This window comes from Spermophilus citellus (assembly GCF_964194105.1).
Source record: "Spermophilus citellus genome assembly, chromosome: 2".
Taxonomy (NCBI): domain Eukaryota; kingdom Metazoa; phylum Chordata; class Mammalia; order Rodentia; family Sciuridae; genus Spermophilus; species Spermophilus citellus.
In genome coordinates this window covers 71984205-72041953 of record NC_138183.1, presented here as the reverse complement: position 1 = coordinate 72041953, position 57749 = coordinate 71984205, and the positions used below count along the sequence as shown (strand labels likewise).

The 57749-nt window shown below is 34.5% G+C and overlaps 1 protein-coding gene across 1 annotated transcript; it reads left to right on the top strand.

Moving 5' to 3' along the window:
* The first annotated feature begins 5772 nt into the window (after positions 1 to 5772).
* PTAR1 (protein prenyltransferase alpha subunit repeat containing 1) lies at positions 5773 to 56030 on the top strand. Its single transcript, XM_081278501.1, has 7 exons — positions 5773 to 5974; positions 14631 to 14800; positions 26839 to 26905; positions 36602 to 36706; positions 38449 to 38662; positions 52251 to 52555; positions 54490 to 56030. Exons 1-7 carry the CDS (start codon positions 5889 to 5891, stop codon positions 54830 to 54832), a joined length of 1290 nt encoding a protein of 429 aa, XP_081134627.1. The 5' UTR covers positions 5773 to 5888; the 3' UTR covers positions 54833 to 56030.
* The last annotated feature ends 1719 nt before the right edge of the window (positions 56031 to 57749 follow it).

Below are 57749 nucleotides of genomic sequence, written 5' to 3'. Positions count from 1 at the left end.
ATTCTTAGTCTCTATAAATATTATACTGCAAATTAAGATAATAATTCAACATTTAACAAAGAAAATTCATCATTTCCTGTGGGTAATTTTGGCCTAATATTAATTTTAGCAGGTCTCAAAGGTGGCTTACAATATGGAAATAGACATAAGCTGAGAAATAAGGTGTATTTTCATCACAATTTATCTGAATTAAACAATTGACTTTAGAAAAGAGATAGGAGGTATAGCCTTTATTTTTAGTCAGATACCAGTTCTCATACTAAACCTCTTCAACAGTCAAAATGAAGCTCCCACACGTTTTTAAATTTTTAGTTATGAATTTTGAATCTAAGTCTATGGTTTTTATCTGTCATAATTAAGATAAAATTTTATTTAGTTATCCATTAAAAGGCATGTTACTAAGGAAATTCCTATGACAGTTTGACATTTTCAGTACATGAGAGACATTCATTGCATCATGGGGAGGTACACTCTTCCTATCTAATTTCATCTGCAGGTCCTGGATTGGCTCTTTTTCTCTCTATTCTTTTTTTTTTTTTCAGTACTTTTCTAAAGAATACATCATGGGTCTCTTGAGCCTTTGTGGTAGAAAGGAAGAACTGAGCAAAGGAAAAGGATGACATTTTGGAACTACTAAATGTCTAGGAAAATAAAACATCACTAAATAATAAAAAACATTTATGTAACTAATATCTTTACTCTTAGGATCTAACATAGGCAAAAACTGGTCATTTAAAGTCATCTTCAAACATCCAATAAAAATAAATAAATAAATAAATAAAGTCATCTTCATTATTATTATTTTGATAATATTTACCTACTTTGTCAGGTTAAAGAAAGTTCATCCTTTAACTAGGAAATTAAATTATAATTGCAGTATAAGAATTGTCTTTAGAAATATTAGATAACAATTTCATATTCAAAATATTTAAGTTTAGTCTTACTTTACTGTGTTTTAAAACTGACTAGTCATAATGCTTTCTGTAATCATAGAAAAAAGTAATAATTTGTATGCTCAGTTTAAAGATACTCTCACATGTATTTTCCTATTTTTGTGCCAACAAATGGAAAAATAAAGTGATGGAGATGTCAACTAGGCATAACAATAGATGGAATTAGCATTCATAAGTGTTTTGAGACTTTAAAAAAATTAGTTCTTATACCTGGAATCTTGTATTCATGGAAATAAATTAACACACCAAGACAAAGATATTTTAATTGTCCCTGCATTTAATGTATGCTTTTATTTTTTAAAATTTTTTATTATTGGTTATTCAAAACATTACATAGTTCTTGACATATCATATTTCACACATTTGATTCAAGTGGGTCATGAACTCCCATTTTTACCCCGTATAGATTGCAGAATCACATCGGTTACACATCCACTGTTTTACATATTGCCATACTAGTGTCTGCTGCCTTTCCTATCCTCTACTATCCCCCCTCCCCTCCCCTCCCCTCCCATCTTCTCTCTCTACCCCATCTAGTATAATTCATTTCTCCCCCTTGTTTTTTTTCCCTTTCCCCTCACTTCCTCTTATATGTAATTTTGTATAACAATGAGGGTCTCCTTCCATTTCCATGCAATTTCCCTTCTCTCTCCCTTTCCCTCCCACCTCTCGTCCCTGTTTAATGTTAATCTTCTTCTCATGCTCTTCCTCTCTGCTCTGTTCTTAGTTGTTCTCCTTATATCAAAGAAGACATTTAGCATTTGTTTTTTAGGGATTGGCTAGCTTCACTTAGCATAATCTGCTCTAATGCCATCCATTTCCCTGCAAATGCCATGATTTTGTCATATTTTAGTGCAGAGTAATACTCCATTGTGTATAAATGCCACATTTTTTAATCTATTCATCTATTGAAGGGCATCTAGGTTGGTTCCACAGTCTCACTAAGGTGAATTGTATAATGTATGCTTTTAAATATATACATTTTCCATCTATTATTTCTTTATTAGTAAGTTCTTTGATTTTAGATTTTAGGATAGTGGATAGGATACACTACAATATAGAATCACAATGGCAACATTATGATAAACTATTTAAAACTGAGCACTTAATTCTTTTAATGGAGATAAAAGCTTGCTCTTTTTATAATAATAATATGAATACATAATAAGAACACATTTAGCACTATTTGAATTGTTTTGTTTAATGTTATCAGAAGGTGGAATTCAAATAAAAATAATGGAGTACATACATAAACGTGTCATAGTGATGTTAGTAGAATAATACAGAAACAGATTTCAAGGTCATTTCTCTTCTGAAAAGTCATTAAAACCATCTTTGTGTCCTTCTTTCCTCTCAGGCCCTTATTACATACATCAAATTTTTCATTGTAGAAAGATTGGAACATCCAGAAAAGTATAGAGAACACATATTTATAGGTCTCAATTATCTCCAATAATTCTACTAGAAACAATCATTGTTTACATTTTATATCGTCCCAGTCTATTTTATGTATACATGATTATATTATGTACAATGTGTATTGTATATATGAAATTAGGATTGTATTGAATACTATTCTGGTACCAGTTTTTCTTATTACATATCTACATTTTCCCCAATATCAATTAGTTTTCTAAAATGTGGAAAGTGTATTTTTGTGGGTGAGGGGAATATATATATATATATATATATATTCAAAGCCAGTTTCAGCAATGACGAGGCACTAAGCAATTCAGTGAGACCCTGTCTCTAAATAAAATACAAAAAAGGGCTGGGGATGTGACCTCGTGGTCAAGTGCTCTCAAGTTCAATCCCTGTACTAAAATAAATGCATGAGATGGCTGATACACACACACACACACACACACACACACACACACACACACACACACGTCTTTATTAATATAAACTTTAAAAAGCTTTAAATTATAAAAATTGTATTTTCTTTTTTGCCTTACTTAGAAAGTAAAATTCCCCTGTGAATATACTTCTCCCTAACACTTTGGAATGTACTTGAAGCCAGATTTAAAGATAGGTAGTCAGTGTAGTTAGGTAAATCAGGTCTAATATCTAGTAAAATCCAAAATGAAGGCCATGTTGAGAATGTTCTGGGAAAAGCAGAACAACTCTTGGAATGTTAATGTCCCCAAGGCCTAGAGCCCATCCCAAAGAAATGTTAATGAAACAGCTCCCAGCAAACTAGAAGATGCAAACCCAAAAGTCCTTCCTGCCTAGATTACTTCTTTGGCCCACCTGTACCCCACCCTTCGGGCCTTCCCACCTACATTCCATCACTGAAAGATAACAGAACAAAGGACAGGAATGGGAGGAAAAACTAGATGAAGACCTTAGCTATAAAAGGGGAACACATTCACCCTTCCAGGGATTCCACCTCATGGGTCCCCTTCTTCCTCCGGGAGAAGTCTTCTGCTGTCCTTTAATAAAGCCTCTACTTTCCACTCTAAACTTGCCTTGGCGTGCTTCTCTGGTGTTATACTTCAACATTGGGGAAGCAAGGACTCCTCACCGGTAAACAACGGTAACATAATCATTGTTCTTTGCCCAGGAGATTGGCTATAGGACCTCCATAGACTTTAACATCTGTGGATGCATCAGTCCCTTACATGAACTGACAGCGTCTGCATATAAGCTATGCGCATCCTGCTATATATTTTATCTAACAGAATGTAAATGATACATAAATTGTTGTTATACTATGTTGTTTAAGGAATAATGACAAAAATAAGTCTGTACATTTTTGGGACACAATTTTTTGCCTGTATACTTTATCATTTCAGATTCAACCAACCACAGATGTGGAATCTAGGCTTATGGAAATCCAACTGTATAGTCATCACTTGTAATGGAATTTTTAAATAGTCAAATAGTAATTTATCATTTAGTAAATTTACCATAATTTAATCAATACCCTATCATTGAGCATTTAAGCTATTTACTACATTTCATTATTATCAATAAATGTTTTGAGACCCCTAAATAGTTTTTCAACAAAATCATCCAAAATATCATATCCTATTCTTTTTTATTATATTTTTTGGTGGTACTATGCACTGAACCGAGAGGCCCTCTACCACTGAGCCACATCCCCAACCCTTTTTAAAAATTTCAGACATGATCTCACCAAGTTGCTCAGGCTGGCCTCCAACTTGCCCATCCTTTAGTAGTTGGGATTATAGCCACAGGTAACCCGAATCCATCATCTCCTATTCTTATACATATCCAAGAGCTCATGAATTTCAGTTCTTAACTTCTTTGAATCTCAGTCCTTACCTGTACATTGAGGTGGATCAGAATTCTAATACATTCCCAGTTCTTGAAAAACAAAATTGAGTTCTACACATAGTAGGTCCTTAATAACTGGGTAAAATAATTCTTCAAAGTCTTACAAGAACCATGTCTTTCAAATGAGTACAAAGAAGACATATGTATATGTACTTCAAAACTTGGGATCCGTTTGGAGTTTTTCTGTAAAATACAAATACATACGAATGAAAAACAAAAATCTCACTAATTTAAGATTAAAAATAAACTTTTTTGGACAAAATTCTTATTTCTGGGTATGCTGCTTTGACTTCTGCCCCAGAAGTCAGGGTTTATTTCCCACCATCATTAGAAAAGGATGCAAGGTTTTGATTAAGAGGAAAGGCTCATCGGTTAACTCAAAACATTTGACAGTGTTATTCTTGCAGTAGCCAGGATATCTGAAGTTGTCTTGGCCCTGGAATGTAAACACACATTCCACTCATTTTACTCTTTCATTCCAGAACCTGCCAGAGGGTAAGGTTTGTTTGATGTTACTACTTCTTAAACCTGTTCCATCTTGTTTTCTGCAATTGTGTCAAACTTCAGTTTTGCTTTTATGAAAACCAAAAGGCCAATGCCTTTACAAACATACTTACATGATATATGGACTACTGGGTACAGTTAATTTTTATTTCTTAATTCATTTCACAACCAATGAATTGCTTTCACAATCATAAACTCTACCTCAAGTGCCACATCACATACCACGAGCTTGCTTTAAGAAAAAAAAAAAAAAGTTTTTAAGAGACACAGATTTCGAGGGTGAAAGGAATAAAAAAGTGAACTAAAGACAACCAGATTTTTCTATCACAGAAAGGCATGCACAAAACCTTTATTACGACATTTCAAAATCGAAATGGACTACAGAGCTTGTTTTTTCCTACAGAAATTATTCGTAGCAAGAAAAAGAGCTATTTTAAGCAAACTGTCAGGCCTTTAATTTTCTACGCTCTAAGTAGAAAATCTAAAAAAAAAAAATTCAGTTTTACTTCCTAAATCCAGAGGGCAAGTTCTTTTCCTTTCTCTTGTCTTCTTTTCAAGCATTAATTTAAAAATTTTAACTCGTTTGAAAGGCTGCTTTGAAATTCACAAGCCCAAATTGGCACGCGGTACAAAAGCAGGACACCATCATGGTCAAACAAACTCATTCCGCCGCGACGTCTTTGGTCTTCCTCGAGTAGGGACAAGAAAGCCACGAGCCTCCGAAACGCCCCGGGACTAGCTGTTCAAAAGGACCAGCACCCTCTGTTCAACTTTGCTCCAGGAGCTCTGGGGCACCTGGCGGAGGGCGTGGAGCGCAAGCGTTTATCCCTTGGAGAGTATTTTGGGGACCCTCCCTCTACCGCCTAAGGTGACTTTGCAAGCCAATCTGCAGCGTTTTCTCCAAGGTTTAGAAACTCGTTTACCCAAACAGAGGTAAACCCACCTGCCCATCTCCAGGGGCCGCCAATCCAGCGGGCACCACGCCCCGGCCTCGGGCGGGTTGACCCGGAAGTGCTCGGCGGCAGCGGCGCGCCCAAACTGGCGCACGCGCGCGCGCTCCCCGCGGAACTCCCGCCGGCGGCTCTGCTCTCCCGGAGGCGCGCTCGAGCAGCCGCGGCCGCCGCCAACATGGCCGAGACAAGCGAGGAGGTGGCGGTGCTGGTGCAGCGAGTGGTGAAGGACATCACCAACGCCTTTAGGAGGAACCCGCACATGTGAGTCGCGCCTCTCCTCCGCCACCGGGGGTCGTCGGGGCGGGCGGGAGCGGGACCACGCCTGGAGCCGACCTCGGGCGGCGGGCGGACCGTGGGTTCTGGCCCACGCGCCCTTCCGAGGAGGCTGAGCGAGGTCGGGCGGACCCGTCTGCCCGGGGGGCCGGCTTTCTGGGTGTCCGGACGCGCTGGCGGGCGAGTCTATTAGAAATGACCTGGAAAATTAAGAAGGATCGACTTTGTTTGACACTCTCTCCCCATCCTTTCCCAGGAGTTCTCGGAACTTGAATGACTTCACCTTTAGGTTCTCAACCTACATGCGTTTAAGGTACATGGGTACACACAACAGTGTGGCTCTCTGTGTGCTTTGTAGGCACAACTCTTTCAGCTACATCCCCGCTGTTGCTAAGAGGGCTTACCGATCTTCTTATTCTTAACGGGCCAAAACCCCGTCAGTTTACTAAGTAAAGGTAGTTTGAGGCTGCTTTTGACTTCAGCTTTGCTCATCACAAGATTGTAAAGTGACTCCAATGAAACATTGGGTTTCGAAGGTTAACAGAGCTTTTTGAAGAGTGAGCCTGTAAGCATAATGTACGCTGGGATAAAGCTATCAAACCTCGACACTTTTTAGCATAATCTGATTCATAGTTACAAGGAAGCATAATAACTAATTTTTATCCTAGCACTGCTGCCCTTTTAACCCGACATTACAGGACTGACAGACAAGTTATCTCTTCCTGGAACTTCCTTTCCATTTTGCTTCCAGCACTCTGGGAAGATACCACAAGATTGTACGCGTTCTGACACTTTTCCTTTATTTAACTAGTGAAAAGGAAGCTATTAAAAAGAGTTGTCTACAACATTGTACAAGAGTGAGGGAGAAGCAAGAGTGTAGTTCCTTTTGCATCCCTCCTCATCCCCAGAGAAAGAAACAAAGACTGCAGTTTTGCATTATTTTCACTTTAATTGTTTATGGAGTTTATTTTAAATATTTTATCCTTTAAACTGGAGCACATGAATTATTCTTTTTAAGTGTTCCACCCCTTCAGCTTTTCTGCCTAAAAGAAGTACCAAACCTACATTTTAACAAAGTGTTCTTTTCCTCCAAGGTGATGCTAAAAGAATTAAGAAGCCCTCAGATGTCTTGCTCCCTTGTGGCACACAATTGGACACCTGCAACTGTGCCTCATTAAAAACAAAACACTTCTGACCTCAAAAAACACCTGCCACCTCTGACAGAACACCCTTCCTTTCGTTTATGACTGTTGCCTTTTTCAAAATCAGTATTTGGAATAACTTCCTGGCAGTAACCATAGTGGTTGCTGGGCTTTGTAAAGAATGCTTTGATGCCTGGTTGCATGTCAGCCTTTCAATCCTTATTTGAAATTGGGAGCTTCAGTACAAATAAGACACACCCTCAAAAACAAGTTGGACTAATGAAGATCCTCTTTTCTCGTCACTGGTGTTATTTTTCTAGAAGAAATTGGAGCAGAATTAGGAGTCTAATAAATACAGTAATCACCTTAGTTTCTCTTTGAGGTAGACTAAATGTATCGTTTTCTATTTGAAAAAACAGACTATTTCTGATTAAATGTTAATAGGTTTGGCAGGTTGACACAATGCAGTTTGGAGCTTGTCCCAATTCTTCTGGATCATATTTATCAAAACTTATATTAAACCCTTTAAGTCCTAAAAATACAAACCTTCCCTTCATATTTTTCTGTGAAATGTCATTAAAATATCTTGTACCAGTATGCAACTTAAAATTTTATTAATAAGCATTGGGGTCATTTAGGATTTAAAAGTTATCAATAAGTTAGGTGTCTGAAATAATTTGAAATAATGGCATGTAACATAGATCTGAGACATTTAAATAGCTTCATTAGCTTATTTAATATTAGCAGCTGTATTTTAGCACCTATTTCTTACAGTAAAAATAACTTCAATAATATTATAATGCATCTTTTAAAATTTCTTATAGGGCTGGGGATGTGGCTCAAGTGGTAGCGCGCTCGCCTGGCATGCGTGCGGCCCGGGTTCAATTCTCAGCACCACATACAAACAAAGATGTTGTGCCCACTGAAAACTAAAAAATAAAGATTAAAAAATTAAAAAAAATAAATAAATAAAATTTCTTATAATTTGGGGTTTTTTAAATTGCTGGTACCTGTTTCTGTAATTTAGCCATTTTACTTCCTAAATAAAGGGTTATGTATTTATTTTAAAATGGAAGAATGTTGTTACCTTTAACGTTAGTATCTAATTACAATATTTTAAAAGTTTTATTCTTTTTGTTTTCCTTTTTTTTTTTTCCAAACACAAGGTAGATTATAATTTTGTTTGCCGACATCTACTCCTTTGAATATATTGACTTTTGCCTACATAGAAATAGCTAATCAGGAATAGTCAAAGGTACAGTAAGTGAGATGTGGATTCATTACCCTCTGTCAGCCTCAGTTTCCTCTTGATCTTGTAAGGCTAATGAGAACACAAGAAAATCATCTCACACAGTCTTACTTAGTTGCCATTAGGCAAATACTAGACTCAACCTGAATCTCTATGTTCTTTGCTGAAAATATAGTGAACAAATGAATGATGAATATGAAATACTTTATAAAATGGAAAATAACCTGGCAAATTTTGTTTATATTCATTAATTGACTCTTAGAGAATCCTTATTCATTCTCTGTAACTAAAGGCTTGATCTAGGGATAGGCATTATCCCAACATACAGACCTTATATTAATGTGGAAAACAGCTGTTTACAGTGTAATCAGGGTCACATTAAAATTATGAATAATAGTATTTTTACTGTATTGACTGTTTAACAGTTTCGAGGTGCTAAAGGTACCATCTTCACTGTATGGAATAAGAAGATGTATAAAATAATATTTCTTGTACTGAAGGCACTCAGAAATTTCTGATGATGAAAATGTTCTGTATCTGTGCCATACTAGCCATATGTAACTGTCAAACACTTGAAATTAGCCTAATGTGAATGAGTAATCAAATTAAAATTTTTTTTTTTGCATTAAGTTGATTTATGGCCTCATAAGTCCAGTGACTACTGTATTACATGGTCTAGATCTAGCTGAAGGCCTAAGATCTACATGCTTGAACAGTAAAGTAACCTTGCAAAGCAGTTAACGGTAAAGGCTGTATTAACAGTATGGTAAGTACATACTGTGAGTGTTAGAAGTAGAGGGGAGGCTGGGGATATCTGGGCTCTTAGGGGAGGTGGATTTTAAGCTAATTGAAGTCTGGTTAGGATTTAGAGTCTCAGGCTAAGATGTTCTAAGAGCAGAGAAATAACCAACAGTAGCAAAATGAGAAGCTACTGAAGAGACAGATCATGAAAGTCTTTAGCTATCAGGTTGAATTTATTTCATTCCATTCATATGTTCTGCAAAAGAGCACCTCTTTTGACAGATACAATGCTTGTTTCTGGAGGTAGTAGACTAGGAGTTGGGTGTCAGTTTGTCAACAGGCCAGACATGGAATCCTGTCCTTTAGTGGAACTTAAAACAAATCAGTATATACAGATTATGAAAAGAGGCAGAAAGGGTAATTATAAAGAGTGTTTTGAAAGAATAATAACAGGGAGGCCTTACTTAGGTTAGAAGGTCAAGATGCTTCTTTCTGAGGAAATAGTAATTAATAAATTGAAACATGAGGGATGAAGGATAGTTGTTTTGGGAAAGTATACTTCTAAGCAGATCCCAGTGAAAATCTGTAAGGAAATAGTAATGACAGGCACTTTTAAATTGTCTGCCAGTTGAATTGAAGAATAGGAAACCAAAAGATCTAAAGTTTTCTTTTTTTTGTTGGTGCCAGAGATTGAACTCAGGGGCACTCTATGACTGAGGCACATCCCCAACCCTATTTTGTGTTTTTATTTGGAGACAGAGTGTCACTGAGTTGCTTAGTGCCTCAGTTTTGCTGAGGCTGGCTTTGAACTCTCAATCTTCCTGCCCCAGCCTCCCAAGACACTGGGATTACAGGAATGTGCCACCACACCCGGCCAGGATCTACAATCTTGTGTTAGGATTTTATATTTAAATTTTGTTTAAACAGTAGTATCATTGTAAAAGTTTGGTTATAGGGTTTGAGAGACATTTATTTACTGACTGCATAAACAAGACTGTTTTCTCATTTGTAAAATGAGAATCAATTTTTGCTGTTCAAGATTATTGTGCAGAATAAAAGAAATCATGTAAAACCTAATACAACTTTATAATAAACAATATACAGTAGTCATTTGTGGAGCTTTTTTTCTAAGAGTTGTAATGTAATTTTAGTGACATACAAAGTTGATAGTCCAATGAGAAAGTCTGGGAGGTCTCTGAAGTATCTTAATCACTAGTAGAGTTTCAGTTATTAATTGGCAAGAGTCATTAGATATTTTACTATTATTTGGTCTTTGTGGAAAGAACTCCACATTAATAAAAAAAGAATAACAGAAACCAAAGTATTATTAGATTAAAAAGGTATGTGCCATTTTCTGAATACTTAGGCTGTTTTCTGTTCAGTATGCAACATTACAAGGGTTCAGATTTAGTATTTGGAGATTGTCCATCCTTTCTAAGAGGGAAGCTGGTCAATACTTTAGTGAATACTATGTGAATTTATTCTAGTTGACTGATGATGTTTCTGAAGAGTACAGACAAGAAAAACTAAGCGTGGATCAAAGTCAATAGCCATGTTATGTGAACCTTGAACTTCATCAGAAAGCCAGTGGAACCCTTAAGACTATTTTGTGAGGAAATAACCAGAAATGTATTTGATATTTATAGTACATTCATTATAGCCATTAAAATATAATTTAATTATGTAGGAAAACGCTTAATGTGAATTGCTAAGTTTTATTTAAAAAGAATTATGTCCAGTATTTCACTTTTTGTAAAATACATAGGGGGAAAAAGGGGCGGGGGTGAGTACCCAGACATTAATAGTGGTAGAGAGATGACAGATTGCTTTTAGGTTTTTTGGGTTTTTTTCACACCTTTTCCTTGAATATGAAATTAGAATTTAAGCTGCCAGAACTCTAGAAGGAATTGGTCTAAATGCTATTTTGCTTTTCACTCTACTGCCAGGGGTTTGATCTAAGTATTAGGAGGCCCAGATTCTTAATTTAGCTGCTAGCCTTAGGTAATCCCTTTAACCCCATTGAACTTCAGTTTCCTCATCTGATAAAATGAGACTAGAGGAATGAGGTCCCTTGCAATTTTAGAATGATTCTGGAATCCTGTTCTAAATTGTCTGAAAAAAAGTGGACTATGACCTAAGGGACTAGGCACAGAAGTCTGAAATCAAACTGTTATTTGGAAGCTGACTGACCTGCCTATAAAGTAAATGTTTTTTTGTTTTTTGTTTTTTTTTAAGAAAACATCAAAATCACTGTATATAAGGGTCAGATAACTTGGCAAAGGCTTAATATTCTTTTCCTCAACTTCTCATTATCTATTAGCTAAGGAACTTCACTGGCTGACCTCAGACTCTTAAATGAAGTAATAATAACATAACTTCATTTTTGCTTAGTACTTGGTAGTTTACCACATTCTTCACATTGTATCACTTTGTTTTTATAACAGGGAAGACATTATTTTCCCTGTATTTCAGATGAAGATCCTGATGTCAAGTGACTTAGCAGATTCACATTAATTGTCATTGGTAGACCAATTACAATCTTGGAATTTCCACCGAGTGCTTTTGTCTGTACATGTTTTCCCTATAGCTTTGCATTTAGTATGATTGTTTTCAGTCTTACATACAAATAGCTGCTTTGGGGATGGGGATGTGGCTCAAGCGGTAGCGCACTCGCCTGGCATGCGTGCGGCCCAGGTTCGATCCTCAGCACCACATACAAAACAAAGATGTGTCCGCCGAAAACTAAAAAATGAATATTAAAAATTCTCTCTCTCTCTTAAAACAAACAAACAAAAAAACAAATAGCTGCTGACTTTTTCTGTCATAAAATTTGAAAACTGGATGAGACCAACTCATTTCCTTTACTAAAGGTATAATGCAATTCTACCTCTTTACAAATGAAGAAACTGAGGTCTGAGAGGTGAAAGTGACATTTGACCCATGCTGTTTTCATTACACTATGTTAACAATCAGGGGTAATGTTCCTTTGGAGGGTCAAGGAGTTATAACATTTGTAAATTATGTATTTGAATAATCACTGATGTGCAAGGATAATCAGCCTTTCACTAAGTAATTTTTAAGCACCTGATATCTCCAAGGCATTTTTGTGTTTTGAAAGTATTTCTTAAAAGAAGGGTAGTCAATCAAAGCAATGTGTTTTTTAGTTGTGCAGATGTCTTTGTTCTATAATTTAGGTAGTTGGGCATTTTATTTTTGGTACAGCTAGTGAGCAAGGCAGGTTTTTACATTTTGAATTTAAGTTTAAAACCAAAAAACCAAAATCACTTCCCCATAACAGATTATACCAGAAGCCAGGATTTTTTTTTAATTGTTACTAAAACATTTTTTTGACTTCTGCAGTTCTTTGAAGTTCTTTAAATAGTTATTAGATCTTAACAGAATTTTCTGAATAGTTAAGATTGAAGGATTTTTTTCTTTTACTAATTTTAGCTTATTTTTTATATTCTACTTTGTATGGTAATCCTGAGTACCGTCAATTGTCATATATTACTCCAGTATACAAGATGTGTCTAGTTGTTCTAATAATGAATTAGACACATTTTAGCTTAATATCAAGTATAAATGCAAAACATATTGAAATACTGGACATTATCCTCAGATGCCTTTTTAGCATTGTCCCCGTTCTTCCTACGTAATTTTATTTATATAACTGGAATGACAGAATGGTAACATTTTATTATAGATACAGACACAACTTTTCAAAAACTTTCTCTCTTTATGTCTGGGACCACTTTTTAATTCTTATTTGCATTTTCAGAATCTAACAAAGTACTCAGTACACTGTAGGTACTTGGAAAAAAGTATGATAGTATTGACATGGCATATTAGAACACCTTTGAATCTACCAAACTTGTAAGTCAGGACAAAAAATCTTAGGTCCCACAAGCTTCTCAAGAGTTAAGTTAGTTAGAATTGTAGTGACTTGCATCCCCTAGGGTACCCTTGTTTATTGATATATCCCTGTGTTGCTAATGAAGTGATCAGTAGAAAGTCAGTTGCCTCTGAGCTCTCTAAGAGTTTCCAGGAGGGATTTTATTTTAGATCCACAGCCCTTTACCAATTTGTGATGATGAGCTAACAAAACGGGGTTTTTCTTAAAACTTGCAGTTGAACAGGTTTGCCCCCTGTAGTAGTAGTCTATCTAATAACTATGTTCTTGGCAAGGGAATCCCAGGGACTTATACCATACACAAACTCTGAAACCTAGTTTTTCATTCTGTTTTTTAAAGGCACATTAAAAAAATCTATAGATACTCAGGGGCTGGGGTTGTAGTTCGGTGGCAGAGCCTAGCACGTGTGAGGCACTGGGTTCAATCCTTAGCACTGAATTAAATAAACAAATAAAATAAAGGCATTCTGTCCATCTACAACTATAAATTTTTTTTAAAAAAATTCATAGATACTAAGCATTATTTATTTCAACTACTTTTGTTATAAGAATTCTCGTTATTCATTGAATAAAGGTCATTCTATTTGAGAAAGGATGCTTCATGTAGGCAAGAATAGGTTTAGCAAAACATTTTTTGTTTGCTGGTTTACTATGTTAAGTTAAGTGACCTACATATTGCTTATTAAATCTCAGCTTACATTGTGGTCAAGGAGGGATATTGATGCTACCATAAATCAAAATGATCAAATTCTGAAATGTATTTTGTGTTTTGACTTTTACTAGGGTGTTTTGTTTTGTTTTGTTTTCAGAAGAGTAGAAAGGGGGGAAAATGGCTTACTAACAACATAACTTTGATAATTTGTGTTTGTTCCATATACATTTATTAGCAGGCAGGCTGAAACAGTTTGTGCAGTTTTTTAAAACAGGAGTAATATAAGTAACTAAACAATTTAAAATATAAAAATAAAATTCTTTCTCAATTCCTTTCTTTCTCCAAAAATTTCTTGATATCCTTCCAAGAAAAATTTTAATGTATCTGTATATTGTTAAAAAAATTATACAAAAGGCTTTGTGCTGTACATTGTGTTTAGCATTTTAAAAAATTTTCATTTAGTATACCTTGGCAAACTTTTCATATCAGCATATTCAAATCTATGTTATTATTTAACAATTTTTATATGAATGGGCTATTCTTAGTTTACCAGTCTTACATTGATAAACATATAGATTGTTTACTGTTTTGTTGCAATGTTGTAGTGAAAATCCTATCTGTATATTTTAGAACAGGATCATTTGAGCAGTGAAGTTGTTGGGTCAAAAGGAATGTGCATTTATAATTTTGAAGACATTTTCAAATTGCCATCCAAAGGTATCAATTTTAACTCCTGTCAACAGAGAGTAATGCAGCATACTCATTTTCCATACTCTTTTCATTGTCAACAACCCGAGGTTTTTTTGTTATTGTTTTTTATTTCTACTAGTCTAGTAGGTAAGCTAAATAATATTTTAAAGGGAAATATTTTTTAAGTATTCTGTAGAATTAGGAAATTTTTGAAAAGCCCAAAACCATCTTTATTTCTTTTTTATGTTTTACATATTAAGAGATGAAATTGGCCTGATCCCATGCCCTGAAGCAAGGTATAACCGAAGTCCCATAGTCCTGGTTGAAAACAAACTTGGTGTGGAGAGCTGGTGTGTCAAGTTCCTTTTACCATACGTCCACAATAAGCTCCTTTTGTACAGAACGAGAAAGCAATGGCTGAACAAAGATGGTAAGTATCAATCATGTGTCTTCCTCTGGTTTTTAGAAGCAGCTTGGAACATAGTGAGAAAAGCCCTCGTTTGGTTGTTGATATTCCTGGATTCCAGTTTCAGTTCTTCCCTTCACTGCCTGGGCATGTATGAGGTGAGGAATTTGGACTAGATCATTAGTTTTCAGATTTTGCAACCACAGTGATTATATGGCAGTGCCTTAAGCAGAATTCTAAGCCACCTGCTACAACCAGAACAGTTTTGATTTACCAGAACAGTTTTGATTTACCTGTTAATAATTGAGGTCATTTTAAAGATTTTATTCGAAGATCGAATCTTATGGCTTTTAAATAAAAATTTGACTATTACTGAAGAGGACTGTTACCCTACTCCTGTTACCTTTGATTTCTGATCCTTTAGCATTTTATGGGCAATAGAAATTGTTTTTGTAGCACTGCAGATGAGATAACAGAGGTGTGGTGGTGGTAGTTATACTGTGAACCAGCCCAGTGATTTATGAATATACCATTGCACTGTGAATCCCAATTGAGCTGTGGCCTTCTGAGTCCTGCTTTTGTGCTGAAATGGGGGTGGAGGAGTCAGAGCATCCAATCTCCAAAACAATTCTTTACTGCAAGAGATAATCCTTAATTACCCACCTGTTTTTTTTTTTTTTTTTCTTAGCATTCTCTCAAATTAGCCTCTGTATTTATCCTTTTGGTCTCACCTTAGGTCTTACTTTGGGGCAGAGTAGTCACCTAACACCATGTCCTGAACTGTTTTTATAAAGCTTCTTTCTCTTCCCACATACAGCAGTACGTTCAAAAGTGCTCAGTGTGCCTGTGGGCTGATTTTGAATGAGAACTTTGTTTTCTGGAGAATTTTAATTGCCAGTTTGGTAGCCATTACCAAGGGCCTACTCATACCAGAAGCTATTCTAAGTACTGTGGAAGATAAAAGATGAATAATACATGGTCCCTTTATTTCAGAAGTTTACAGTTGAGTGACAGTGTGTTTGAGGGTGTGAGATGGAGAAGAGTGTTGCCAAAGGTATCATATACTGATTTTTCTAAATGCATCTCGGCATTGGCCTTAATATATTGTCATAATAGGTTAACCCTTTTCCTGTTAGACCATAAAAGAGTCTGCTTTGAAGATTTAATAAGAAGTAGTTTCTATTTTGCATTTGATTGTTTCGCTTGATGTTTTATTTAGCTTTTTGTTGCTGTGACCAAAAGAACTGACCAGAAAGAAAAATTTATTTGGTGTTCAAAGGTTCAAAGGTCTCAGTCCATAGATGGCAGGCTCCATTGTTCTGTGTCTGAGGTGAGACAGAACATCATGGAGGAAGGTAGACATGACAATCAGAAAGTAAAGAGATCCCCTCACCATGGACAAAATATAAACTCTAAAAGCACACCCCCAGGGGTCCACCTTTTCCAGCCATACCTTACCTACAGTTACCACACAGTTAATACTTTTCCATGGATTAATGTACTGATTAGGTTAAGGCTCTCATTACACAATCATTTCACCTCTAAACTTTCTTACAGTATCTTAACATACGAGCTTTTCTGGGATACTTCATATCTAAACCAGTAGTTCTTTAATATATATTTCTCAATTATATCAACTTAGATATAAATTTTGAGGTAAAAGTTTAGACATAAATGTAAAGGTATTTATCTTTCGGTAGATCCTCTATAATTGTTCCATTACAATATCATAGGCTTCAGTAACATTGAGGTAGAAGTTAACATGAATCCTTCATGTTATTTCTGCCAAACAAAGCTGCATTGTTTGTATTTTGATAAGAAATATACAATTGAGCCAATATATAACTAATTTTGCAGGTGGGGGGTGCTGGTGGAGTGGAGTAGAGGGATTCTCTAGTAGAAAAGAAACAGAGTTTTTAAAAGCCAAAGGCTGTGTTGGTTTCAAAGCATTAGCTTTTGCCCATTCATGTATGCTAACTCTACCCACCTCCTTCCTGTGTCCATCTACATCCTTCTTTCCATTTCTGTTTCTTGCCCTTCTGGGCTCTGTGGCTTTGTTCTATCTCCTTATCACGTACATTTAGTCTTGATAGACCGAGGAGGACCCTTGAAGATTAGATGGTTAAGCTTACTCACTCAAATATCTGGGGTCTTAGCTTTAAGTTCTGTTGTGACTACATATGCATGGAAGTAGGTTTTGAGTTTATCCCTATCATGTGTCCTTATGGAAGCAATTTTCAATTTCACTTTTTTTTTTTTTTTTTTGGTGGGCAGGGAGGTGGTTTAATGTGGTATCACATGTAACTCAGGTTTATATTATTAGTAAAAATGAGGAAGTAAATTTCCGATTTGACAGAAAAAGATCTGAAAATGTTAATATGAATATTCTGCTATTTTTATGAACTGAAGCAATTAGAGCATTGAGGTAAATCTTGCTAAGAAATAAAATGTCGAAATTGTTTAAAAAAAAGTTATTTCATGGAAATGGCATTCCTTTAAAACCAGTTTTGAAGAAAATACTATATGTATAAAAAGAGTCAAGTGAAGAAAACTGACAACTTACAGAACAGTTTCACAATGTCAGTGTCTGTATGATTGATCAGGCCAGAATTATAGGCATCCTTGTAAGAATGTATTCTGTAATTCAAGGTGATTTGTACTCCCAAGATAGTTTTTTCCTTCTTGACCAAACTGAATTCATGTTCTTGTTAACATGTCAAGTTCCTTAGGTATTTAGAAAACAGTTAGTTAGCGATCGGTGGGTGTTTTTTTTTTAAAGCCTGTAATAGTAATAGCCATATTTGCTTTGGGAGAGGAATGATACTATAATTCCTCTTTATAGTTTAACCTTGAGCCTCTCTTCATGAGAAATCTGAATATACTTGAGGAAGAGATTAACCAATCCAAGTTGACCTTGGATTTATTTCTAGATGCATGAAAATCTTTCTCTATCAGAGACAGTTTTCAAATCCAGATACCATTATGATGTGCTCCTGGCCTTGGACCATTTCTAGAATTGCAATGCATTTCCCTGACTTCTGTAGTATCCTTATGTTCTTTCCCTGCGACAGCTGGAATTTAGCTACTTTCTTATGTATGTATAGTGTTTCCTGACTAATTTTTTTTTCCCCTATGGGTTGGTCATATATTGGAGTGTGTATAAGGAACATTTATTTGCTGGTATATGTTCTGGCATTTGGAGAGAGGTCTCTTTAACTTGAAGATATTATAAGACTTTCAATACCTCTCACCTTTGGATAAGGCTACAGAGGAAATGTTGATTATATACATTTATCTTTAGATCTTTGCTTCATTCCTTTGTACAAGGGCAGAATATTTGCTGACGGTGTGCTAATGTGGAAAGAGCATATGTTTGTAGAAAGACAGACCTGGATTAAATTAAATTAAATTTAGTTCATAAAACTAATTCAAATTGAAAACTAGAAATAAATCAGAATTGCAAGGAATAAAAATAATTTCTCAATAATAACATTGAATGCAAATGGCCTAAACGCATACGTTTGCATTCAAAACGTAGACTGGCAGGTTGGATTAAGAAACAAGACTCAACAATATACTATCTCCAGGAGACTCATCTCATAGGCAAAGACATCCACAGAGTGAAGGTAAAAGGATGGGGAAAAAACATATTCAAATGGATCTCATAAACAATCAGGGACTTCTATCCTTCTATCAGATAAACAAGCAGGGATATCTATCCTCATATCAAGCCCAAGTTAAAAAGGGACAAGAGAAGGTCATTTCATACTTAAGGGAATTATATATCAACAAGACATAACAATCGTAAATATTTATGTCCCAAACAGTGCAGCATCCACCTACGTCAAACAAACCCTGCTCAGTTTCAAGAATCAAGTAGACCCTGACACAGTAATACTGGGTGACTTTATCTCTCTCACCACTGGATAGATCCTCCAAACAAAAACTAAATAAAGAAGCTATAGAACTGAAAAAATATAATTAATAATTTAGACTTAACAGACGTATATAGAATATTTCATCCGTGAATGACTGAATATACTTTCTTCTTAGCAGCACACGAATCCTTCTCTAGAATATACCATATGATAGGCCACAAAGCAACTCTTAATAAATAAAAAAAAAACAACAACAACAAAACCAGAGAGATAATACCTTACATTTTGTCATCATAATGGAATGAAGTTAGAAATCACAATAAAATAAAAACTAGAAACTACTCTAACACCTGGACACTGAATAATATGCTGTGTAATGACCAATGGATAGCAGGAGAAATCAGGATGAAATAAAAAAATAATATAAATAAAAATAAATTAAAAAAATCCTTAGAGGCAAATGAGAATAGCGATGAACACTATGAAAGCAGTTCTAAGAAAGTTGATTGCATTGAGGTCATTTATTAAGGGAATAGAAAGTCAAAAATTGGTAGTCTAACATTACATCTCAAAGCTCTAGAAAAAGAAGAATAAATAAATAGCAAAAGCAATAGAAGATAGGAAATATTTAAAAGCAAAGCCAAAATTAATTAAATTGAAACAAACAAACAAAAAATAATTCAAGGGGCTGGGGTTGTAGCTCAGTGGTAGAGCACTTGCCTAGCATATGTGAGGCACAAGGTTCGATTCTCAGCACCACATATAAATAAATAAAAATAAAGTTCTATCAGCAACTAAAAAAAATAGTTAAAAAAATTTTAAAATTTAAAATTCAGATTACTAAAATTCATGATGAAAAAGGAAATATCATGACAGAGACTACTGAAATAGAGTGATAACCAGAAACTATTTTGAAAATTTATACTCTAATAGAAGATCTTGAAGACAACAAAATTTGTAGAGACATATGTCTCTATGTCTTCTAGGGCATATGTCTCATATGACCTACCCAAATTAAATCAGGAGGACATACAAAATTTAAATAGGTCAATTCCAAGCGATGGAATTAAAACCTACCAAAATCAAAAGCCTACCAACCAAGAAAAGCTCAGGAGCAGATGGATTCTCAACTGAATTCTACCAGACCATCAAAGAAAAACTAACACCAGTGCTCCTCGAGTTATTCCACGAAATAGAAAAGGAGGGAATACTTTCAAACTCATTCTATGAAGCTAGTATTACCTGATAACCAAAACCAGACAAAGACACATCAAGGAGAGAAAACTTCAGACTAATATGCATCATGAACAAAGATGCAAAAATTCTTAATAAAATACTGGCAAATCTCATACAAAAACATATTAAAAAGATGGTGCACCATGATCAAGTGAGGTTCACCCCAGGGATGCAAGGTTACTTCAACATGAGGAAATCAACAAACATAATACATCACATCAATAGACTTACAGACAAGAATCACATGATTATCTCAATAGATGGAGAAAAAAAGCATGTGACAAAATACAGCACCACTTTATGCTCAAAATTCTAGAATAACTAAGATAATAGGAACATACTTCAACATTATAGAAGCTACATATGTTAAACCCAAGGCCAACATATTGTAGAAAAATTGAAAATATTCCCTCTAAAAACTGGAAGAAGATAAGAATGCCCTCTTTCACCACTTATCTTCAACATAGTCCTTGAAACTCTAGCCAGAGCAATTAGGCAGAAAAAAGAAATTAAAGGGATACAAATTGGAAAAGAAGAGCTCAAACTATCCCTATTTGCTGACGACATGATTCTATATCTAGAAGCCCCCCCAAAACTTGTAGAACTCATGAATGAATTCAGCAGAGGAGCAGCATATAAAATTAACACCCATAAATCAATTCTGTTCCTATAGACCAATGATGATACAGCTGAAAGAGAAGTTAGGAAAATTATCCCATTCACAGAAGCCTCAAAGAAACTAAAAAATTCTTGGGAATCAATCTAACAAGAGGTGAAAGACCTCTACAATGAAAACTATAGAACACTAAAGAAAGAAATTGAAGAAGACCTTAGAAGAGGAAAAAGATCTCCTGTATTGTTGGATAGGCAGAATTAATATTGTCAAAATGACCATACTGCCAAAAGTGCTATACAGATTTAATGCAATTCCTATTAAGGTTCAGATGATGTTCTTAATAGAAATAGACAAAGCATTCATGAAGTTCATTTGGAAAAATAAGAGACCCAGAATAGCGAAAGCAATCCTCAGCAAGAAAAGTAAAGCAGGAGGCATCACAATACCAGGCATTAAATTATACTACAGTATAATAAACAGCATGGTATTGGCACCAAAACAGAAATGAAAACCAGTAGTACAGAATAGAAGACACAAAGATAAACCCACACAAATATAGCTATCTTATGCTAGACAAAAGCTCCATAAATGTACATTGGAGAAAAGATAGCCTCTTTAACAAATGGTGCTGGAAAACCTGGAAATCCATATGTAGCAAAGTGAAATTAAACCCCTATCTTTCACCCTGCACACAATTCAAATTGGATCAAGGACCTAGGCATTAGACTAGAGACCCTGTGCCTACGAGAAGAAAAAGTAGGCCCAAATCTTCATCATGCCAGCTTAGAAACTGAATTCCTCAACAAAACTTCTAAAATACAATAAGTAAAATCAAGAATCCATAAATGGGATAGTATTAGCCTAGAAAGCATCTTCACAGCACAAGACACAAGAACATGAAAACAAGCTCGTGGAATGGGAGAAAATCTTTGCCACCTGCATCTCAGAGCATTAATCTCCAGGATATACAAAATGCTCCAAAAAAAAAAAAATAAGCCCACAAATAACCCAATCAATAAATGGATAAAGGAACTGAACAGGCACTTCACAGAAGTGCACAGAAGAAGAAATAAAAATGGTCAACAAGTATATGAAAAAATGTTCAACATTTCTAGCAATTAGAGAAAGGCAAAAAAACTACACTGAGATTTCATCTCTAGTCAGAATGGCAATTATCAAGAATACAAGTAACAATAAATGTTGGTGAGGATGTGGGGGAAAAGGTACACTCATACATTGCTGGTATAATTACAAATGGGTTCAGCCACTCTGGAAAGCTGTATGGAGATTCCTTAGAAAACTTGGAATGGAACCACCATTTGACCCAGTTATCCCACTCCTCAGTATATACCTAAAGGACTTAGAATCAGCATACTATAGTGATAGCCACATCAATGTGTTTAGCAGTTCTATTCACAGTAGCTAAACGATGAAACCAACCTAGGTGCCCTTCAGCAGGTAAATGGATAAAGAAAATGTTATATACACAATGGAATAATACTCAGCCATAAAGAAGAATGAAGTTATGGCATTTGCCAATAAATGGATGGAATTGGAGACTGATGCTAAGTGAAATAAGCCAATCCCCCAAAACCAAAGGCCAGTGTGTTCTCTGATATGTGGATGCTAACACAAAATGGTGGGCGTATGGGCGAATAGAAGTTCATTGGATTAGACAATAAGGAGAAGCCAGAGGGGTATTGAGAAGAGAGTAGAATGTATTGGACATAATTTTCCTATGTTCATATATGAATACATGACCAGTGAAACTCCACATCATGTACAACTGCAAGAATGGGATCCTAATTACAATAAATTGTACTCCTTATGTGTATAATATGTCAAATACACTGTACTGTTATGTTTATCTAAAAAGAACAAATAAAAATAAAAAATAAAATTTCAATTAATCAGCCCCCTGAAGTTCCTTAACAGCGACCTTAGGCAAATTACTTAAATTCTTCATGGTTCTACACCAAAAGCAGGGAATGCTAATCAAGACCTCAGAGAGTTTCTGTGAGGATCTGTCTCTAATGATATCTAGTATTACTAAACTAGTTACTTTTCTTTAATTAGCCCTTTCCTGCTTCTGACATTCTACTTTACCCCCACCTCTTGCATTTCAATTTGAGTCATGAATCAGGCAGAGTTGGCAGTGTATCTAAGAGGGAGGCACATGGTTCTGTGTGTTACCAAGCCCATTAATCGTTGGTGGAGGCTGTTGGATATTTTAAGTCCTGAGATTCATAGAAGTTGGAAAGTATTCCTCTACTCCGTGGTCACTACTCATCCCACTGAGGAAATTCTTTTTCCTCATCTGAAGACATCCAGTCCCAGTATGACCTATGGAACTGGGCTAGAAGATATACCTTCGTAACAGGATTTTTCATTCAGTGTTTACTGTGTGTTGTATACTGCCTAACACTTAATGGTTTTAATCACTTAATACCCCTCTAAGGTACTACAGTTATTAGCTTCAGTTTACAAATAAGAACACTAAAGCACAGTGAGTGACATGCCCAGGAATTCCACTAAATAGGAGAGCTAGGCTGTGTACTCAATAACTTGCTATCTCTCCTAAGAGAAAGCAAAGCTTTGAGTAAACAAAATGTTACTTTGATCAACCACAAATTGAAAAGTGGAGACTTGAGTATTTGCTGTATTTGTGAGTTTTTGCCTATTGCTTCTGTACAGAGATCTCTTTCTAATGAAGGGTGAACTTGTCTTGTAGCAGTTGGGGGAAGAGAGTTATTAGAAGTATATATAGCAACTACCATTTATCAGACATTGTCTTGAGGAAGAAGAGTCCAAGGAATGAAGTGCCAGTTTACCTAAGTAGCTTAATGGCTTTTAAAGAGTTGTAGCCATCAAAGAAATTCTGGAGACTTTCTCATCGTGCATAAACCTTTCCACATAGCTACTTATTTAGTAAGTATTTGGGTTTTGATGTTGTCACTTCTCTTACAAGTTTAGAAATTTACAGTTTTACTATAGGAACAACTGACTCATCTGATTTGATTAATTGATGTTGAAAATATTCATTTCTTTGTTGGTAAGTAGCAGTAGTGTTTAGTTGAATAAATACTTATTGAGCAGTTATTTCTCCAAACAGTGGAGAAATGGGATAGATCTCATTTTATAAAATACTGTGTAATGTTTATCATCCCCATTTCACAGGGAAGGAAACTGAGGTTTTTGTTTTTGTTTTGTTTTTTTGTGTGTGGGTTTTTTGGGGTATAGGGATTGAACTCGGGGGCACCCCACCATTGAGCCACATCCTCAGTCCTATTTTGTATTTTTATTTAGATACAGGGTCTCACTGAGTTGCTTAATGCCTCATTTTTTGTTGAGGCTGGCTTTGAACTCGATCCTCCTGGCTCAGTTTCCCGAGCCACTGGAATTATAGGCATGTACTCCGTACCTGGAAGGAAACTGAGATCTTAAAGAAGTGTTGTAAGTAGTAAGCAGAGAGGCTTGGATGCCAACCCAGGTATTGTGGTTTTTTTTTTTGTTTGTTTGTTTGTTTTTTCTGGTACTGGGAATTTAACTCTGGAGCCCTTTATCCCCAGCCTTTTTTTTTTTTTTTTTTTTTTTTTTTAATTTAGAGACAGGGTCTCACTGAGTTGCTTAGGGCCTCAGCCTCCCAAGCCATTGGGAGTGTGCACCACGGGTCCTGGCAGATGTTGTGTCTTAAGTCTTGTGCTCTTACCACTCCTCTGTTCTGTGGACTAACATGGAATTTCTTCTGGGCAGAGACCGTATCTTAATCATCGTCACCCAGCTCAGTGCCTAGGTTGTTATATATGCTTACAGAATTTTTGAGTGAATGAATAATTTGAAGATGTGTTAGGGAGGATCTGTCTCCCTGATTTATAGTTTGATTAAGAGGATAATATTTATTTAAGTAACAAAGTAAGGTACATAGAAAACAGATGAAAGATTTTTTTTTCTAGCTAGGTAGGTCAGGAAAGCCTTTATGGGAAAGATACACTTCAGAGTTCCTGAGATATAAAAGGTTTATTGTTATTGGTATAAATATTTGAACACAGGAGGCCATTTCTGGTGAAAAGAATAGCAAGTAGGTAAATCTCAGTTATGTCCAGAGAATAGAAGGTCAACTGATTAGAGATATGTTCCCAGAATGATGGGGTTTGGCTTTAGGTGGAACATGGCATGTGAAGGGAAATCATGGAAAGCCAGGCAGAAAAGAAATTGGAACCAGGTTCTAGAAGGCTTCATTTTTCTAATACATATCTCCAGCACCCTGTGGTGTAGTCATACTCTACTAACTATAGTGTCTTCTCGCGTGCCATACTTTTCTATGGTCTTCAGTGCCTTTATAACCGTATTCATTTAGTCTCCCCTAGGTGCTCCAGTAACTATTAATTTTGCCTTATAATTATTTATATGGTCTTTCCAACTAGTGGGTAACTTTATCAAGGGTAAAATCTGGTTTCATTTACAATTATATCCATTCTTTCAGTTATAAGGGCTAATTTAATCTTTGCATATTGTCAGTACTTATAATGTTTGTACAATTAAATGACTGATGGCATAGACTAATAAATTAAAAGTGTATTTTCCTTAGCAAATATTAAAATAGTGCCTAAAACTATTAAAAGAATAAAGAAGTTAATTTACATATTTATAGGCATATTATGTTTTTGCATGTCATAACATAATAGGAAGAATGCAGGTCAAAAATAAATGTGTGTTAATCCTACTGTTTGTTGTATTAAACATTACAGTATGTTCCATAGTGATGAAATCATGGAACTCAAAATAAATGTTGTTATTTTATTAAGATAGTATGAAAATATAATTGATTTTTTAAAAAAATATTTTTAGGTGTAGATGGACACAACACAATGCCTTTATTTTTATATGGTGCTGAGGATCAAACCGGGATCCCACCCATGTTAGGGGAGCGCTCTACCGCTGAGCCACAATCCTAGCCTCAACAATAATTGATTTTGTTAACTAGAATATATTTAAATGACGATAGGATACACTTAAGTGTGTTTGTTCTTAGATTTTAAAAATTTATCTATTACTTACACACTGAAAATATCCCACTTCATGTAGACAGACATTTCAATTGCAGTATAATTGATTTGTTAAAAGCACTGAGTTGTCAGATACTAATTCAATGTCTATGGGCAAATTGCTTAAACTTTGAGTATCTCATTTTCCCTGTCCATAAAGCTGAGTAAGTGTATCTTGGACCATGATTATGAGAATATAGTGAAAGAATGTGAATAAAGTGCTTAATATGTCTGGTACACAGTAATGGTAAATAAGTTATAGCAATCATTTTTATTATTTTATTTGGTTGGCACTTAGATACACACTTGGTAGGGTTACCTGATTTAGAATTTAATAATCCTGATTTAATAATCTGAATTCTAGAATCTAGAATTCTCCTTTATCTAAATTTTACTGATTTTATTTTAAAAATAAGCTTATGGAGCTTATTTGAATATGTTGAAATTTTGTCAAGACCATGATTGGTAAATAGCTTATGAATATGAGTAGGCTGTTCTAGGTGAACTATAAGTCACAAACAAATGAAAAAAAAAACGTTTATATGAATAAATATAAAAGTATAAAATTAAAAACAGTGCAATTTTTAAAATTCATCACACTGATATTTTAAAAACAATTATATAGGTCAGAAATTAGAGGGACATAAATACATCTATGTTATTCTTGTCGGTATACATAGATACAATCCACTTGGAGGACAATTTGGAAATGCTTAGTAGGAGCCATACTGGTTTTTATATTGATTCAACATGGTAGTTCTACTTCAGGAAACACATCATAAAAAAAGGATCTATAAGATACAACATCTGTTTAAAATGTTTATAGTAGTTTTATCATTGCTATAGTTATGTAAAAATATGCAAAGAGGGAAAATTTTTGTAGGAAATTTTAAATTAATTATGTTAAATGGGTTGTATTATGAGTGATTTTTTTTCCTTTTGAACATTTGCACATATTTGATATTTATGAAATTAAATGAAAGTGGTTAGAAATTATTTCTTTTCCTTGGTAAATATTAGTGCCAAAACTACTGAAAGAATGAAGTGGTTAGTTATTTATTGGCATATTGTAAAATTGTTTCAAGGTCTGAGTTTTAGAAAAGGTAGACCTAAGTGGAAGAAAGTCTTGGATAATCTTCAGTTTAGAGCCAGGTATCTGTCTTTAAAATTAATACGACCTGAGATATATGCTGTTATATGACAGAAAAGGAGAGAACCTTAAGATAAAGAAACCAAGATTTAAAGGTCAAGACTATTTGTTTTTAAAATTACTTCTTTTTATTTTAGAATTAATAGATGTCACATGTACCCTGCTGCTTTTAAACCCAGACTTTACCACGGCATGGAATGTAAGGTATGTAGTTTTCATCAGTGATAAGATAAAATTTGTCTAGATTTCTTAAGTCTTAGAAGCTCTGTGAGTTGTTAGCTGTTTGAAAAATAAAGTGTAAACCATATGTCCAGGACATCCTAAATTTATTTCTTCAACCCCTTCTTCATAATATCTTCATAGCAATTCTAACACATAAACCATGCTCCTTTTTGCATTTCTGTGTTCAGTAAACTTTTGAGTAAAATATAAATGGCCATGTTGAGTTTTGTTTGATGTATACTTTTACTTTTCTTCCTTTCTAGGGGTCATAGGCAACTGGCATAATTGATTGGATTATAAGGTGTGTGAGAAGCTCTGCAGTACAGTAGAAAGGGCATAGGATGGGGATTCAAAGCCAAGAACTTTTAGTCTCAGTTTTATCACTAATATTGAGGGGCATAACATTCAAAAATCTCTGATACTCAGTAGTTGGGTGTCACATTTTATTTATATATTACATTCTTTGATTCTGATTATTGCAGCTTTCAAACCCAAAATATTTGATAGAAATATCACAATTCAGATCAAGATATATTTCATATTTTCCCATAGAAAAGAGCCAGAGATTATAATTCTCTATCTTTAAAGATGGCTTAAGTCATACTTTAATTTTATGTATTTTAAGCAATCACATTTTGAGTTGCTACTGAATTTCATGTGTGCAATGGACTTTTAAGAAGATAAGTTCTATTATATGTCTTTTCACACTGTCCTTTGAATAATTAATAATTAGCTATTTAAAGTATAGAATAAGATGTAAGACTTTACTTTTTTTATAATTTTAAAAATCTGATTCTCTTGTGAAAAGCATTGCAGTGGTAAAGGAATAGATTAATGTTTATTGAGAGGCTACTATATGCTTGGGGTTGTCCTGTGACTTTATATATTATGTCATGTTTCAAACAATACTTGACAACATTTGTTCATTCATCAAATATTTATCAATTAACTTATATACTAGGTGTTAGGTCCTGAGGATAGAACCATGAATAAAACAAACAAAAATTCCTATTCTTGTGGAATGTTTATTTTAAAGGGGGAAGAAAAGCAATAAGGGCATTTATAAGTGAAATATATAGCAGATCACTTGGTGATAATTCCTGTGGAGAAAAAGTAGGAAAAGAATGTAGGGAAGGCCAAACACAGAACAGGAGGAGTGGCATTACAGTTTTAAATCCGTGTCATTTGAGCAATCCTTTGATTTCTTGGGTGAAAAGCCTTCCAAAGAGAAAGAACAGCAAGTGGAAAAGCCATCAGTATTGCCTGCCAGTGTTGCTGGTTGTTCTGGGACAGCAAGGAAGCCAGTGTAGCTAGAGGATCATGAATGAATGTTAGTGTAAGAGATGTGCTCAGAGAAACAGGCCAGCTCTCACAAGGTTTAACTGTTGTAAGGACTTTGACTTTGGATAAAACAAAGTCATTCAAGGTTTTCAAGCTAAGGAGGGACATTAACTTAGGTTTTAAAACTCTGATTCCCGGGGTTGGGGTTGGGGTTGGGGTTGTGGCTCAGTGGTAGAGTACTTGTCTAGCATGTGTGAGGCACTGGGTTCGATTCTCAGCACTGCACAGTAAAAAAAGGTCCAACAACAACTAAAAAAGAAAAAAAAAGTACATATATAATATATATACAATATCAAAAAATTGAGAAGTGAAAAATGAATTTTAAAAAATCTCTTGTTTCCTGTGTGGTAATTAGACTATAAGGAGTGTAGGGAGTGGTTGGGAAGTTAGGGAGTGCTTCCAATAATTAAGGTGAGAGATGTTGAAGAACAGCTCAATAGAAATGGTAAGAAGTAGTGAAATTTTAAGCTTTAGAAAATAGGAAGAAGGGAGGCAAGTCTTACTCTGTTTTTTGCTCTGAGTTTACCAAAATGGAAACGTGTGGAAGAGGAGTATATTTGGGAGGTAGGGGTAGGGGTAAGTGCTAGTTGGCAGTTAGTAGTTTCAGTTTAGGACATGTTAGGTTTGTGTCCATGTATTTCTATATTATCTGCAGTTCAGGGAGGTGTTCTGGGCCAGATATAAATGTGGGGATTGATAACATATAGATGGTTTGAAAGCCATGAAACTGTTGGGATCTTTTTTTGGAGTGGGTATAGATAGTAAAAATAAGCAGTCCAAAGATTGAGCCCTGGGACACTATAGTATTTTAACAGTTGCATACTCCAGTACAGTAGCCATTGGCCACAAGTGGCCAAGTAACCCCAAAGTGAAATATATCAATGATTTTTATATTGATAACTCCTTGAAATTGTAAAATTTTGGATATACTGAATTAAGTGAAATACATTTGTATTTATTTCTAATATAATTTAGACAATTTAAAATCTTACATATGCTTACTTTTGTGACTCATTGTATTTCTATTGGATAGTACTGTTTTAGCATTTCAAGATGAGGAAGAATCAGCAAAGACGACTTTTAGGAAGGTACTGTGGCCTTACAGTAGAGAACTTTCTCATATGAGGGGGCCATGTCTTATTTCTTTTCCCCTTATATTTCTCTAGTGCCTGGCACATAATATATATGCGATTTGAAAGCTGGGAACTGAAAATAAGTCATGTTAAGTGAAAAAGACATGAAGATAATAGGGAGAGGGGAGTATTACATTTTTATTCATGTTGTGATATTCCTCATCGTTTGAGAAGAACTGAAAATCTCAGCAAAAAATTAACTAGCATAACATATATACAGATCTGTATATATGTGTATACACACATACATATATATATATACACACACATATATGTGCACATACACATTATTTATTGTATATTTTTAAGGCAGTGCAGTGTAGGAGAAAGAACCTACTCTTAGAGAATTTAGTTCTGTTTCATCAGTTATCAGTCAGCTTAAGGCAAAACTTTAAATTTCTCAAGAGTTTTATTTTCTTATCTGTGAACTAAAAGATTTTAAATTTTCATGTTTCTTTTGAAACTTGTTTTTTTTTTTTTTTTCATTACATGTGATTGGTCTTATGAAGGGCCATTGTCTCCTGGATGAGTAGAAAGGGAATCTTGATTTTTAAAAGTCAATTGCAGGTATGTGTTCTAGTAAATTTTATTTATTAGTATAACTGACTGATATTTAAAGACATAGAATTATGGGTAAATTTTACATTCTGAGTAGAAATCAACCAGCTTTGGAAATAAACTGGTCTAACATGTAAGGTCTCTATTACAAATCAAATACTCTGCACTTTGTTTACTTGTTTGTATATTTCTTTTTTGGGAGACATTGGGTCATTTTTTACTGTATTTTACAAACTAGTAAAAGATAATACTCCTCTAGTTCAGTTTGTAAGTGCTATGGTCTTAGGGGGAAAATAGGGGCATGAACAAGTTTTTGAGCTAGCTCTTGTAGTGAGTGATGCATATGCTGGGCTTTGTGGCACATTCTTGTAACCCCATCTATTCGAGAGGCTAAGGCAGGAAGATCACAAGTTGGAAGCTAGCCTCTGCAACTTGGAGAGATCCTGTCTCAACATTTTATTAAAAAAATAAATAAATAAATGGGATGGGGCTAGGGATGTAGCTCATTGGTAGAGCACCCCTGAATTCAATTCCCAGTATAATAAATTAATTAATTTTTAAAATTATGCTAGTTATAAAAAGCTATTTTTTCTCTTTTCAACATTTGTGGATTACTTGATGAAAGAGGTTGATTTCATAATAATATCCAATTTTTTTCATTAGTTAAAGCAAAACATCTTTAAGCAACTAGAAGAGCCAACACAAGGCTCCAGGGATTCAAGTTCTTCATTCAGAATATTGATTTAAATTGGTAACTATAATTTGAAGATTTTGTTTGGTTTTGACACTTGGAGCTAGGAAACCTTGAATGAGTTACTGAACCTCTCTAAGTCTCAGTTTCCTCATCTGTAAAATTGAGATAATATTAGATTAAACCATATGAAATTGGGTTTTTTTCTTTCTTTTTTTATTTATTTCTTACATACATGACAATAGTAGAGTGCATTACCTTCATAATTTTTCATTCACAGCACAATTTTTTTGTAACTCTGTATATAAAGTATTTTCACACCAAATTATGGCATTATGAGCTCTCTTTTTTTTTTTGCATACAATTCTTAATACACTTTTATACCACCATTCATCATATCTCTGTATATAAGGTATGTTAACACCAAATTCACATCTTCATACATGAATTTTGTATAATGATGACCCTCTCCTTCCACCATCCTAGCTATTCCCCTTCTCCCTCTCTTTCCCTTCCACCCCTATTCTCTATCTAGAGGTAATTTTCCTCCCATGCTCTCCCTCCCTATCCCACTTTGAGTCAGCCCCCTTATATCAGAGAAAACATTTCGGCATTTGTTTTTTTGGGATTGGCTAACTTCACTTAGCATAATCTGCTCTAATGCCATCCATTTCCCTGCAAATGCCATGATCTTATTGTTTTTTAGTGCTGAGTAATATTTCATTGTGTATAAATGCCACAATTTTTTTATCCATTCATCCACTGAAGGACATCTAGGTTGGCTCCACAGTTTAGCTATTGTGAATTGTGCTGCTATAAACATTGATGTGGCTGTGTCCCTGTAGTATGCTGTTTTTAGGTCCTTTGGGTATAGTCCGAGAAGAGGAATAGCTGGGTCAAATGGTGGTTCCATTCCCAGCTTTCCAAGGAATCTCCAGACTGCTTTCCAAATTGGCTGCACTAATTTGTAGTCTCACCAGCAGTGTATGAGTGTACCTTTTTCCCTGCATCCTTGCCAACACTAGTTGTTGTTTGTCTTCATAATGGCTGCCACTCTTACTGGGGTGAGATGGTATCTTAGCATAGTTTTAATTTGCATTTCTCTGATTGCTAGATATGATGAGCATTTTTCCGTATATTTGTTGATTGATTGTTTATCCTTTCTGAGAAGTGTCTGTTCAGGTCCTTGGTCCATTTGTTGATTGGATTTTGTTTTTTGGTGCTTATCTTGTTGAGCTCCTTATATACCCTAGAGATTAGAGCTCTATCTGATGTGTGAGGGGTAAAAATTTGTTCCCAAGATGTAGGCTCCCTGTTCACTTCACAGATTATTTCTTTTGCTGAGAAAAAACTTTTTAGTTTGAATCCATTCCATTTGTTGATTCTTGGTTTAAACTCTTGTGCTATAGGCATCTTATTAAGAAAGTTGGGGCCTAGCCCCACATGATGAAGATTAGGGCCTACTTTTTCTTCTATTAGATGCAGAGTTTCTGGTTTATGAAATTGGATTTGTACATTTAAAAGCAGTTGAATCTCAACATCCTAGTGTTCATTTCTAACACCATTCTCTAAGAGAAGGAATTGGTTTTCTTGGATATATGGCTGATTCTAGGATCAAGGTAGGAAGTATACAAGATGAGCCTAAAGCATCTTATAAAGGAAGAAATGTGTTCAAAAAATCAGCATGGTAAGGGTATGCTAAAGGAATATAAAACCTGTTGAAAGAGTTTTCAATAAGGCACTGAAATTATTTGAGCAACAAAGTAAATACATATCCACCCCCTTATCCTGGGGAGGTATGTGCCAAGACCCCCCAGCACATGCCTGAAGCCAAGGAGAGTATGCTTTTTTCCACCAAGTGACTAATGGGCATGGATAAAGGGATGATTGACATCCTGAGCCATACAGACGAAATTTCATCCTGCTACTCAGAATACATGCACTTTAGAATTTGTGAATTATTTCTGGAATTTTCCATTTAAAATTTTCAAAACTACAATTGATTCTGGATGACTTTAAGTTGCAGATAAAGGGGATTATTGTAGTATAGTAATGGTTTAGACCCCCATATCCATAAGTCCATACTGATATAAATGAATCAATTAATAAGTAGGGGACAAATATCTTGTTAATTTATCTTATTTATCTGGATGGTTCCCTCAAGGATTTGGAGCTTAATTCCAGACACCTTAATTGTGCAGTGTGCACTGAATAAAAAATCATAGTGACTTCCTTCCTAAAAGTACTAAAGAAATCTGACATATATTACCTCAGCCCAGTAATCCAAATCAGCATCAATAGCATCTTGATACTATGTGTCCCTACTATGCATACATGAGAATGACCCTTTAGCTGTGTGGTCCTCCACTGCCAAACCCATAACACTAATCTAATCATGAGAAATACAGTATATACAATACCTGACCAATACTTTCAAAACTATCAAGGCCATTAAAAACAATGTAAATTTGAAGAGCCTAAGAAGACATAACAACTAAATATGTGGAATCATGGATGGGACTTTGAAACAGAAAAAGGAATTTGGTAAAAACTAAGGAATTCTGAGTGAAGTGTGGACTTCCACTAATAATATATCTTTATGAATCATCAGTTTTGATAAGTGAACCACAGTAATATAAGATGCTGTTGAGGAAAACTGGGTGCAAAGTGTATAGGAATTCTCTGTATTATCCTTATAACTTTCTGTAAAAATCTGGAAGTTATAAAATAAAAAAGTTTATTTTTTTAGAAAAGTTGAATACTAGCAATTTCATGTAACTCAACAAATACTTACTATAAGATTGTTGTGGTAGTAATTAGGTAACATGTAAATCACTTAAAATAGTACCTGATTCAGGAAATGTTCTGTAGATGATAATTTTTACAAGGATGGCTGTTATTATTTTTGTTGCTTCAGACAGAGTAACTGAGATTGAGGGAAAAAAGATGGCATTTATTTAGTCAATATTTATTATGTGCCAATTGCTGAACTAACCAGTGGAAATCATAATCAAGATACAGTTTGAGATAAAAATTAGAAAAACCTAAAAAGTAAAATAAACTTTGTGGAAGTATAAAAAGTATAGTTATCTCTTAGAGAAGGGAAGCATGCTGCTTACTTTAGTAACCTCTGAAGGTTCCTGTGGGCCTGTTTAACTATAGAGAACTAGCTGATTTTCATAATGATGAACAGGAGGACTTGAAAGGAAAGTGATGAGGTTTGTTTTTTTTTCCCATATATTCTTCAGTTGTTGAACGAAATATACAGCAAAGATTAAGTTATTTTTTGAAAAGTCTGCTTTGTGGAAAATCTCATTCCTTTTATAATAAGTCCCTCATTCTTTTTCCTTCTCACCCCTTTTTAGAAGGCAGCCCTCATAATTTCTTTCCACAAAGATTATACCTAAATTATGGTACTTTCTTCACTGACTCTGTTCTCTAATCTCCAAAAAATACCAGTGCCTTTTCCCCTTCGAGTTAGTTCTCTCCATGATTATTTGATGATCCTAGCTTCATTCCTCCTCTGTAAGCAGTGTCTCATTTGGGAATTTTAACATTATTTATATCAGTGACTATCATCACAACAGCCTTTTTTTTTTAAAGCTATCTAGTAGTTTTCCAGAGCTTATCATATTAATATCTTAACTTGTTTGAGTTAGAGTACTTTTTGAATCCATGAATGAATGGAAATTTTATCTCCAGCCATATTCTTACTTGACTCTCAAATTTATTAGAGCAATTATTGTTTTTTAATTATATCTATAGGATATGCAATTGCCATAATGTAACCACTTAGTATACTTCTTTTTAAGGTGTCTTTTAAAAATTTGTTTACAACAGTAATCAACACTTAAAGTGTTCAGTCCTGCCTCTAGGAATGTTTATTAAGTTGTTTCAGACTATATTATCTTCCCCAAATGCTAATTCATTGTTCAAAAGAAATTCATTGTCCATAATTAAAGAAATTTAGTGAAGAGTTAGTTATTTAGTTAGTTAGTTAGTTAGTAAGTAAAGAGGTGACTCCCTCTTTTCTGAAGAAAAAATTTATTATATCTCTTATATCTGGGAATAAAGAAAAGCAGTTGCAAATAAGGGCAAGTCTTGAATTTAGTAAATGGAAATTAAGGTTAAAAAATAAATTCTCTATAATAGTGGATTTGAACTTTAATATTTCTCATCTGAAGGGCTATTAAAACACAGATTACTTGCCCACTGTTTCTCATTCAGTGTGTCCAGGTGAGGCCTGAACATTTGCATTTATCCTAAGTTCCAGATGAGGACTGATGTTGGAACCACGTTGAAAAGCACTGCTCCACAAAGTAGTTAAAATTACGTAGAGCAATCTTTTACCTCCTTTTTCTTCATAAATATTCCTATTTATTGTATACAAAAAAATATTACTGATCTCAGAACAGAAAACATCTAAGACTATAAAAGCAATTGACTTGCATTACATTTCTTTTTAATGATAAATAGGTTTCCTGTCCATTGAAAAGAAAATAGTCCATAAATCCATTTATTAAAATGACTATAAACCTTCTGGGTGTTGCTTCAAATTATAAAATTACTAACCTTAAAACAATTATAAAATACAAGTATTCATTGTCACTAATTAGTGTTTTCATTAAAAAGGAAGTTATTTTCCTTATCAAATAAAAATTTAGAAATAGTTTATTGCTACTAAAAAGAATTTTTTGTGGTATTTAGGAACCAAATCCATCTAATCCAATATAAGAGACTGACTCTGGTTTTGTTGAATAGAAACTTCTCTAAAATAAATTAATAATCAGCTCTACCCCAAGAAGGACATTTTAGAATTAATAAGTAAGAGCAAATGATTTGATTTTATTATAAAATAATAGATATATTGAGAATTAATTGGGAAGTATAATAAAAAATACCAGGATCTATTATGCAAAACTTATTCAAGAAAGTAAATGTTAAATTTTATTTAGTGAAAAATATGTACCAAATACTTTTGTGATGTTCTTTATAATTGCACAGAAGCTTTGGTTGGGCTTGACCATCTTTAAAACAACAAAACCTTATATATCTATTACTTCTGTTTATATTCAAGAAAGAGTGGCCCAATATATCAGGGGCCATGCAGCTATTTCACCTGGTAATACCTCTTTTGGAAACTTATCCCAAATAATAGTACAAAAGAAATAAGTTACAAGCACAAGGGTTTTTGGTTTTTCCCCACAATTCTTTTAGAATAGCAAAAAGTTAGAAGCAACCTAAAATGTAACAGTGGGAGAAAGAACATTAAATTACATCACAGCTACTGAATGAAAATTATGATCATTCACAGTGTTCATTACAAAAATTATATGGAACTGTAGGAGAATTCTTAAGATGTGGTGAGAGCAAGATATAAAATATATTTGCATGCAGGAAAGAAGGAACTATTCAAAAATAAAAATAATTCTATTTATTAGGATAATGATTCAACAGATTTTTTTTTCCTTACATTTCAATCATGTTGTGTTTGGGTTTTTTTAATATGTATATTCTTTCATTGTTGTTTGGGGGATTATTTATTTTTTGATAATGAACTAGACCATATCAAGTTCTATTTAAGAAGCTAGAGCACTTCTTGAACACTGTTGGATCTGCCTTAGAGATACTGCTCTCAGGTCATGTAACTTTTAGAAATGAGATAGGCTAGAAAACACCTTTACTACCCCAAATACTTAACTAAAGTTCTGTTGTTTATTTTAAGAACTTCTTTTTCTGCTTATTAGTTATTTTGAGATTATGAGAATACATTCTTGACAACTATGTATGACATATTTATGACAGTTTTATATGCCACAGTGGTTTGGAGTATTTTCTTTCTCTCCAATTCTTAGAAATTCACTTCACAATGAGGTTATATTAAAAGTCATTCAGAATGTTTGAATAGAAGAATAAAGTAATGTTTTGTTTTGTTTTTTAATTTTTCTTTTACAGGAAAGAGCTGATCCTCTCTGGCACTTTAAATCCAATTAAGGACTTACATCTAGGAAAACTGGCCTTAACTAAGTTTCCAAAGAGTCCAGAAACGTGGATTCACAGGTGTGATTAATTTACAGCATAGTATTCTTGTTTAGAATTAACAATGACTGGAGGAAGAAACAGCATTGTGAAGCAGGGTTGTGTGTTGATTCAAAGCATGAATTCTAAAGTCATGTTACCTACATTTCCAATCTAGGGCTATCACTGGCTACTCAAATGCTTGTAAGAAATGATTTAACCTCTTCAATTCTCAGTTTTCACATTGCTAAATGACAGTAATTATTACACTCATGTCATAGGGTTAATAGTTCAATGTAAATGGGAACACTACACATGTAACACTACCAAAGTGCCTATCATGTATTAAATACTTAGTAAACATTAGCTACTGCTAACTGTGGTAATGTGAAGACTGCATTTAGATATTCAACTACAATGAGCATCTTGCATTTGAATGTGTTAGGTTGCATTCCTGGTAAAGAAGTTGGTGGTGATTGTTATGGTTATTCAAATTAACTTATAAAGGAAGCTAAAGGCAGCTAAGACAAAGGGTGCATAGGCTGAGCTATAATTACTAGAATCGCTAATGCAAAGAGTAATTTTAAAGACCTGAGGTAGTAAGATGGAAGTAAGGACCCTCAAAATCAGGCCAACCAGAAGCTTATTTGTCTTATTTATAACTGCTTTTATTTGACTACAATTGAATGAAAAAGGTTTGCTCCCTGGTGATAATGGAGAAGTTACTCTGTAGTCTATTCTCACTAAGCCACTTATTTTTAATTGTGGGCATTTTTATTTATTTCAGTATAAGGAATTTAGGTATAATTGTTCCTTTGGCTAGCATTTCAAGGCAGCTCCTCTCAAACCACAGTTGTATTTTCTTATTTACTAGAAATTGGAATAGGCCTTAGAGAGTCATGGCATTGTGTAGGGGCTTAAAAAGGGATGGGGTCAGGGCAAGGAAAATATTAAAAATGCATTCATCAATTATTGGGTGTCTTTAGTTTTTTAATGAAGTAATAATTTTGTTAAACAAAACCTATTATTTAAACACGATGAATTGAGTTTTCTTATTCAATTTTCTGTACCTCTGGGTCAGAAATTTTTAGTCTAAAAGAATGCTTTCATAAGAGGAAAATGTTTGTACAACCAAAAGCATTAAGTAGTTAGAAATGCTTTTTACAGCTTTTGGTTTAAATGTGTGCTAGTACAGATCTTAAATAGACAAAGGGAAAAATCTATAGATAAAGACATTTTAAAACATCTTCTGATGGTTTAAATTATATTGTATTCTTTCTAGATTTTATGCTGCAATATAGAAATTTTGCATAATGAAAGCTTTCCAAGTGCAGCTTCTCATTTGCACACAAATATACATAGGGGTGAGGCATGCACATGTAATTGAAGATGTGAACCATGACTCTGCTACTAATGTTTACCAGCCATTAATTAATACTCCATAACCATCACCACTACACATAAATACACAGACTAGTTCCTTTTACATTTCTTGGCCAAATGGAGTTTGGGAGTTGTCATTCAAAACTGATGATACTCTTTTTTTGACAGATTTTAAAGTTTTAGAAAGTATTTCCTTTCCTGTTTGTCCTGTTTTAGTCATACTCCTAAATTTAATTGTCTTCAAAACAGCAAGCCCTTCTTACTTCTCTCAAAATTAGGCTTATAGATAGGACTATTTTGCATTAATAAATAAATGCAGAGAACACTGAACAAAGAATACTGTCTTTTTTCCTCTCTGGTTTATGTTCTTTCCTCGTTTTTCCCAAATGCTTCCTTAACAGGCGATGGGTGCTACAACAGCTAATTCAGGAAACTTCCTTGCCTTCCTTTGTGACCAAAGGAAGTTTGGAAACAATCCCTTCAGAGAGGACACAGCGACTAATACAAGAAGAGATGGAAGTCTGTGGTGAAGCAGCAGGGAGATATCCAAGCAATTATAATGCCTGGTCTCATCGCATCTGGGTGTTACAACACTTGGCCAAGCTAGATGTCAAGGTAGGGCTATTATTCAGTCCCAGTGGGCAGACTATCAGCCTGCCCTTTAAATTTTCGTCAAAAGAATTTAAAGCTCTAAAGGAGCATAGGAAGTAATGGTTCAGTAGCATGAACAGATCATGACTGCTGATACCCCTAGAGAACACCTGGCAATTATGGAAGTGTTTTCATTATCCACTAGTGTGGTTCTGGGGCACCAGTAAGGCTAGTGCATTGGTAGACAAAAGGAGGCTAAACCATTCAGGGAAGGTTGAGCACTCACTTTTTCCTGAAACAAGAAAATATTATTAAGCCTTTTAGAATTTGGAACTATTTTTTGGTAGTCTCTAGTTATATGCTCACTGTGCTGAATCAACTAGCTATCTTTTCCCAATATCCTCTCCTGGAAGTTGGGGAAGAAGAGGAGGTACAGAAGATACCACCCAGGTGTTCCCACATTTGACAGAGCCTGTAAATTATCTGAAGTTTCCTAGGTTCTATTCCAGGCCTAAAAATCAGAATGAGGTTGAATCCACAGATTCAGAGAATTATTTGGATGCAGTGTGAAGTTGGAACCTCTCATAACCTAATTTCAGTTTTAAAATAAGGAGATGGAGGTTTCCAAAGAATTTTAATAGTTTAGAGTTAGCCACAGTTGTACCATATATTATTCATCACTGAAATCCAGGTATCGCTTGTGTTCCTTTTTATATACTACAGCATCTCAATTCCCCCCCCCCCCCCCCCCTTTTTTTTCTTATGGCATTTTAATGCCATAAGAATCTCGAGTACTTATCTCCTTCTTCCTACATCTCCCTTTGCATGTTCTCATTCCCTATTTTATTTCCTAGCCAGAGATTCTTCCAGAACAAATAAGAGATTTTTTACTTTTAGGAGATTTTAAGCTAACAATTTTAGAAGAGAATCCCTTTTCCTTTCAGTTTATATGGCTATGAGTTTCAGGAGTGGAGTCCACCTGCTGGAGTAGAAAAAAGATTAAAACTTAGACTCCATCAAATTTTGAGTCCAAATTTTGCCCTTACCAGCTATATATAGGAAAGTGAGGCTTTAATGTCTTTACTTTGAAATGAGGAGTCTACTCTCTGCCTCTGGGTTATTTTGAGAATTATTGCCTGAATTAATTTGTGGAAAGTACTGGGCATCTCAGAGAGGTTTACTAAGTTTTAGTTTTTTTATCTGCTCTCCCATGAATAAAAAATTTAGGTAAAATTGGCTGTCAGTTTGCTTGATCAATTCAGTGTAATGTATTCATGAAAAAGTGCCAACCCCCCCATCATTCCCAGCCACTCTCCTGTGTACTGGTTGTGATAGTAAAGACAAGAACTTGCTATCAAAAAATTGAAACTGGTTCAGGAAGCAAATCAACACTTACAAAGCAGCATGTACTTGAAGAGGCTGGGGGAATCTCAGGATACATGAAGAACAGAGAAATGGCTCTTCGTCTAGGTCTTTGGAAACAGCTGAGGCTGGAAGCATGCATACAAGTTATCTGATGTGTTGTCAGTGTTATGAAGTACTTTAGAGCTGTTTATCTCAACTCCACAGTTTGATAATGGGGAGAGTAGGAGTGGAGGATAGAGCGGAGGTTTGTGGGTCCAAAGGAAGGCAGACTCCAGGTGAGCTGAGAGGTCTTTGGAAACACTCCCGCCCGCCATGTTGTAGACTTTTTCAAGTAGCATTTCATAAAATCAGGAATAAGGGACCAAGGTATAACTTTTGTTACTTGAGACCATCATATGTTAAAGATGACAGCTTATTAGTGGACTCTGGCTGAGCTGCCTGGATTTACTCATAGGCTCACATGTTGTCAGCCTTCCTTGACCTACCTTGGGAGGTGTGGGAGCCTGCTGTTCTTCCTGTCACTGCCACCACTGCAGCATCTTTTGTTCTCATTGTTTTCAGGAAAGAGTGCTGAGTTTTCAAAATCCCTTTTCTGTTGTTACAAGCCATTGGACCCAGCTAGGATAACATGTTCTGCTATGCTTTGTCTACTAGAGGAAGCAATATCAAAAGTATTAGTAATCTAGAGCAACTTAAAAATACATGAAAATAAACTGGCATTTTTTTAGTTAGAAAATTGAAAATGACTTTTTAAAGTGCTAGTATCCTGTATGACATGAGTATGAAAATAAACATTGTAAAAATTGTTATTTTAAACAGTCCTGCTTCCAGGAATTCATCATAAAGAAATAATAGGGATGTGGTATTGTGTAATGATAAAAGGTTACATTCTGTGTTCATGCAGGCTAATTTGCATCCTGACTTTACCTCCAGTTTGCTCTGTAACCTTGAGGAAGTTAGCCTCTCTTTTAATTTTTGGCTTCCTTTTCCTGTCTCATCCACTGATACACATTGAATGGACAGATTCACATGAAGTGGCTCTTACTAAGAGCCCAATAAACATTGGCCATTATATTAAATATGAGGGTCTGATATATAAAAGTAGCATTTATAATGGTTAAAAACTTGAAAGATTAATTCTCCAAAATTGAGGGACTAGGTACATTACAGTTTATCACAGATTAGAATATTTCATTGCTCCTAAACACAGTACTTAGATAATTATTTAAAGATAGATATTCACAGTAGGTTAAGGTCATAAGCTAAATATGTGGGGCACTTCATATAATTTTAGTCTATTAAGCATTGAATGAGATAATAAACACTTGTAAGTGTTTGGAACATTGCCTGGTATATAGTTAATGCTCCGCAGATATTTATATGTACATATATAATTCATGGATATTTTTCTTAATTTTATAATAAGGATATATTAATTTTTTTAGTCAAAAAGATCACAGAATAAAGAATGGCTAATAGGGTTTTTTTATATTTCTCTATGATGTCTGTGTTTAAATGAACATGTATTTTAGTAAGTTTTAAAATCTTATTTTTGAGGGGAGAGTAGGAGGGAAACTTGTTGTCAAACAGAACTACTAACCGATTTTTTAATGCTGATGTAGTATGTCACCTGAAAAAACACATGGAGTAGTTTCTTCAGAAAAGATATACAACTGGCCATGGTGACACATACCTGTAATCCCAGCAATTTGGGAGGCTGAAGCAGGAGAACTGCAAGTTCAAGACTAAACTCAGAAACTTAGTGAAGCCCTATCTCAAAGGACTTAGTGTGACCCTGTCTCAAAATAAAACATAAAAAGGGGGCTGGGGATGTGACTAGTAGTTAAGTAAGACTGGTACCAAAAAAAAAAAAAGATATACAGATGGTCAGTAAGGACATGAAAAGCCTTCAGCTTCATTAACCATCAGGGGAATGCAAATCAAAGCCACAGTGAGTGAGATACTGTTTCAAACCAACTAAAATGGCTGAAAGAAAAACAGATAATAACTAATGTTTATGAAGATATAGAGAAATTAGAGGCCTTTTTTGTTGCTAGTAGGAATGTAAAATGGTACAATTCCTGTGTTATTTCCTCACATTAAACATGGAATTTTACATATGCAAAAACGTAAGGTTAAAACCCATATATTGTATACTTTTTTTTTTTATTGGATGTTCACAACATTACAAAGCTCTTGACAAATCATATTTCATACATTAGAATCAAGTGGGTTATGAACTCCAATTTTTACCCCAAATACAGATTGCAGAATCACATCGGTTACACATCACATTTTTACATACTGCCATATTAGTGACTGTTGTATTCTGCTACCTTTCCTATCCTCTACTATCCCCCCTCCCCTCCCCTCCCATCTTCTCTCTCTACCCCATCTACTGTAATTCATTTCCCTCCATGTTTGTTATCCCATTCCCCTCATAACCTCTTAATATGTAATTTTGTATAACAATGAGGGTCTCCCTCCATTTCCATGTGATTTCCCTTTTTTTCTCCCTTTCCCTCCCGCCTCATGTCTCTGTTTAATGTTAATCTTTTCTTCCTGCTCTTCCTCCCTGTGCTGTTCTTAGTTGCTCTCATTATATCAAAGAAGACATTTGGTATTTGTTTTTTAGGGATTGGCTAGCTTCACTAAGCATAATCTGCTCTAGTGCCATCCATTTCCCTGCAAATTCCGGGATTTTGTCATTTTTTAGTGCTGCGTAATACTCCATGGTGTATAAATGCCACATTTTTTTTATCCATTCATCTATTGAAGGGCATCTGGGTTGATTCCACAGTCTAGCAATTGTGAATTGTGCTGCTATGAACATCGATGGGGCAGTATCCCTGTAGTGTGCTCTTTTAAGGTTTTCAGGAAATAGTCCGAGAAGGGCAATAGCTGGGTCAAATGGTGGTTCCATTCCCAGCTTTCCCAGGAGTCTCCATACTGCTTTCCAAATTGGCCGCACCCGTTTGCAGTCCCACCAGCAGTGTACAAGAGTACCCTTTTCCCCACATCCTTGCCAGCACTCGTTGTTGTTTGACTTCATCATGGCTGCCAATCTTACTGGGGTGAGGTGGTATCTTAGGGTGGTTTTGATTTGCATTTCCTTGACTGCTAGAGATGGTGAGCATTTTTTCATGTACTTGTTGATTGATTGTATGTCCTCCTCTGAGAAGTGTCTGTTCAGGTCCTTGGCCCATTTGTTGATTGGGTTGTTTGTTTTCTTATTGTCTAATTTTTTGAGTTCTTTGTATACTCTGGATATTAGGGCTCTATCTGAAGTGTGAGGAGTAAAAATTTGTTCCCAGGATGTAGGCTCCCTATTTACCTCTCTTATTGTTTCTCTTGCTGAGAAAAAAACTTTTCAGTATAAGAAAGTCCCATTTGTTGATTCTTGTTAATAACTCTTGTGCTATGGGTGTCCTATTAAGGAATTTTGAGCCCGTCCCCACAATCTGTAGATCGGAGCCAACTTTTTCTTCTATCAGACGGACAGTCTCTGATTTGATATCTAGCTCATTTATCCACTTTGAGTTGACTTTTGTGCATGGCGAGAGGAGGGGATTCAGTTTCATTTTGTTGCATATGGATTTCCAGTTTTCCCAACACCATTTGTTGAAGATGCTATCCTTTCTCCATTGCATGTTTTTAGCTCCTTTATCAAATATAAGATAGTTGTAGCTTTGTGGATTAGTCTCTGTGTCCTCTATTCTGTACCATTGGTCCACCCGCCTGTTCTGGTACCAGTACCATGCTGTTTTTATTACTATTGCTCTGTAATATAGTTTGAAATCTGGTATCGCTATACCACCTGATTCACACTTCCTGCTTAGAATTGTTTTTGCTATTCTGGGTCTTTTATTTTTCCATATGAATTTCATGATTGCTTTATCTATTTCTACAAGAAATGCCGTTGGGATTTTGATTGGCATTGCATTAAACCTATAGAGAACTTTTGGTAATATCGCCATTTTGATGATGTTAGTTCTGCCTATCCATCTTCTAAGATCCTCTTCTATTTCTTTCTTTAGGGTTCTGTAGTTTTCATTGTATAGGTCTTTCACCTCTTTTGTTAGGTTGATTCCCAAGTATTTTATTTTTTTTGAGGATATTGTGAATGGAGTGTTTTTCCTCATTTCCGTTTCAGAAGTTTTGTCGCTGATATACAGAAATGCCTTTGATTTATGTGTGTTGATTTTATATCCTGCCACTTTGCTGAATTCATTTATTAGTTCTAGTAGTTTTTTTGTAGACCCTTTTGGGTCTTCTAGGTATAGAATCCTGTCATCTGCAAATAGTGATAATTTAAGTTCTTCTTTTCCAATTTTTATGCCTTTAATTTCTTTCGTCTGTCTAATTGCTCTGGCCAGTGTTTCGAGAACTATATTGAATAGAAGTGGTGATAGGGGGCATCCCTGTCTTGTTCCAGATTTTAGAGGGAATGCCTTCAATTTTTCTCCATTCAGAATGATGCTAGCCTGAGGCTTAGCATAGATAGCTTTTACAATGTCGAGGTAAGTTCCTGTTATCCCTAGTTTTTCTAATGTTTTGAACATAAAGGGATGCTGTACTTTGTCAAATGCTTTTTCTGTGTCTATCGAGATGATCATGTGGTTCTTATCTTTAAGTCTATTGATGTGGTGAATAACATTTATTGATTTCCGTATATTGAACCATCCTTGCATCCCAGGGATGAATCCTACTTGATCATGGTGCACAATTTTTTTGATGTGCCTTTGTATCCGATTCGACAGAATTTTATTGAGGATTTTTGCATCTAGGTTCATTAGAGATATTGGTCTGTAGTTTTCTTTCTTTGAGGTGTCTTTGTCTGGTTTCGGAATCAGGGTGATGTTGGCCTCATAGAATGAATTTGGAAGAGCTCCCTCTTTTTCTATTTCCTGAAATAACTTGAAAAGTATTGGTATTAATTCTTCTTTAAAGGTTTTGTAGAACTCCGGTGTATACCCATCCGGTCCTGGGCTTTTCTTGGTTGGAAGTCTTTTGATTGCTTCTTCTATTTCATCTATTGATATTGGTCTGTTTAAGTTGTGAGTTTCCTCCTGACTCAGTCTGGGAAAATCATATGACTTAAGGAATTTATCGATGTCTTCACTATCTTCTATTTTATTGGAATATAGGTTTTCAAAATAATTTCTAATTGTTTTCTGTATTTCTGAAGCGTCTGTTGTAATATTGCCTTTTTCATCCCGTATGTTAGTAATTTGAGTTCTCTCTCTTCTTCTCTTCGTTAGTATGGCTAGGGGTCTGTCGATCTTATTTATTTTTTCAAAGAACCAACTTTTTGTTTTGTTAATTTTTTCAATAGTTTCTTTTGTTTCAATTTCATTGATTTCTGCTCTGATTTTAATTAATTCTTGCCTTCTGCTACATTTGCTATTGTTTTGCTCTTCCTTTTCTAGGGCTTTGAGATGAAGTGTGAGCTCATTTATTTGTTGGTTTTTCCTTTTTTTGAGGAATGACCTCCAGGCGATGAATTTCCCTCTTAAAACTGCTTTCATTGTGTCCCATAGATTCTGATATGTTGTGTCTGTATTTTCATTTATCTTTAAGAATTTTTTGATTTCCTCCTTTATGTCTTCTGTAACCCATTGATCATTCAGTAACGTATTGTTCATTGTCCATGTGATGTAGGATTTTTCCTTCCTTCTTTTATCATTGATTTCCAGTTTCATTCCATTATGATCAGATAAAATGCATGGTATTATCTCCACCCCTTTATATTTACTGAGGGTTGCCCTATGGCATAATATATGATCTATTTTTGAGAAGGTTCCATGTGCTGCTGAGAAAAAAGTATATCCACTTGATGATGGTTGATATATTCTATATATGTCAGTTAAGTCTAGGTTATTGATTGTGATATTGAGGTCAATAGTTTCTTTATTCAACTTTTGTTTGAAGGATCTGTCCAGTGGTGAGAGAGGTGTGTTGAAGTCACCCATGATTATTGTGTTGTGGTCTATTTGATTCTTGAACTTGAGGAGAGTTTGTTTTATGAACGTTGCAGAGCCATTATTTGGTGCATAAATATTGATAATTGTTATGTGTTGTTGGTGAATGGTTCCTTTGAACAGTATATAATGTCCTTCCTTATCCCTTTTGATTAAGTTAGTCTTGAAGTCGATTTTATTCGATATGAGAATGGCCACCCCTGCTTGCTTACGAGGAGCGTGTGCGTGGTATATTTTTTCCCAACCTTTTACCTTGAGCTTATGTATGTCTTTTCCAATCAGATGTGTCTCCTGGAGGCAGCATATTGTTGGATTTGTTTTTTAATCCATGTTACCAGCCTATGTCGCTTTATTGGAGAGTTTAAGCCATTAACGTTTAGAGTTACTATTGATATATGGTTTGTACTTCCTGCCATGTTTGATTATTTATCTTTTTTTTTTCTAATTTAGTTTGTTTCTCCATGATTAGCTTTCCCCCCGTCCTCTGTCTTTACCGAGGCACTTCCCGCTGATGGTTTTGGTTATCGTTTTCCATTTCTTCCTCGTGTATAGTTTTGCTCAAGACGCTTTGCAATGCTGGTTTTCTGGCTACAAATTCTTTTAGCTTTTGTTTATCATGAAAGATTTTTATTTCGTTGTCATATCTGAAGCTTAATTTTGCTGGATACAGAATTCTTGGTTGGCATCCATTGTCTTTCAGTGTTTGAAATACGTTGTTCCAGGATCTTCTCGCTTTCAGCGTCTGTGATGAAAAAATCCGTTGTCAACCTTATTTGTTTACCCCTAAATGTAATCTGCCTCTTTTCTCTTGTAGCTTTTAATATTTTCTCTTTGTTCTGTATATTGGATAGCTTCATAACAATGTGTCTTGGCATTGGTCTACTGTTATTTTGTGTGCTCGGTGTCCTGTATGCATCTACAATTTGTATATCTGTTTCCTTTTTTATTTCTGGAAAGTTTTCTGTAATTATTTCCTTCAGCAAGTTACTCATTCCCTTGGCATGAATCTCTGTGCCTTCCTCTATCCCGATGACTTGTAAGTTTGGTTTTTTTAAGTTATCCCAAATCTCTTGGATGTTTTTCTCGTGATTTTTTACCAGCCTTTCTGAGTTGGCTAGACTCTTTTCAAGATGATATATTTTGTCTTCATTATCTGACGTTCTGGCTTCTACTTGCTCCACTCTGTTAGTGATACTCTCGATTGAGTTTTTAATTTGGTTTATCGTTTCCTTCATTTCTAGAATTATTGTTTGATTTTTTTTAATAATCTCTATCTCCTGATAAAGATGCTTAACTTCTTCTTTTATCTGTTTATGCAATTCATTTTCAATGTGATCTTTAAGGTTCCTTTCCATCTGTCTAAGGTGTTCCTTGAGTTCTTTATATGGCCATTTTTCTGATGACTCCAGGTTCTCCTGAATATTTAGGCTGTCTTTCATTGTTTGTACTCCTTTTCTTCCTTGCTCTTTTATGCTCATGATACTTCTTGTTCTGTTTGACTGCTGAGTTACTGTTTACTCTTATAAATTTATTTGATGCTTGGGAGGAGAGGTATTAGAAGGGAAGGGAAGAAGTGAAATCCACTGCTGATTACCCATTCAGCTTCTCTGCTGGGAGCGAAGTGAAAGAGGAAGCAGATGGGCCCATATATTGTATTCCTGAGGGGAAAAATAGTTACCGTGGAGCACCTTGAAGTTCTACGCATAGATGTATACCCAAGAGAATTGAAAACATGTTCATACCAAACATTTACAGCCACATTATTCATAGTAGCTAAAGAGTAGTAGCACCCCAAAATGTGTTATCATCTGTGAAAAGGAAAAAAAAATGTGGTATGTTCATTGAATGGAACATTGGCCATAATAAAGAAATGAAATACTGGCACACCCTATAATATGGATGACCCTGGAGATGTTTTGCTGATTGAAAACAGCTATGTAATACATGATTCCATTTGTATGATCAGAATCTGCAAAGCAGATTATCGAGTGTCAGACACTAGGAAGGAGAGACTGGGGTAATGACTCATTGCTAATACGAATGGGATTTTTTGGTTTGGTTTGGTCTGGTTTGTGGTTTGCTTTTGGAGATGTGATGAAAATGGTTTACATTAGATAGTAGTGACAGCTGTACAACTCCAAGTATACTAAAAACCACTGATTTGTTTTTTAACTTAAAAAATTGACTTCAGAGTTCATTTGAAAGAATAAATCTAAAGAAATAAATTGTTGAATAAAGAAGAACACTATACCACCAGATGTTTAAATGTTTAAATAATTAAAACTATGGTACTGTTTCAGAAACTCAGTAATGGAAAGAATACCAAGCCCTGAAACAAATCCCATTGCATACTATGTACAGATTTCATCGATGAAGACTATGACATTTCTCATAATTAAAGAGTCTTTATCCAGTTTGTTGATAAAAACTTACTTTGTGGAAAATAATTGGGTTTTTACCTCATACTACATAAGCTATGTGCAAGTGAACCAGGCAAATACTTCATGATATCACTTGTATGTGGAATTTTAAAAAGTTGAACTCATAGAAACAAAAAAATATAGTGATAGTTGTAGGAGTTGGGGTGGGAAAAAGAACAGGGAGTTGCTGGTCAAAGGTACTAAGTTTCAGTTAGGATAAATAAGTTTTGGAGATAATATATTTAAAAATTGCTAATAATAGGTCTTTAGTGTTCTAACCGTGACAAATATGTGAGGTGATAGATAAGTTAATTAGCTTGATCATGGTAGTCATTTCACAGTACATACATAAAACATTATATTGTACACCATAAATACATAACAGTTTTTATTTGCCAGCTGTATCTCAGTAAACCTGGTGGTGGAAAAGGATTAAAAAATTAATTGCAATAAGATATTGACCAAAAAAAAGTGACAAATTGAGATTTAATATCTCTTTAATATATAAATATCTCAGAAAACTGTAAAACATGACTATTACAAATATAAAGTTAGGTAACTCATAAATGAAGATAATTAGGCAAAATAGGTATTTCATAAAGAAGAATCAAAGGGAAAATAAGCAGACAAATATATTTACACTTTATGATAACTAAAGAAATGTAAGCTAAAATGAAGCTTTTTTTAACTAAGTTAGTGAAGATTAAAGTATTGATGAAAAATTTAGGATATAGGCATTGAAGTACATCAAATAGAAATATAAATTAAATAGCCTTTTTAGAGGGTACTTTGACATTATCTATTAGTGTATTATTAATATTAATACTATATAATATTAATAATACATAATATATTAGTATGTATTATATATATTATAATAACTATTACACGGTTGTTCTCTGTTCCAGCAAGTATACTTGTAGAAATTTATCCTAAATAATTAGATATGCACATGGATTTATATATAAGATTGGTACTCATGTAAGAACAGAAATAAATAAGGGAATAGTTAAATTGTGCTGATCTTTAGGGTAAACATTATGCAAGAGTTAAAATTGTTATAGAATAGTATTTAATGTCATGAGAAGTGGAATAAACTCAGTACAAAATAATATCCTGAGTTTGTGTTAAAAATAAACTTTGAGAATGGTGTGACTGATTTGTTAACAACCAGAGACATGAAAAACTGTGCTCTGTATTTGTACTATGAATTGAAATGTTTCTGCTGTCATGTATAACAAATTAGAATAAATAAATAAATCTTATAAATAAATAAATAAACTCTTTGAGTGATAATGAACTGCAGTCGATTTCCATGCATGCATGAGTTTGTTAGGATGAACCCAACTACTATATATAACCGTTAAGCTCTTAAAAAAAAAAAAAAAAACAAAAAAAAAAAACCTCTTTGTAAAAGCGTGAACAGGGAAAAAAACCTGAAAGATTGGTTATATATCAAAGTTTTAAGAGTAGTAATTTATGGCCCATAGGATAATAGGTAATTTTTTTGTTTTTTTTAATATAATTTTTATTATTTAAATTTTCTATAATAATCATCAATTTTATAATTAGAATGAAAACCATTGTTAAAAAATTTACAAGATTGATGGCATTTGTATTTTCTGTAGTCTTTCATTTTAAAACTGTTATTCCTCTAATTCATAGCCCTACTTTAGTTTTATTTTATTTACTTACTCATTTTTTAATGTGGCAGTTAGAAAAGAATACGTTCATTTAAGGTTTATCATATAAAGGCATTCATATTGTCAATATCTTAGATTTAATCCATATGTTTATATGTCTTCAAGATCATTTAAAAGTAGTTCATTTATTTTTGGTTATTGACTTTATACCATTTCTTCTGGTAAGAAAATGACCCAATGTTCTCATTAAAGTTTGTTCTTTGGATTAATAATGCATCCTTATATATCTTAAGGAAAAGAATATGGTAGGTTTTTTTTTTTTTCTTAAACAGTGTAAGGTTGTTTTGTTTTTGTTTTTAAGAAATTAATCTTGGGCTGGGGTTGTAGCTCAGTGGGAGAACACTTTTCTAGTATGTGTGAGGCACAGGGTTTGATTCCTAGCACTGCATATAAATAAACTAATAAAGGTCCATTGACAACTAAAAAAAAAATTTTTTTAAATATTAATCTTTTTGAAAACCTTTTATATATGGTATTTTTGCCTCAAAATCAAACAATTTCATTTTTTAACATAGAAATATTCTATAAGAAATTATCTAAAGGATTTTCATGAAGTGGAGTACTCTTTTCAATCCATATTAAGATATCAGGCTAAAAAGTAAAAAGCTGCTGTGTTTTAGCCTAATGTCCTACAGACTGATTCTTCAAAAAAATGTAATGACCTTCAAATTAATTTTCCTGGTAGAAGTTCAACTGGTACTATTTTTGCTTACTTTTTAAAATAAAAAATATCTTGATTCTCAGAGACTCACCAGCTATCACCTCTGTAATAAATTTAGATGGTGATTAATAAACTCATTAGAGCTTAGAGAAAATATTTAAAACACATCATTGATAAACCATGAATGTCCTACTTGGAAGTAATCTCACTCCTTTGTACTTGTCATCTCTTTTATTAAATTGTTCATTCATTCATTCATAAAATATTTATATATCCATTACTGATGACAGTGGGTATGAGGTAATGGACATATCAATTAGAAATGAATAAGCATCTTACAGAGTTTAAAAACAAATAAAGCACCTTCAGAATTTAGTGTGAATGAAGACATGCAAAGAATTTTTAATGTGCATGCTGGGTTATAAAAGTACTGTGGAAGTTCAGAAGAGGGAAAGATTTCTTGTAGGGAAGAAAGGGATGTGTGAGGAATGGAGAAGAGATCATAATACAGGAGAAGGTATTTGCTGGGGACTTATGACAAACAGATAAAGGCATCGTTTGGCATCATGCTGTTTCTATTATTTACTGTTGACAAGTGTATATCTGGTGTTCTTTAGCTGATCTGAAAATCCCCTGATGGATTGTGGTAGGCCCTTGATAATTATGTTCATTGCTCAAAATTCTTGGACTACCTGTTCAAGACAGTGCCAAAACTTACTTTCCTTTTCTTTCTTGTCCCCACCCCACCCTGCCCCACAAATGCTGCTTTGGTTTCTGTCATTCTTTAATTTACAAGGTTGGTTATACAAAGATTTGAACATTTTACTGCTGGATTTTATTTATTTATTCACTTTAAAACCTCATTTATCATTGATGACAAGTTGGAAACAAAAATAGTCATGAGCCCTTACAAAATCCTATATTCATGCATCATGGTTTTGTACTAAGCTCTTAGAATTAAGTAGTGAACAAAACAGGTATACTGTTTGCCTTCATGACACTTATAGATAATAGAAAAACAGATAATTATATTTAATCTATAATTGAACAGATATAATATATTTTCATGTTAGATATAATGCATATTAAATAAAATAAAGTTTAATCAAATTAACCTGCATTTATATTTTCCTTCTATATTAACATTACTTGTAAGTGACTGTCTTAATGTTTGACATTATTTTAAAATTTGGCTTTTCTCTCCATGTGCCCATCAGAATGTGAATAGTCAAAGTCAAGGGAAAGAAAGACAGGTCTTTTGGTTCTGTGGTTTTAAAACAAATTCCTGTAACTTTATAAGGTAAGAGAGAAACCAGCATGCATTAAACTTCTAAACGACAGCACTGTGCTAGACAAGGTGTACAGAATATTGGTGAGAATGGTATTGTTTAAAAAAAAATCAAAGAGAAATTATAGGTGCTAATAGAGAAGAAAAATCTTTAGAAAATTCCTCTTCTCACTTTTCTTTTTTCTTCCTTCAAGATTCTTCTTGATGAACTATCTTCTACTAAGCATTGGGCATCCATGCATGTTTCAGACCACAGTGGATTTCACTACCGCCAGTTTTTGTTAAAATCTTTGATGAGTCAAACTGTGACAGACAGTTCTGTATTGGAGAAAAACACTTTGAGAAATGAACCAGCCCTAGTTCTTCCAAAAGATGAAGAAGCAGCTGCTTCAACAGAGGAACCAAGGATAAATCTTCCCCATCTCCTAGAAGAAGAAGTGGAATTCAGCACAGATCTTATTGATTCCTACCCAGGACATGAAACCCTTTGGTGTCATAGGTAAGAGAAGAGAAAACCCATTTCCTACATGAAGTTGGCATGTCTTGATGAGAGCTGCAGAAGGTGTTAAATCTGACTTCTGCCTCTTTAGGTATTCATAGGCATCTGATTTTGGAGCTTTGCCTTTGTGAGTAAGAAAGGGTTTATGTTACCATATCATTTTTATTAACATGAAGTTTCTGGTGCAGTTTTTTGCCTATGGCTTAGGACAGTAGTAGTCAGCCTTTACTTTGCAACAGAATAATCTGTGTTACTTCCAAAATAAAAGGAAAACAAGACAAATAAAAGTTTGTGGACTCCCTCTTTGGAGACCGTGATATTTAGCATATCTGAGATGGAATTTTGTTATTTTTTTGCCATTAATATGCCTAAAGAAATATAAAATAGAACAAAAATCTTCAATATCAAAACAATCTCAAGTCCCAATCTACCTTCTCTTGAAAACGTAGAATAAGGGTGTCTTAATTTTAAGAGGAAAAAAGAATTTTCAGCTGGGCTTGATGGTGCATGCCTGTAATCACAGTGAATCAGGACGCTGAGGTATGAGGATCACAAGCTCAAGGCTTGTTTTGTTGTTGTTGTTGTTGTTGTTGTTTTTTTAAAGACCAGAGGGTTTAATCAATTTTAATGCATAGTCAGAGTTGAAACTATTGATTAAAGCCTGAGGGAAAAAAGTAAGTTTTATTATTTTTTTACCCTAATGATCTACAAATTAACAAAGTGTAATATCTTGATGCTTTTTGTTTATTTAAATTTTAAAAAATTTAAAAGAATTTCTCTTGGGATACAGAGAAAGACTAGTAGAAAGGTGTGAAACAATATAAGACTTGCTTGTGTTAGTCAGGAGGTAGGTGTTTTAAAAGTTTGCATATTAATAAAATTACTGAGATCTGCCCATTATCTTGTCCAGTCTAGTTTTAGGCTGTTTGAGGAGATGGACACCTGCTAGTCTATGCTCAACCTACTCAGAAAACAATCTCTCCTTTTTGGCACATTCATGAATAGAGAATTATCTTTTACTTATGTGTTTGGTACTAGGAAATGAGCCCCTTGCCTCTGAGCCACTTCCCCAGCGCCTTTTTTCTTTCCTTCCCTACCCTGCCCTTCCCTTTCCCCTTCCCCTTCCCCTTTCCCTTCCCTTTCCTAGTTCTCACTAATTTGTTGAGATATAACAACTTAGAAGCCATGTAGTTTATCATATTGTCTACCAGAAATGTTCCCCTTACCCCAAATCAGTGTTTGGAGATTAGCAACAGGGATTTCATTTTGACAAATAGTTCTAGGTGAGTTTTTAAGGACACGAGAACTGTTCTTCTTAGAGGAAGAACAGAAACTGTATCTTTTAAAGTGTTTTTCTTAGAGTTCAGCACAGATCCACTACATACGGATGTTTAAGACTAGTGATGGATTTACAAGATAGTGATTGATTTCTAGATCATAAGACCAACTGCAACAGATGTGTTCTTTTAATTAAAAGGATTGGATAAAGGCTATGGACTAAGCCTCTGGATGAACCCTTTAATTCCCCATTTCTAGAATCTCTTGTCTTCCAAGATATCAACGAGATTAGTTTTTTATTTTGTTATATATAATATTGATATTATATAAAACAGATATTGATTGAACTAAGACCTATTTCTATTTTCATGTTAAAGTAATAACTTCAAGTTGTCATCATTCAGTAAATGCTTATTGAAAAACTTTTAATAGTGTTCTTTCTCACAAAACAAACAAGTAATCTGAAGTATTTGTCCAAATACCCAGACTTCATGTCAACTGTTTTTCCTAATTCCTCTGTTTATCTTTGGGTTATGAAGTGGGCCACAAACTCAGCACTGTGTATATGTTGATATGATCACAATTTTTTTCCCCTGAAAAGCTTAACTTTGCCATGAGATTTTCTTTATTCTCTTCCTCCCCCTCCCCCATCATAGGCGGCATGTTTTCTACCTTCAACATCACTTAAATGGTAGGTTTCCTCACAGCATGACCCAGCTGTCACCTGCAGACAGTCCTGGAGAGACTTTGAGTGATTTGCACCTCATCCCAGCAGATCCTCGGGTGTCTCAGGCAATGGAAGTAGATGGATTGAATGACTCAAGCAAGCAAGGCTATTCCCAAGAAACCAAACGCCTGAAGCGGACCCCAGCTCCAGATTCTTTGGGCCTAGAAATGGAGCACAGGTTCATTGATCAAGTGTTGTCCACTTGCCGGAACATAGAGCAAGCCAGGTATGCCAAAGCATACAGGAAATGGCTGGTCACTCTGAGTCAATGAAAGTGGATTAATCCTGTAAGGTTCCCCTTTTAGTGCAATATTGCTTTCCTTTCTTATTGACATAGTTGCATGAACTGTTTGCTATTATTGGCTAATATGTTCCTCATCTTTAGGTTAAAAGTCCATAGGAAACCTTACATTTTATTTATTTTATTAAGAACTGGCATTCCTTTGGGGATACAGTAATTGTATAGCTCCTTACTAAAAAATGAGTCTTAAATTTTTTCTTTTTAATTCCTCATCCTTTATATTTCTATACATGGGGTTTTCACTCAGTTCTTATAATTGGGTCACATATACATCCACCCACCTCATTTTGATTGCTATATAGGCAAATTTTTTAAATAAAAAATTTTTGTTGTAGTTCAGCTTAGAAACATTAATACAGATGCAGAAGAACTTAATTTATTTTCAGAATCAAATGGCTTGATGTTTGGATATGTGAAAATATAAATCAGTTCTTTTTCTAGAATGTTCTACTCAAAAGTATAGACTAATGTAACCAAAGTCAGAAGTATTGAAATTTATATTAAAAAAATGCTTCCAATGTAATCCATTTTTAAATGATTATTTAAAAACAGAATCTAATTTAAGAGTTTATGTAAGTGTAGTACTGGAAAATTATTTTTATTACTAGCTTTGATAGGTTGTTTTTTACCTCATATTTGGTATATGCCAAAACAGTCATATCAGCCCTGATAAAATAAATTTTTTAAAAACCCAGAATGCCATTTTTAGTTATTACTACTTTTTCTTTTCCAAAATCATTCATGAAAAATGGAAGAAATATACATACATATGTATTCATAGAAACTCCTTTTTAAAAAATTAAGTTATTGATATTATATTGGATAAACTACAAAATTTTGTGGACTATGAAAAGTTTACTGGCTAAAGCCAGGAGGAAAGAATAGTTCAGGAGATTAATTCTTCAGTTTTTATTTAAAAACAAAACAGAACACTTTGATACAGGATTTTATCAGGGATGAGGTACCAAAGTATCTACATTAATGCTGTATCTTAATTTTCAATAACAAGGGCTGAGTTTTTCAGGTTGATGAAGTGGGACTAGGGAAAGAGTCAGCTAATATCTACTTTCTTATTATATTTTCTCCTTTGTAAATGGTCTGTACTTCTTTTTTCTGTATACTGTTTTCTTTATTTCACCACTCCATTCCATATTTTTTTGTCACTTTGACTTGTGTATAATTTTCCTCATTTGTCTTATTTCAGGAATGCCTACTGAAGATTTTATGTACTCTGTTTCAGTGAATTTCATTCCCATCTAAATACACACACACACACACACGAAATATGAATAGAAACTGCCCCTCTAAAAGTTTCTCTAATGATGAAGCTGTTTCTTGTCCTACATGTATACAAATGTAATAGTTATAGAAATAAGTATGACCACCATGCTTTGCCTCTTCTCCTTTTTACTTGCTTAGTAATCTGTAAGGTGGGGTAGGATGTAGGGAAAGGCAAACCTCTCCTGTCTCAATCTTGTGAATAGCCAGGACTTGAGTTAGAAGTACTATTTTAAGGGAAATGGAATAGGTCCTTTATTTGGGCATCATGGTTTTGTTGAGCAGTGAACTGTCAACCTGAATGATATACTTGTAAGAACACCAGGAAAATTATCTAGCCTGGCCCCAGTAGACAGATGTTGCTCTTATCTCTTCGGGCAAAAAATACCATTTTTATACTTTATATAATTTTTAGGAGAGAAAATAATTGCCATAATGAACTTACTTCCATGGCCCTTTGTGTACAGAGCTTATTTTGAATCAAATACCTCAAGGTCTATGTAGATTTCTATGGATAAAACCCATTAGATTTATGATTTTCAACTCCTGCAGGGGTTGAGTAGAAACTACACAGAGATGACATGGGAGGTTCAACACATTCCAGTAATACATGTTGCCAAATTCTGGACTACTCAGTATCACTGTTTTCTCAAGCATAATTTTTAGTATCCTAAGTAATAGGGCTTCTTTGATTTGAGTGCAACTACTTTGATGTGAATACACATCCGGACATGAGTGTAGATAATATCCTGAGAACATTAGTTAAACTTTTATAGTGCACCATGCCTTTTTATACCTTACACCCAATATCTTGGTCATCTTTGTTGTTAACTGCTCAAACCCACCACTTTCTGAAGCCATGTAGTGTTTTAATATACCTTGGTCTTCTTTTCTTAATAAAGTTTTAAATAGAGAATGAGAATACAAACATCCAAAGGATACTGTCAGTATGTGACTTTTGTATGCTACTTTATTTTAAATTTGCATTTTACTTAGAATTGCCCTATATGATTATTTTTGTTTTGCCGCCCCCCCCCCCAAGTGATTAACATTTAAACTGACTAGCATAATATGTCTTTGTCTAAATGAGCTCATGCAGTAGAAAAAGTATGTCTGTTTTCAGGGGCTTGTTAGCCTTATTTTTCTTCAAATATGTCATTGTTTAAAAGGGAAAGATAGTTAAGATTTGACGTGTTTCATCACATTTTCACTGAAAGAGTAATAGTTCATCATCCTGTGGATCAAGAATACTACTGACAAGCAAAAAGCAGTAGGTAACTAACACCTTCATAACACTCTTCACCCTGCCTTTTTAATGTAGACTTATTTTGGTAATATAGTATTTCCAGACTCTACTGTGTGTGCCTTGCTCATTGTGAGGGCTCACTGACTACTTATTAAATGAATGATTGATTAACTGAAGAAGGGAAAAGATTGGTCATGAGTGATGGATAGAGTGATGATTGAGAAATTAATTGTTTGTGAATAATACTTAGGGAGAGCTGTTGCATATAGAAAAAGTTAATTTAAATTTATTTTCTTCATTACTTTGTTTAAACTCATTAAATTCTGGCCAAGAAATGCAGCTCTAGAATTATCAATGAGCTATA

What these genes read in the sequence shown, in the direction of transcription:
- PTAR1 (XM_081278501.1), top strand. Translation starts at nt 5,889, where the DNA reads ATGGCCGAGACAAGCGAGGAGGTGGCGGTGCTGGTGCAGCGAGTGGTG. An exon ending in TTTAGGAGGAACCCGCACAT is followed by an intron (nt 5,975 to 14,630) that starts GTGAGTCGCGCC and finishes TTACATATTAAG; the next exon opens with AGATGAAATTGGCCTGATCC. An exon ending in CCAGAAACGTGGATTCACAG is followed by an intron (nt 36,707 to 38,448) that starts GTGTGATTAATT and finishes CTTCCTTAACAG; the next exon opens with GCGATGGGTGCTACAACAGC.